General features: G+C 38.7%; 1 protein-coding gene across 2 annotated transcripts; it reads right to left on the reverse strand.

The window, feature by feature from the left end:
* Nucleotides 1-24,423: 24,423 nt before the first annotated feature.
* On the reverse strand, nt 24,424-25,511 carry LOC127084316 (psbQ-like protein 3, chloroplastic). 2 transcript variants are annotated; one of them, XM_051024739.1, is made up of 3 exons: nt 25,368-25,511; nt 24,742-25,197; nt 24,424-24,660 (listed from the first exon to the last, which is right to left on the reverse strand). In XM_051024739.1, exons 2-3 carry the CDS (start codon nt 25,177-25,179, stop codon nt 24,565-24,567), a joined length of 534 nt encoding a protein of 177 aa, XP_050880696.1. In that variant the 5' UTR covers nt 25,180-25,197; nt 25,368-25,511; the 3' UTR covers nt 24,424-24,564. The 2 variants fall into 2 exon arrangements, with proteins under 2 accessions (XP_050880696.1, XP_050880697.1); XM_051024740.1 differs by lacking the exon at nt 25,368-25,511 and having other exon boundaries at nt 24,742-25,338.
* Between the last annotated feature and the right edge of the window lie 46,578 nt (nt 25,512-72,089).

The following is a 72,089-nucleotide window of genomic DNA, read 5'->3' on the forward strand; positions in this document are numbered from 1 at the left end:
AGTAGACTAGAATCAACCAAAGGCTTTGGATCCTGGAGTTTTGAATCTCAAAATAGTGAGATTTAAACTCAATTTTCAAAGAAAATTCTCAGGATTATCCTTTCAAATGGCAGGGTTTGGGGTCTTGGAGCAAAGCTAGCGCGAGGGGATCCTTAATTTTGAGGATAAGGACCTCTATTTATAGCTGAATCACATGTTATTTGCACCTTCAAATTAAACTTCCAAATTTGGCAATGGATGATGCATGCTTGCATGGGCGTGTACAGGCCCATGAAGTCACTCCTTTAGGTCCATAATCAAGTGTGAATGAGTCTGAAAGCAACTTGGAATGCAAGGCAATTGTACACAGTTGTTTGAAGTTTTGATTTTGCCAAATGATGATGCCATGTTCAAGCCATGCGCAACCCATTTAAATATTGTCTAAAATGGATAAAATTGGTCTTTTTGGAAAGGTTAGATCAAGAGGAGCAACTCTTATGTTGAACATTTTTCCATTTGAGGCTTGTATCATGATGAATTTTGAGGTGGAAGTTTGGAAATTTTAACATATCAAAATTTTTTCTAAGTGTCAAGCCATATGTTCACTTATTCCACCTTGGCTAACTTTTTATGTGAGCTTTAAATGAGAAACATTCCTTCATCAAAGTTGTATCTCTTTCAAATTCCTTAAAAATGGTTACAAATTTGACCTCATTTGGATTTAAGATGAAGGAGTTATGCATTTTTGAAGTTGAGGAAAATCACTTGTTCAATGGTATTGGTCCAAAATGATCTATAATGTATCCTCATATCACATGCTCATAAAAGTTGAATTAGCTGTTCCTCTAAACATCAAAGTTTAAGTATACACTTTGAATTCAATTGTTCAACTTATAAATCTTTCATCTCATAAAACTTAAGCAAGTTATGGCCTTGGGAAGTTGACCTCCAAATTAGGGTTTAGACAAAATGACCTATAATCTTTCATCATATAAATGACTTTCCAAGCAAAACTAGCTCTAAACCTCAAAATGAAAGTTTCTTGTAATGTCATTTAGAGTAATGTTTCTCTTGGAATCATTTTCATATGATATAAAGTGTAGGAGATAGGGTCTAGGGATCCCTAGTTTTGATGAGATGAATTCCTCTAGTCAACCACCATCAACCAACTTGCTAGCTTGCAATTATCTTAACTTTTGGGACTCATGGGAGATCATATATTCATAAGATGATGAAATTTGAGGTGTCCCTTGAAATATTTTATCAATTGTTGAAGAAGCTTGGTGAAGAAGTTACACAAGATACCTAGATGAACTAGGGTTTCCAAGGCAAACCAAATCCAAACTCTTGATGCTTTCTTGATCAAAATAACATGTAAAGATCATAGGGATTTATATATGAATCCTAGATCCATTGTGGATCATTTCTTGGTTGAGCTCTTTACAATGAGGGTCTTAAACCCTAGATATGAGCTTGATGGATCAAAGGTGATCATGTGCCCTACCTACAAAAGAGTTAGACAAAATGTAAAGACATATTTTTGGTATTTTGGTTAGTAAATAAAGAAATACAAAATATGATACAATCACATGGTGCTTGGTGATCTCTCCGAATACAAATCCAATGAGTAAGGGGTAAGGAGGATGCCAAAGTATGATCCCAATGCTAATGCATATGATGAGATAACATGATGGATCTTAGGGTCAAAATTGGGGTATTACAGCTGCCCCTATTTAAGGACATTCTAATTGAGGAGGTGAAGTTTAAAATCTTCGTATCGACTCAGTAGAATGGGCTTAAATAACAACATATTGAAACAAATTTTGGCCCCTAAGAGACCTCATGATGCATATGATATAAATGTTAAAATAAATCTTTGTGGGGAAATGTTGCCACAAAGGAAAAGAATTCAAAGAGACCGAAGATCCGCAAGACCGTAATGCATTCCGTAAGGAACACTCACTGGGAGACAGAGACTCTGAGGGGATAAAAAGGTTGTGCGTAGGCCAGGCTACGACTTAAAACTGCTGGGGGACACGAGGGATTTCCATGAAGATAAATCAATGGAAAGACTCAGCCGGGGGGAAAGAAGCATCTGCGGGGAAAACAGGTAGATCAGAACAAAGCTGAAATACTCGAATCATACAAGAACAACGATTTCACTGAGGAAATACGCACTCAAACTCAATTGGGGAGGAAACAAACTTCAACACAGGAGGAGAAGAAATATATTATCCACTACCGGTTACTGGGTACGGGGATAACAAAATCTGATAGGGAGGACATCCGTTATGATTACTGGGTAAGAATAGACTTGTTGGGGAAAATCCGAAAATAGGATTTACAACTATCGGTTACTGGGAAGTAGACCAAAAGGAGAGAATATCCACCACTAGTTAAAGTGAACATATCAAGGACAGACTCAAAGGAAAGAAAATCCATCATCGGTTAAGATGAACATATCAAGGATAGACTTGCCTGGGGATGTTAAGGAGGGTATCTGTCACCGGTTAAGATGAACATATCAAGGATAAACCACCTGAACAAAAACTAGTAATTACATCTATCGAATGCTAGATAGAATACCATAAAGAGAATATCCGTCACCGGTTAGGATGAACATATCAAGGATAGACTCCGAGGGGAGAAATAGGAATTATATCTATCAGTTATTGGATAGAAAACCGCAAAGAGAATATCCGTCATCGGTTAGGATGAACATATCAAGGATAGACTCTACAAAGGGGAGAAAAAGTAGGATTTATAACTACCAGTTACTAGGTAGAAGACCGCAAAGAGAAGGCAACTCGTCATTGGTTAGGATGAACATATCAAGGATTAACTCTTTGGGAAACAAAATAGGAATTGCAACTACCTTTTTACTGGGTAGAATACCACAGATGAGAATATCTGTCATCGGTTATGATGAACATATCAAGGATAAACTCAAAGCAGGGGAAGAAAATATTTGTCATCGATTAGGATGAACATATCAAGGATACATTTCCTGGGAAACATGAAAACAAACCCACTGGGGAGAAAAGGGGTTACTTTTGTCGGGTATTGGGCAAGAAGTAACAAACTGCAAACTAAGAATAACATTACCAGTTACTGGGTAATAGCCTCTTAGGGGGCCAAAAACATCTATCTAGGTAAGATCTAGAAAGAAATGGTCAATCAAGACTGAACCCAATGAGGATATAACTCAAGGGGAGTGGTTCCATCCAAGCAATCAATTGGGGAGGAAGCTGAAATAATAATCATCCACGAGAAAATAACTCAGTGGGTGAAGGAGAAAGGTTAAAGTCTTTCTGCTTAAGGGGCTGACACTCTACAATTGAAGGAGGACAGACACACCAAACCTGGATGGGGATAAGGTACCTCCATAACAGAGAATAAGAATCTCAAGAATGAATCTCAAAGTGTAATGATGCAATGATGAAGTTATATGAGTATGTATATATATATATATATATATATATATATATATATATATATATATATATATATATATATATATATATATATATATATATATATATATATATATATATATATATATATATATATATATATATATATATATATATATATATATAAACGATCACAAAGGATACAAAATGTCGCTGGTTTGAATCATCGATACAATTCTCGGCCAACCCACAAAAGAGGGAAACAACTACTGGAGAAAAGATCAAACATCTCAAAGGCTCAATCTTAGCTGAGGAGATCCGCTGAGGAAACTGCTACCAACTCTGTGGGGAATTTTAGGTCAACACCATATCAAATGGGAGACAACCCTGCAGGGGGCAAACATAAATAGCTGCTCAGAAACTAGGAGGAAACTCTGACTGGGAGAGAATCTGATGGCAACCGGTGGGGGAACCAAATTCTGCCGAAACCGTGCAAACTGCTGCAATGAAATGCCTACACTCAGTTGGAGGATAAACACAAACTTAGCTGGGGAAATAGCGAACTAATCGGTCGGGGAAAACAACAAACACCAGGTGCTAAACACTGCCAGGGATGAAATAAGAATCACACCTACTTCTTGGGAAGAACCAATAATGCTCCACATTTAGTGCTTACTGCTTTCGAACCACTAATGACATTCCTTTTAAATGAAATCGATTGCTTAAATTAATGGTTTTATATGTTTAAGAAAATATGATTTTGATTAAACTTTTAATTTCAAAAATTATCATAATAAAATTTAAATCTAATTGGCTGAATTAAATAAGTGTAGAAACAATTGGATAAAATCTCAACTTTATTTAATAGAATGGTAGTTTGTAAATGGCAAGACTCCATAGATCCTTACAAAAGTTGAAAATGGTAATTTACATGGAAAATGACTACATTGAATACAATGATCACTAGTCCTTCTACCAACTCTTGATATCCACTGTGTTCTTGGCCGCTATCGGGGATTAGAATCTGACAATGTGCTCAAGAAAGTCTTCAGAACTGAAGATCAGGAGGATGCAGTTGCCTGCCATAATCCCTAATTTTTGCATAAATTATCCCAAGGTGAGGTATTCAATTTATCGGGATAATTCTTTCTGTTTTATGTCTCTAATTTTTGCCTGGATCGCCCTTTCATATTTTCAATCCACCAAGACGCTCATTTTTGTCTAATCCGCCCTTTCGGGTTTTCAACTTAGCGAGTCGTTCTTTTCTTTTTTAGGCGAAGTATTTCTGGACTGCATCTGCGTTCATAGGATGAGTGAACTCTTCACCATCCATAGTTGTAAGAATCAAAGAACCGCCTGAAAATGCTCTCTTGACAACATATGGTTTGAAAGATAGAATCTTCTTGAGCACAAGGTCACATTCTCTGAGCACACGAGGCCTGACCTTCTTATCAAAAGTTTTCTTCATCCTCTGCTGATATAACTGACCATGACACATGGCAGTCAACCTCTTCTCTTCATTTAAATTCAACTGATCATACCTGGTTTGACACCATTCAGCCTCAGTCAACTCGGCTTCCATCAAGATATGCAATGATGGGATCTCAACCTCTACGAGGAGCACAACTTCCATACCATATACAAGAGAGAAAGGGGTTGTCCCTGTTGAAGTGCAGATGGATGTACGATACCCGTGCAATGCAAATGGGATCATCTCATGCCAATCCTTATATGTTACAACCATCTTCTGGATTATCTTCTTGATGTTCTTATTTGCAGCTTCAACAACCCCATTCATCTTAGGTCTGTAGGGAGAAGAATTATGGTGCGCATTCTTGAAGTCTTTGCAAAGAGCTTCCACCATATTATTATTCAAGTTTGATCCATTATCAGTAATGATCTTATTTGGCACACCATACCGACATATAATTTAATTCTTTATAAACCTCACAATAACTTGCTTGGTTACATTTGCATGCGATGCCGCTTCAACCCATTTTATGAAGTAATCAATAGCCACTAGAATGAAACGATGTTCGTTCAAAGCTTTGGGCTCAATTAAGCCAATCATATCAATTCCCCACATGGAGAAGGGCCATGGGGGAAGAAATGCTGTTCAACAGTGTCGGAGGAACATGAATATTATCCGCATATATTTGACACTTGTGGCATTTCTTCACAAACTTGCAACAGTCAGATTCCATTGTCAGCCAATAGTAACCTGCTCGCAACATCTTCTTTGCCATTGCATGTCCATTGGAATGAGTACCAAAGGAACCTTCATGGACTTCAGTCATCAACAGGTCTGCTTCGTGTCTATCCACGCATCTGAGCAGAACCATATCAAATTTTCTCTTGTAAAATACATCACCATTCAGGTAAAAGTTGTCGACTAATCTTCTCAAAGTCTTCTTATCTTTCAAAGATGCCCCAGATGGGTAAATATGACTTTGGAGGAAACACTTGATATCAAAATACCATGGCTTTTCGTCTTTGATCTCTTCAACAGCAAACACATGAGCTGACCTATTAAGACACATCACAATCAAATTAGGAACCTCATTCCAATGCTTCATTATAATCGTTGAAGCCAATGTTGCAAGAGCATCTGCCATCCGGTTTTCATCTCGAGGGATATGATGAAACTCAACCTTTGTAAAGAAAGTTGAAATCCTCCTCGCATAATCTCTATATGGTATCAAACCGGGTTGATTCGTCTCCCATTCACCTTTGATTTGATTCACTACCAAATTTGAATCTCCATAGACGTCCAAATATTTGATTATGAAATCAATGGCCTCTTCAAGCCCCATAATGCAAGCTTCATACTCAACCATGTTTTTTGTACACTTGAAAGTCAACGTAGCTGTGAACGGAAAATGCGTGCCTTGAGGAGTAATAATCACTGCCCCAATGCCATTACCATATTGATTAACAGCTCCATCAACTACCATGCCCCAACGAGAACCATGTTCTGACCCTTCTTCAAGCAATGGTTCATCACAATCTTTCATTTTTAAGTACAAGATCTCTTTGTCAGGAAATTCATATTGCACTGACTGATAGTCTTCAATTGGTTGGTGAGCCAAATGGTCATCCAAGACACTACCTTTGATCGCTTTCTGAGATCGGTATTCAATATCATACTCAGATAAAACATCTGCCAACGGGCAATCCTCCCAATTAAAACAGGCTTCTCAAAAATGTACTTGATTGGATCCATTTTGGATATCAACCAAGTAGTATGATTCAACATATATTGGCGCAGACGCTTAGCAACCCAAGTCAATGCGCAACAAGTCTTTTCAAACATAGAATACCGAGTCTCACAATCAGTGAATTTCTTACCGAGGTAGTAAATAACATATTCTTTCTTTCCAGTCTCATCTTGCTGCCCTAGAACACAACCCATACTTTCATTAAGCACAGTCAAATACATGATCAACGGTCTTCCTTCCACAGGCAGAGACAGAATCGAAGGTTCAAGCAAATATTCTTTGATAGTTTCAAATGCTTTCTGGCAGTCCTCAGTCCAATCACAAGACTGATATTTCCGAAGAAGCTTGAATATAGGAGCACATGTGGAATTCATATGTGAAATGAATCTTGAGATATAATTGAAGCGGTCGAGAAAACCTCTGACTTGCTTCTCAGTTTTGGGCGCATGCATCTCTTGTATCGCTTTGACCTTGGCAGGATCAACCTCGATACCTTCTCGCTGACAATAAAGCCTAACAACTTACCATAACTAACACCAAATGTACACTTATTGGGATTCAAGCAGAGTTTATACTTCCTCAAATTCTGGAATAGCTTTAACAAATGCTCAACATGTTCCTCTTCATTAATAAATCTAGCAATCATGTCATCAACATATACTTCAATCTCTTTATGCATCATATCATGAAAAAGAGTGGTCATTGCTCTTTGGTAAGTTGCACCAGCATTCTTTAAACCGAAAGACATCACTCTATAACAAAATGTTCCCCATGGTGTAATGAATATGGTCTTTTACATATCTTCGGGTGCCATATTGATCTTATTGTATCCAGAAAATCCATCCATAAACGAGAAGACTTTGAATTTAGTTGTATTGTCTACCAACATATCAATGTGTGGTAGAGGGAAATCATCTTTCGGACTGACTTTATTCAAATCTCTATAATCAACGCACATATGGACTTTTCTATCCTTCTTAGGAACTGGCACAATATTGGCCACCCACTGCGGATTCTCAGCGGTCACAAGGAAATCGATGTCAATCTAATTTTGCACTTCTTCTTTGATCTTAACTGCCATATCAAGATGAGTCCTCCTCAACTTTTGCTTGACTGGCGGGCATTCTGGATTCAACGACGATCTATGCTCCACAATCTCAGAATCCAAACCAGGCATGTCTTGATAGGACCAAGCAAACACATCTGAATATTCTCGGAGAAGATCAATCAACTGTTGGTGTAAGCCCTAGAGGCCAATACTTTTGGTACTTGTATCGAATTATTTATTAATAATAAAAGGCTTTTTCTTTATTACGTTTGTTTAATAAAGTCCCTAGAATAGCTAGTCTGTTTAATGTATCAAGTATGACTTAATCATGAGATCACATTAAACATAAGGACACTATTCTTAAAGTATCCGTAGTCGAGCTTTAGTGTGAAGTGGGATAACATTAAAGCATTAAGACTATTATATTTGTAGACTGATGATCACATCTCATGGATCATGGATAAAGAGTTATCAAGTCTTAAACATAGGTATGAATATTAGGAGTAATATTTATACCGGATTGACCCGCTATGAGAATACTATATAGAAAGTTATGCAAAGTGTCATAAGTTATTCTCATGGTGATAATGGTGTATACCACTCTTCGACCTAAAACCACTATGGACCCTAGATGTAGAGTCGAGTGCTTTATTGCTGATCAAACATTGTCCGTAACTGGATAACCATAAAGACAGTTGATGGGTACTCCACGAAGCATGTTGAGGGACATGAGTGACCTAGATAGAATTTGCCCATTCTGCATAAAAGGATAAATGTCTATGGGCCCAATATTGAACTGGACAAGGATGACACGGTCTATGCCTTGTGTTCAATATAGACATAAGGGCAAAAGGGTAATTATATACATAAGTATTATCACATAAGGAATTGTCAGATCATATGACATTTTTGTGTCTTGGGTAGCAGTGATGTGTTGCTAGATACCGCTCACTGTTTATTATGTTAAATACATGATTTAATATAATTGCCAATGCCGCGAAAACCTACAGGGTCACACACAAAGGACGGATTGATGAGAGATAAAGTAACTAAGGAATACCGTAAGGTACGGTGCCCTTAAGTGAATTATAGAACATCGTAAGGTACGGTGTACTTGAGTAGAATACGAAATATGGTAAGGTACCATGGGCTTAAGTGATTTTGGGCATATTATAAGATATGGGCCAAAATACACTTAAGTGGGCCTTTTAGCTTGAAGCCCACACAAGTGGTTCTAAAAATAGAACCCTTGTGCAGAAGCATTAATTGCGGTTGCATTATTTTCATTTTTTCTCTCTCTCTCTCTCTCTCTCTCTCTCTCTCTCACTCAAAGCCTTCATTCGTACCAGCTAGCACTGAGATTGAAGGAATCCGTTCGTGTGGACTGAGTAGAGACGTTGTCATCGTTCAACGTTCGTGGTCGCTCCGCGGATCTGCATCAAAGGTTTTGATCGTCACAAGAGATCTGCACCAAAGGTTTCAATCGTCACAAGAGGTAAATATTCTATCACTGATCGTGACCATTCATAAGGATCTCTAAAGGAGAAATTTTTTTATTTCCGCTGCGTTTTGGACCGCAATTTTCCTTCATCAACCCCTTCTTCACTTCAGGACACAGTCGAGACCCAATATTGACTTCCTTCACATCATCCTCGGAACCCAAGTTGGCTAACTCAATCTGCTCTTCGAATGGTTGAATGGCTCTTCCTTCATGCTCAAGAAGACGAGACAATTCATCACTTTCCTCCTCAGCCTCAAGCACAGGGAATTCAAAATTTGGAGAAGGAGTAGGATCATTGTATACAATGGGGTTAGAAACCAACCTGCATAATGATTTGATATTTTGATTTTAGAGAAGTGAATTGTGACCAAATATTATGCAGATGGACAATTATATTATTTATTTATGTTTTTTTGTGATTACCATTTTCAGAATAAAGCAAAAAGTAAAAATAAAACATCATAGATGTGGATGAATAGAATTATGTTTTATTAATGATCAAATTTGAAAATGCCCTAACAATGTTCACTTCTCCCTTAGGCATAGGAGAAGGATTTTCAAAAACAAATGAAAGCAATTACTTAGATCGATGCACGATAATAGGAACATCAACGACTGTCCAATTGTTGCAAGCTCTTCCACGCGTCACAAAGTTGGTGCAATCTTCATCTTCATCACCCTCGATTACAGCAGCTAAGTGTTGTTCATTACCATGAATGAACCCTCCGCTACGGAAATTGGGTTGAGCATCTTCAACTCTAACCACTGACGAACCTCGTAGGAAACCCAAACCGGCTAGGCTCTTGTTGTCGGAGACCTCTACCATATGTCCCCACTGATCAGACTGACCATTCTCAACAATTTTCTGTGCATCTTTAAATGAGGACATGGGTGCCCCAACTCTCTTTTCCTCAGCAATAGACAAGGTTTGGAACGAAGTTCCAATCTCATCCTCAACTTCTACATAAGAGAAAGATGACAGGTGGCTTACCAACAACGTCTTCTCCCCGCCAATGATAACAAGCTTCCCATTCTTAACAAACTTCAGCTTCTGGTGCAACGTCGAAGTGACGGCTCCTGCCTCATGAATCCATGGCCTTCCCAATCCACATCTATAGGCCGGTTGGATATCCATTACTTGGAAAGTAATCTGGAAATCACTCGGACCTATCTTTACTGGAAGGTCCACTTCACCGATCACAGCTTTACGAGAACCGTCAAAAGCTTTGACGATCACGCCACTATATCTCATAGGAGCTCCTTGGTATGACAACCTCGACAGAGGTTACTTCGGAAGTATGTTCAATGAAGAACCAGTGTCAACTAACACATTTGACAGAGCGTCCTCTTTACAATTCATCAAGATATGCAGAGCCAAGTTATGATTTCTACCCTCCTCGGGGAGTTCTTCATCACAGAAACTGAGATTGTTGCAGGAAGTGATGTTAGCTACAATATGATCAAACTAATCCATAGTAACATCATGTTCCATATACGTTTGCTCTAGAACTTTTTGCAGTGCTTCTCTATGCGTTTCTGAATTCATTAGCTGAGACAACACTGAAATCTTGGAGGGGGTTGGGAGCAGCTGCTCCACCATATTAAACTCGCTCCTCTTTATCAATCTGAGCACCTCATCATCGTCTTTATGCTTCAAACCACTGGATTCACCAGACTGAAACTTTGGAGCATTAATAAAATCTACCACTGACACATCAACTTTATTGCTAACAGATGAATCTTCCATATTTTTCGGGAACACCGGTCCAAAGACACGACCATTGCGGGTCACCTTAGTAACATCATCTATGCTCACAACAGAACTAGTCGTAGGTAACAGAACCTCTTGTCCATTCTCTAGCATGGTAGCATTGTACTGATACAGGACAGCCTTATCGGATCCATACGGGACTGGACCCGCTAACCATATAACCAACGACGATACCGATCTGTTGCTGACGCTGTTACTGTTGCTGCTGTCGTATTGAATCACTATTCTTTCAGGAGTTTTGAATACTGGAACAATAACATTGACATCGTCACCTAAGTGAAGGGATTGGAAGATTTGAATCATGCCTTCAACCATCAACCTCTGGATGTCTCTCTTCACAATAACACAACCTCTATGATTGACACTGCAAATTGCATAACCATCATGGTCATGCTCATAATCGCTAACCAAGCAGATATCCTTGTGCATCCTCACCAAGGACCTTTTTATGAAGCGTACATCGTATATTTTGAATTCTCTGGGACAACCGTCCACCATATTAACAGATGAAGTTCCATGGGCAGGCAGTGGGTTACTTTTGACATTTGGCGCACGGTCCTCAAAGGACATCATTCCATTTTTAACCAGCTTTTGGAATTCATGCTTTAGGGGGTAGCAATTCTCAATATCATGACCGGGTGCTCCTTGGTGAAAGGAACAACGGAGTTCCGATTTGTACCACCATGGAAGTGGTTCAGGGATTTGAGGTGGGTTTCTTGGTTGCAACAGGTTCTTGAGAACCAAAGACAGATACAATTATGCTTATGTCATCGGAATAAGGTCAAAGGAGACCTTCTTCATCTTAAAGTTTGATTGTTGGTATTGTTGTTGTTGTAGGTGTTTGTTCGTTGATGTGGTTGTTGTTGTTGAATTGGTGTTGATTGATTGTTCGAAAATACTGGAATCACATATGATACTTGATGATGATGTTGACGGGGTGGTTGACTTCTTCTTACATGAGGCCTCCTCTACCTCCCAACAGATACTGCATTAGCTTCGTTATCTTTCTTCTTACCAAAACTATTACCATACCTCTTGCTGGACGACGCTTCCTCCTTAGATAACCGTCCCTCTCGGACACCTTCTTCTAGCCTCATCCTCATGTTTACCATTTCGGTAAAATCACTGGGGGCACTGGCAATCATCCGCTCATAGTAAAATGAGCTCAGGGTCTTGAGAAAAATATTGGTCATCTCCTTCTCTTCCAAAGGAGGGGAATCTGAGCGGCAAGCTCTCTCCATCTTTGAGCATACTCCTTGAACGTCTCCTTTTCTTTCTGAGACAACGACCTCAACTGGTCTTTATCTGGAGCCATGTCCACATTATACTTGTACTGCTTCACAAATGCTTCGCCCAAATCATTGAACGTGCAGATGCTTGCACTATCCAAGCCTATGTACCACCTTAGAGCGGCACCAGTCAAGTTGTCTTGAAAGTAGTGGATCAATAACTGATCATTATCAGTTTGCGTAGACATCTTTCTGGCGTACATCACAAGATGACTGAGTGGACAAGTATTCCCTTTGTACTTTTCAAAGTCAGGCACTTTGAACTTCACCGGGATTTTGACATTCGGAACCAAGCAAAGTTCCGTAACACTCTTACCAAACAGATTTTTACCCCTTAAAGTTTTCAATTCCTTACGCAGCTCAAGGAATTGGTCATTCATTTCATCCATCTTTTCATACACATCAGGGCCCTCAGACGGCTCAGAATGATAGATGGTGTCTTTCACACGGGGTAGAGTATGCATAATTGGTGGCGGCACAGACATGACCGGGCTAGATGCCGATATGGAAGCAAAAATAGGCGTAAAACCTTCAGGCACAAAGTTAGGTGACATTCCCCACGGGAATCCGGCAGGCATGTTAGGCGCAAAATGAGCAGTAGTGGCAGGGATGGTAGAGGTAGACACCTCTGAAATGACAGTTCTCTGAGGAGGAGGAGTTACAGGCATTGGAGAAGACTGGCTCTGAGCAACTAGGACTGACTCCATCATGGCAGTCAGACGGGCGATCTCGTCCTTCAGGTCTTTGTTCTCTTGCTGTAGATGTTCCATAATCTTTGAGTGATTGGCGCAGGTATTGTATCGATGAGTCAGCTTGGCCGAAGCACATAAGAAATACCAATAAGACATCTGGTGAAAGAGAAACCTGCTATGCAAATGATGCATGAAATGCAATGCTTGATTATTTTTATTTTCAAGGAACTTACTATTTTATTTGCAAATACATATATATTTATGACAACAATTGCAACAATTTGATATGACCATAAAAAATCTCTTTTATTTATATAATTGGAGGGATTACACTGAGTACAATTTCAAAAACCAAAATACAAAATACAAGAGGAAAGAAGACTAGTCATCCTAAGGATCCCTAATAACAACATCAGAAGATCTGGCTACAAGCGCGTACTTCCTTCGGATACGTCGGATCTCGGTCTCAAAAGAAGTCTTCATCTGAGTCTTCTCAAGGACAAACTGATCAACAATCTTCTTCCAAGCAACGGAAGGATGAGGCATACTAGAGGAAGATGAAACCTCTGGTTCTCTCTGTCTCTTTGTTACTAGGTCTTCAAGTAGCTCAATAAGTGCATCTTTGTCCTTAGACTCAAGTTGCAACTCCTCATGCTTTTTGCTCAAAGCATGGAAACACTCTTCCCATATATCCTTTTCTTGCTTCATCTTGGAGAGCGCGTCTTCCAACTCCTCTACATCTTAGTTAGGGAGAGTTAATGGCTCAACCACAACCATAGAGTGTGAGCTTCCAAAGCTACACAATTGTGCGGACCAAGCTCGAATCTTCCTTTCCTATGCACATTATGCCAAGCATGCACAATCTTCTGCTTCAAATGTTAGGGATTTTTACCCTCTTGATAGAAAAGACCTTCTAATAAAGTGTTATTAGGTTTGTCTCTCAAGGGGAACCCAAGTTGACGACGAGCCAAAGCAGGGTTGTAGTTGATTCCTCCTTGTGTACCAATGAGAGGAACATTAGAGAATTCACCACAACAATCAATAATCTCCAAACTGCTCAATGAAGGATCATACCAAACTATATCATCATTAGTGAGAGACATAAGTCTCTAAGACCACCGTAGACATTGTTTGTTCTCCACAAAAGTAGATGTTTGAGGCAAGTGAGAAATAAACCACTTATACAGAAGAGGAACACAGCACACAATCGTTCCACCACCTTTAGAATTTCTCAAATGCAAATAGAAGTACATATCACCTAACAGAGTAGGTACAGGATTCCCAATCAAGAAAATTGTAATGCCGTTAACATCAACAAAACCGTCAATGTTAGGGAACAAAGCCAAACCATAGATGAGCAGCACAAAGATAACTTCAAACACATCCACACTACCGGCTTGAGCAAAGGCAGTAGCTTCCTTGATGAGGAATTCAGAAGTCAAGCCAAACAATCCTCCTTTCTTCACCCAATGAGCCTCAATCTCAGACTTCTTCAAGTGAAGAGCTTCAACAATGATATGAGATCTGGGAATCTCTTCCAATCCACTAAAAAGCACTTTGTTAAACACGGGTATTCCCAAGAGATGGGCATACTCCTCCAACATAGGCACAAGCTGATAATCGGGAAAAGTGAAGCAACGGTAGAGAGGGTCATAAAACTGAACCAACACACTCAAGAGTCCTTCAACCACATCGGCAGACAAGATAGACAAAAGCTTCCCATGACGTTGCTTGAAGCCCAATAGATCTAATACAAAGAATGCTAGCTTCCTCAACTCTTTCAAATCGGGACATCTGAAACTGTACTTCTTAGTGTTCCTTCGTCCACAATCCATGGTCTAAAAATATTTGTAAATAAGACCTCAGTTCCTTGAAATTTTTGTGTGATGAATGTTATGATGCGCATGAATGCATGAATGCAACAATCACAAATAAGGGATCACACACAAGGCAAGCAAATAAAGGTCAAGGGATGAATCAAGTCATTATCAAGATCAATCATCCATTTTGGTGGATTATGGTTTTCACCTTATCAACACCCAAGTTCCATTGATATTGATAAGACTTGATTGGATCAACCAAGAATCAAGGGTTTGTTGTGAGTCACGAGCATGGAGTCTGGGTAAGAACCATCCCAAAGGAGTGAACTAAGGATAAAAACCTATAGATCATGTTCTAAAAAGTTCCCAGAGTCTCGATTCCATCTATCGGATATTACAGGTTAGGATGACTGACTCATCAACCTATAATATTCTCAAGAGAAACTCGTTTGAGTGTAGTATCACGTAACAACTGTTATCAAGTCTACACTTGAACAGTCTCCACACTACGTCCTAAACAGGCCAAGATGGGTTAAATGTTCTACGGTCATCAGCTTCTCGGACCCCAAATCAGAGAAAGTAATGCCTAACCATAAATAACTTGTGTGACATTAATAACTCCAAAAGGGTCTCCACTGAGTAGATGGGTCTCAAGCCAACTTGTTAAGGACTACTCCACATACGTCGAACATGACTATACCATCCTCCTATCTTAATTGCACTCAAGTTCGGGTTAGAACTAATATCACCACTCAGAGATCACCAAGCACAACAAGCAGATTATATCATACAAACAAATATACAAACATCAAATATACAATTATATACACACAAAAAAAGTAGGCTAAACCCACTAGAGACTACTCCCCAGCAAAGTCTCCACTTAATTTCTGTAGCGGTAAATTCATGACCATCAAGCTATGGATAAGCTAGACATCAATAAACCAAGAGTCGCCACCGCGCTTTTATTGTTTCCAAGGGAAAAGGGAAAAGTAAGAACAAAACCCAAAAGAAAAGAAGTGTTCAAATCAAAACTAATAAAATGCCAGAGATTACGATTAAGGGGATTGGTTACACAAAGGGAAGGTGTTAGCACCCAAAGTGTCCTAGGTACTCCTAGAGAGCCCTTTCTTGTGTGCATATGCATTTTTGTATAAAATGATATTTGAAATAAATAGAGTGGAGGGATGAGAGAAGAATTCATTAATTATATTTTTGTATTTGACAAGACCTTCAGACTTGTACTTACGTACCAACATAAAAATGAGGGATCAAAACCTCGTAGTTTGTGGTATCAATTTCAAAGTGAGTGAAATGCTTTTAAAAAAAAAATTAACAAAGGCACAAAATTCGTAAAATGGTTTGAATGAGTGTTAGTTCTTTTTGTCTTTTGAAATTTTAGGGCAAGTATAGTTAAGTTCATTTACAAGTTTGATTAAGAAAAGAGTTTGAAAATGCAATGGCATAAGGCCAAAGATTCTAATTTGCGATAAGGTCTAAGTTTGTAAGAAAAAAAAACAACACAAGCAAAGAAGATTTTTAAAATGGGGGAGAGACTTTGAAATTAAAGAAGTGGGTAAGAGATGAAGAGACTAATCCTAAGCACAAATTTAAAAGTTGAGAGTTGAAAAATTCTGACCAACGGGCTGCAATCCAATAGACAAGAATGTCGTATAGAAACCCAAATTTCCCTTGGACTTTAGAATCAAGCAATAATCCATACACAAATAGGAAGATGAAGAGCAATGCATCAAATAAAGATAGCCACATCCAAGCTTAACAACTCCATGATCTTCTTCAAAATTTCCCATATATCAGATGACTTCAAAGATGGCATTAGACACGGGTTCAAATAACAGCTTCAATATGATCATGTTGTAGATGAAATCAAATGGATCTTCAATATTGTATCAAATGAATGTTCACTTCACAGGCACTTGGTTTCATGAAAGTTGGCATTGACCAAGTCCTTTGCATAGAAAGTGTTGCCTAATTCTAAGTCCAATAGTCTCAGATCAAACCAACAGTCTACACAAGATGTTTTTTTAGGGTTTTTGTTCTTATTATGTACATTAAGGTCAAAAGACCACACAAGCAAACAAATATATACAAACACAATATATCACAAAATATGGTCCAAGTGAACAAAGTGAAAATGGCATTAAAGTAAACAAATTGAATGGTATGAATAAAAGCTTAAAAATTAAAGTGCATAAGAGTAAATGGCTTGAAATTAAATGTTAGTTGTTAGTTGATTAAAAGTTAGTATTGCTTTTGCTTTATTTTGTTTAAGTCGTTCTTTGGAGAACACTCAGCCCACTTATCACAAGCATGGATCCTTTAACCAAGACATCTTCCAAAGAAAGGAAAAAAGGCCAAGTTTCCACACAATACCATGAAAGAGGGGAGACTTACAATCTCACTAACTAGAATGTTATGCCTTTTGTGTCACAAATTTAGCGCCATGTTAAGCAATCGTAATTGGACTTATGTAGAAGTCACAACTATTTGAGGTCGGGCAATAGAATTTTGGTGTTAATGCATGTTAGAAACATAGTATAATGGACTATGCTCATGAAACATACCACACACAAAAAGAATATGCAAAGTGGTGGACCTAATCTCATCCATACTTATGTTGATTTTGAAATCAACTAGCCTTAGGATATAGAGATATCATAGGTTCATGACATGAATGGATAAATAAGGGGAATGAGATGAAGAGGGAGGGGGAATGGATTCCACACAAATTGATCAAAGGAGGACTTTTACCAAATTAAGATCATTCATTCATTTTGGGAGATGAAATGTACATTTCATCAATCCCCTAAATCCAATGATCTTAACCTAACAAAGTCAAATCAACATTGACCAAGGCCCAACAACACAAGTTAAACTCAACCAGTCAGTTAAAATGGCTCAACACAATTTATTTGGCATTTAAACAATTAAAAATAATCAAAATATGCATTAAATTAAATAATGGTCGGTCAATTTCCTAAAACCTCGTCAAAACACCAAAGGACCTTGGAGAAAAAAATTCATAGGTCAAACAAGGTCAAAGGACCTTGGAGAAAAAATTCATAATTTTTGGAAACTTAAAAGTATTTTTAAACAATTAAAAATATTCACAAAATCAATTAAATCATGAAAAATATTAATAATGATTCAAAAAATAATTTTAATTCAGAAAATGAAATAGGACTTTTTTTAAATTTTTTTGGTGAAACTCTCATATTTTTGGATCAATGTTAAAATTAATATGAGTTAATGAAAATAACACAATTAAAATGAAAATCAAATAATCAGAAAAAACGTGGACCACTTGATCTCCCTCATTAATTGAGGTGGCAGATCAAGTGGATCCAAACACACGTTCCACGATGGACTAGAGTTAGCGCGTCACAAACAAGGTATTCAAAACCAACGCTCATGATTAGATTAATTCAAACAGGTCATGTGGCTCTTGACCATGCCAACTCATCACCAGAGAAAAACTCCGGTCACCTTCTCAGGCGAGCCTCGCCGGACTTATCCACTCATCACCATCACAAAAATAAAAAGAAGGACATGATTTTAAAGTAAAAATGGCACTAATCACGAATATGGCCTCAATTCATCCTAACTCCAAGTATATTGAGAGATACATGAAGTTGAAATTTGAGGTACATGATCTGAGTTGCTTCGATTTGACCTCAAAGCAACTCAATCGTCTTGCCTACATTAGTAGGATTTCAAACAACCAAGGAACCAAGAGAATTATGAAGAATTGAGTGAGAATCTAAGAGATGAAAAATTCTGGAAAATACCTTCAATGCAGTTTAGAATTCGATTGCTCTTGCTTTGATTCTTGCTTGATCTCACTCAGGAAGCTTGCAGAAGTAGACTAGAATCAACCAAAGGCTTTGGATCCCTGGAGTTTTGAATCTCAAAACAGTGAGATTCAAACTCAATTTTTAAAGAAAATTCTCAGGATTATCCTTTCAAATGGAAGGGTTTAGGGTCTTGGAGTAAAGCTGGCGTGAGGGGATCCTTAATTCTGAGCATAGGGACCTCTATTTATAATTGAATCACATGTTATTTGCACCTTCAAATTAAACTTCCAAATTTGGCAATGGATGAAGCATGCTTGCATGACCGTGTACAGGCCCATGAAGTCACTCCTCTAGGTCCATAATCAAGTGTGAATGAGTTTGAAAGCAACTTGGAATGCAAGGCAATTGTACACAGTTGTTGGAAGTTTTGATTTTGCCAAATGATGATGCCATGTTCAAGCCATGCGAAGCCTATTCAAATCTTGTCCAAAATGGATGAAATTGGACTTTTTGGAAAGACTAGACCAAGAGGAGAAACTCTTATGTTGAACCCTTTTCCATTTGAGGCTTGTATCATGATGAATTTTGAGGTGGAAGCTTGGAAATTTTAACATTTAATTTTTTTCTTCTAAGTGTCAAGCCATATGTTCACTTATTCCACCTTCGCTAAATTTTATGTGAGCTTCAAATTAGAAACATCCCTTCATCAAAGTTGTATCTCTTTCAAAGTCCTTCAAAATGGTCACAAATTTGACCTCATTTGGATTTAAGATGAAGGCGTTATGCATTTTTGAAGTTGAGGAAAACCACTTGTTCAATGGTATTGATCCAAAATGACCTATAATGTATCCTCATATCACATGCTCATAAAAATTGAATTAGATCTTCCTCCAAACATCAAAGTTGAATTAGACACCTTGTATTCAATTGTGCAACTTGGAAATCTTTCATCATAAAAAATTATTTTCCAAGCAAAACTAGCTCTATACTTCAACATGAAAGTTGTTTGTAATATCATTTAGAGTAAAGTTTCTCTTGGAATCATTTTCATATTATATAAATTGTAGGAGATAGGGTCTAGGCATCCCCAATTTTGATCAGATGAATTCCTCTGGTCAACCACCATCAACCAACTTGGTGAAGAAGTTACAGAAGATACCTAGATGAACTAGGGTTTCCAAGGCAAACAAAATCCAAACTCTTGATGCTTTATTAATCAAAATAACATGTAAAGATCATAGGGATTCATATATGATGCCTAGAGCCATTGTGGATCATTTCTTGGTTGAGCTCTTTACAATGAGGGTCTTAAACCCTAGATATGAGCTTGATGGATCAAAGGTGATCATGTGCCCTACATACAAAAGAGTTAGAAAAAATGTAAAGACATATTTTTGGTATTTTGGTTAGTAAAGATGATAAAATACAAAATATGATACAATCACATGGTGCTTGGTGATCTCTCCCAATACAAACTCAATAAGTGAATGGTAAGGAGGGTGCCAAGGTATGATCCCAATGATGCATATGATGAGATATCATGAGGGATCTTAGGGTCAAAATTGGGGTCTTAGAGTTGCTACTAACCATGTTTGCTATTCTCAAAATTTCTTTACATGTTTGAAGAGAATTTACCTTATCACAGTTAAACTACCCAATGGTTTTTTAGTTACCACTAAATTTGCAGGAACCATTCTTTTTTATTCATATTTTATGCTGACCCATGTTCTATACATCCCAAAGTTTTCATTTTATCTCATTTCAGTTCCAAAATTGACTCATAGCCTTCAATGTCAACTCATTTTTCATCATTTTACTTGTGTCATACATAAATCTCACAACAATAAGATGATTGGTACAACTGATTTAAGAGGTTTCCTATACATTCTTAATCAACCCCAAGCTGCAATTCCTCTAACACTACATCTTTCCAATAATGTTCTAGTTAATTCAATCATTTGTCAGTATAACACTTGTAATAATTATGTTTATAGGTATGATAATAGACATGGTACTACTTGTAATATTTGGAATTTGAGTCTTGACCACCCTTCACATGAAAAACTATTAGAAATACATAAAGTTTTTCCTTTTGTCCAAACTGTGCAAAATACTTCTCCTTGTGATGAGTGTTTCTATGCCAAGCAAAAGAGATTTCCATTTCCCTATAGCAATCATAAGTCACCTGATATTTTTGACTTAGTCCATATGGACATGTGGGGTCCCTTGTCTATTCCCTCACTTCATGGCCATAAATATTTCCTTACAGTTGTAGATGATACGAGTATATATACATGGATCTTTCTCATGAAATACAAATCTGAAATTGTTCCTCTTGTTAAAGCTTTTGTGTATCTAGTCAAAACTCAATTCAACAAAAACATAAAATGTATCAGGTCTGATAATGGTAATGATTTCCATCTCAAGGATTTCTATAGAGCATCAGGCATCATACATCACACATCATGTGTTGGAACCCCACAAACAAAATGACATTGTTGAGAGGAAACACCAACATATACTGAACATTACTGGAGGATTGTTATTTCAAGATAAATTACCCAAAATTTTATGGTCTTATGCTTTAAATCATGTTATTCATATAATCAATAGATTCCCTACACCTTTCTTGCACAACAAGTCACCCTTCCATGCATTATATAAACACCTACCTGACATTAAGCTCCTTAGAGTTTTTGGCTCACCTTGTTATGTAACTACATTACAAGCCAATAGAATGAAGTTATATTCTAGATCTAAGAAGTGCATCTACCTTGGCTTACAAATAGATGTTAAGGGTCATATCTTGTTTGACTTTAAATCCAAGGAAATTTTCATTTCTAGAGATGCCATTTTTTAATTTATATTTCCTTATCTACATTATACGCATACATCATTTACTTCTTCATCTTTGAATCCTTCACATTCACATGATTTATTTGATTTTGCTTCCATTCATGATTTTCCCTACCATGTTTCAACAGATACTCATGATCATACTCCTCATTCTAATGCTTCATCTGATCATGATATACCTATCACTCATACACTTAACATATCATGACCATAAAAAAATCTACTTCTCCTCATTCAAATCTTACATCTACTAATAATCCAATTGTCACAGTTCCTGATGTATCCGTTCAACCTAGGAGATCTTCTCGAGCCACTCACTCTCCTACTTTTCTACATGACTATCATTGCAATTTGATTGAGAATGCAAGTCATTCTCCTAATTTAGATGATCTTCCAAATTCTTCTACAAGTTAGTATCTCATGTCTTCTTTCTTATCATATCATAATGTATCCCATCAGTATGCTCAATACATTCTCAATTTAGCTTCCATATCTGAACCAAAATCCTATGAGGAAGCTATTATTGATGCAAATTGGAGTAAATCCATTCAAATAGAATTACATTCCTTTATGAAAACAAACACATGGAAATTAGTTCCATTGCCTAAGCACAAAAAGGCCATTGGATGATGATGGATTTTCAAACTCAAACTTTATGCTAATGGTTCTATGGAGAGACATAAGGCATGTTTAGTAGCTAAGTGGTTTCACCCAAACTGAATGCCTCGACTACCTTGACACCTTCATCCTAGTTGCCAAAGTGACAACAATCAAGATCGTCATGGCAATTGCAGTTGCCCTTAATTTGCCCTTATTTCAATTAGATGTAAACATAACCTTTTTACTTGGTGACCTCAATGAAGAGGTATATATGCATGTACCACCTGGCCTTGTTATCACTCAACCTTACATGGTATGTAAACTTCAGAGTTCCTTATACGACCTCAAATAAGCTAGCAGATAGTGGAATACTAAGTTCACTGAAACTTTGACACATTCAGGATTTATCCAAATCTGACTACTCATTTTATACTAAATCAAATGGTGCAGATTTCATAGTGACCCTTGTATATGTAGATGATTTGGTCTTATGGGGGACTAATATGGATGAGATTAATCACATTAAACCATCTTGAATGATAAATTTAGCATCAACGATCTAGGAGAACTCAAATATTTTCTTGGTTTTAAAGTGAGCAGATCAAAAGAAGGAATTGCTTTCTGCCAAAGAATGTATATTCTTAATCTTTTGCAAGACATAAGCTTGAGTGAAGCAAAACCATGTAACACTCTTATGCAACCTCACTTGCAGTTGAACAAAGAATCTGGGGCAACTCTATCTGATCCAACTACATATAAGAGATTAATTGGCAGACTCCTATATTTGACTCACTCAAGACCAGGAACTTTTTATGATGTAAGTAAATTGAGTCAATTTCTCAGCTCACCAACATATGAACACATGCTAGCAGGACTTTATGTTCTAAGGTAGCCTAGACAATGGTCTTCTATTTACTTCATCAGCTGATCTCAAACTCAAGGGTTTTTCTGACTCATATTGGGAAGCATGCCCTGACATGAGGAGATTAATTACATGCATATGTCTCTTTCTTGGAAAGTCATTGATTAGCTGAAAAGGAAAGAAACAATCAGTGGTTGTTTAGATCATCATCAGATGCAGAATATTGAGCTTTGGCCCAAGCAACATGTGAAGGATAATGGATTCTTTATCTGCTGAAGGATTTTCACATAGAGCATAATTCTCCAATAGTGATCTACTGTGATAACAAATCAGCACTCCACATAGTGGCAAATCATGTCTTCCATGAGAGAACCAAACACATAGAGATGGACTGATACGTGGTCAGAGATAAGGTTCAAGCTGGAACAATTCATTTGCTGCTAATCGCATCAAAGAAACAAATAGCTGACATAATGACAAAATCTCTACATATAGGACCATTCATCAACTTACAAAACAAACTTGGAATGATGGACATCTATTCCAGTTTGAGGGAGGATGTTGAACATAAAGAGATAGTGAAAAATAGTGAGATGACTTGTCCGACAAATTAACGACATTATAGTTGAAACTATCTAAGGGAACTAATTATAACTAGTATAACTATTTTCAGTTAGATTGTTAGGAGTTAGTTATTAATCTCTAACTCATTATAATTGATATAAATAGTAGCTTGTTCTCCTCTATTGGTAGATTCATGTAATAATTTCTCATGATCAATGCAATAAAACATGTTCTATCTTTTTTAATAGAGTCTTAATTTCTCCTTTCAAATAGTCACAAGGTGCATCACCAAATATTAAGCACAAGGAATATATATATAGAGAGAGAGATATGTAATGATTGAATTGAGTCACTATTTCTCTCTTTCTCTCTAAACTTTTTGTTCCGTTACTTTCAAATCTGTCCCTTTCTATCCTTTGTACTATTCCTCTTTAATTAGAGTTGACGCTTTCAGCTAAATAATCAGTACCTATTCCCTTCCATTACTATGTGTGAACATAACATCGGGCCACTCATTTTATGTTTTGAAGTGTGTAGTGTTAAGCATGAGGGAAGTGTATAGAGTTGTGCTTGAGTGAGATATGATTTGAAATGTGTTTATAAATAGCTTTGTAGTCTTAAGTAAGAGTAATTTTCAAAATAATGAGTTAGATCCAATATAAAAAAATTCAAAGAAAACAATAAATAAACTCACTTTGATATGATATGCTGCACATACATTCATCACCAGGCCACCAAATCCATTTCCCATTCATTCTAGCTTCTTCTTTTTGCTGAGGCTGCAAAGTAATTCCATCCATACTTTTGTGCTATATGTAATGTTTTTTTCTTATACATCGTAGATTAAAAATCAAATATGAACAAAGTATTTTTTTGCGTGTGTTATTCTGATATTTTAATCTCCCTATTTACTAAAAAGATAAGACTTGTGTGTTTTTTTAATTCTGATATTAATTTCAACAAATGAAATGTACCCAAAAAAATTACATGGAGAATCAATAAAAAGTAAATTTCTCTCATTGATTAGAACCCATCTCAAAATATATTTCCTTAGTGACAAAAGAACATTTCAAAAGTTGTCACATAAACTTATCAAGAATTGCTTAATCTCCCATTGATGAAAACACTAGGGACAATTATATTCTGGACAGAATGTCATTCACAGCCACAACAATGTTCTCGTACCGCTGCCACACTTCTGGTCCATCTTTATCCCTTGCTGCATAATCTAGCTGCATAATTTTACACCATACAACAATAAACATCTATTGAAAACACCTTACACAATGTGTACATTTGGTAATAGCACTTACTCTTGTAACATTGCTGAAGAGAGTAAAATAGAGCTCCCTCAACTCTGGTCTCTCTTTTCCAGGCTTACTTTGAATTATGGTGTACATATCCTTCTTCAAAAGTGCTGAGCTTTTTCTCAATTGCTTTTGCGCTTCTTTCCATGACTCCGACTTTAACAAATCTCCAACTTGTAACAAATCTTGTACATGAACTCTCACTACATTTTGTGCCTCTTCAGCTGTTTGATCAGGGGCCACAAGTCCAAAATCAAACGCATTTGCGTTCTCTGTCCTGAATATACACACTCCACTCATAATCAAACCCAAGTTTCTTCTACTGATTTTCAGTGAAAAATCCTTCTGAGTTGAATGTTGGAAATTACAAAGTTTGACACAACATGTGGGTTTTGGAAACATGTGTGTCAGGTTTGGTTGTAAGGTAAATGTTCTCAACTCCATTGTTGTCTGAATTCAAACCTTAAACAACATCAAATGTAATTAATTAAGTTACCTCGTAAGGAAAATGAAACGACACAAGAGAAATTGAATGCAAAGTTTGTTAATTTTGGGTGGCAATTTACACATGAAATAAAACTAGAGTTGCAGAAGATAAAATGAAAGATAAAGAACCTCTTCTTCATTCTTACCTTATCTTGTTCTAAGATGGTGTCAATTGAATGGATGGCACAAATTTGTGAGCCTTGATATATTAATCGTGAAATTCGCCAAGAGAGTATAAGTAAATAAATATTTGTTTTTTTTCTTCAAATTATTGATTTATAATAGCAATAATTTTTCAAATTACGATATTACAAAAGAATTGATTGAATCCAATAATAACATATATTTTATTATTAAAATATTTTTGTTAATAATTAATAAAGTAGTTAGAGGAGTTAAAATACAATAATGAGAATAAGAGTATATTAATAAAAATATTGGATAAACTATACATATCTATTATAAATGAATAAATAACTTTAGCACAAATATTTTTAAAAAATACATTCCGTAAGATGGACGAATTAAAAAGCCAGAGATATTTATCCATTTTTTAATTCATTGTGTATGATTTTTTTTGTATATAGACATACAGGAATATAGTATGTTAGAAAAAATTAGGGGTGGCAAAACGGGCTCGGTCCGGTGTGCATACCCGTTTTGCCCGCATTTTTGTGCGGGACGGGTCAAGGATTTAGGCCCCCACCCTCAAATGTGTCCGCCCCGTCCCGCCCCGTGTTTTTCGCGGGCTTTTGCAGACACGTGTATTTACATAAATTTTTATATTTTTAGGCTTAAAAATTGCAGTGCCCGCAGGTTTTTCCGGTCCCGCCCTCACTTTTTTGCGGGACGAGTCTAAGTTTTAGGCCCGCATCCTCAACTATAACTGTCCCGCCCCGTTTTTTTTCGGGACGGCCTAAACGGGGCGGGCATGCCCGTTTGCCACCCATAAAAAAAAACCCATGATAGAATTGTACTTATGCATGCAGAGAAAACGAGTGTTTCAAAGACACATTTTTTTTAAGATTTGAAAAAGTAAATTTTTTGGGAAATGTGTATTTTTTTTAAGTATACAAGTAGGGCAAAGGCTGAGCAATTAGGTACATGTCTAAGACCTATTCAAAATAAAGCCATTCCTTAAATTAACCGGACAAGAATTTAACCAAACACAATGACCATCACTATTAGTTAAGAAGTCGATACACTGATTAGTCTTTCCAAAAATATGCTTAAATTAAACTTATTCGAACAAGTGAAGGCGCAGAGGAATATGTCTTGTCAAAGAAGCCCTTTGGTGCTGAAGCGTCGACTTGCTAAGGAGATCAGAGACAACAGAAGAGTTATCAATTTGAATCAAAAGCTTCTTGAAGCCTCTCTTCCACGCAAGATCTAAATCGGTAAGCACACCCTAAAAATCAGTAAGAGTACTATTGCAAATTCCAATGTTCCGTGACTGTCACGGAAGATCCCACCACACTTGGCAACGGAACCACTAAGAATAATGCCATCGGTGTTAAGGCAAACCCAACGCAGTGGAGGAGGACACAAGGAGGTGATCTTCTGAGCCATAGAAACAGGTTGCATTCTGCTATAGTAACCTTTCATGGAACAGTAAACCGAAACATCCTTGCGCACTTCATACACCATATTTGTAGGTAAAACATACTGAGGATTATGAAGAATTTTATTCCTCCAATACCATAAGCAATGACAACCAAATGCCCACAGGGCAGGCTAATTATCCACCTCCTAGGACAAGTTATGAGATAAATTACCATCAATCCAGTCAAGCAGCGAGCTAGTGAAAAAGTGGTCCTTAACAGCATGACTGACCACTGTAGACCAAAAAGCTTTAGAAAAAGTGCAGTCTCGAAGGGAGTGCAGAATAGAATCATGAAGCGTACCACAAATGTCGCAAATGTTATTATGCAGTTGCAGATGATTAAGAAAATCATTAGTAATAAGCCATTTATGACTCATTTTCCAGATGAAGGTACGAATCCTTTCCGGAACTTGTAAGTGCCAAATTTTTTGCCATCTGAAATAAGCTTCATCATTAGAATTATGAAACAGAGTTCCATACATATTGGAGACGGAGAACCTCCATGTCTGGGATCCACTCTAAAGGCACATGTCTCGAATTGTTGCAGCCACAGACGGAGGAGGAATCGTGTTAATTCTATCTAAGACAGGCTGAGAGAAAAGAGTGCGCAGTAACGGCCAATTCCAGTTACATTCACTGTTCCGAAAGTCAGAAGCAAGTTGCAGATGCAGGTGATGATTTATCGGCTTCCGAACATGATCCTTAAGATATAACCTCGGTGCAACCCAAGCCTCTCTCCAGAAATTAATGTTAGCTCCATTACCAACTTCCCAATAGGCCAGCGCATCAAAATTAGGACGAAGATCCACAATCGACTTCCAAATACAGGAATTTGAAGGTTTAGCAATTAAACCACTTGATTCGAGGTGTCTCGCAACATATTTACTATTCATCAAACGACTCCAAAGAAGATGAGCACGAGACTTTAGCTTCCAGCCCAACTTGGCCATGCAAGCTCTATTCATATAATTCAAATTCCTAAGACCAAGGCCACTAAATTTCTTGTCTATGTTAATAATGCTCCAACGGATCGTGCGCAACTGCTTCTTACCATTAGAGTCATCCAAAATAAACAACCGTTGACATTGGTGGATTTTGTTAACACACGCTTTAGGAATCGGAACAAACATCATCGTATAAGTGGGAAGGGTCTCAATAACTACCTTAGCCAAAGTAATACGGCCAACAAAGGAAAGTTGATTACGCTTCTAATGTGCAAGCTTGGCTTGAAATTTCTCAATAAGGTATCTAAAGTCTTTGAAATTAGGACTATTTCCAGATATAGGAACTCCTAAATAGGTGCCAAGGGATGTGGTCTCCCTAAAACCCGACTTGGCTACGATAGATTTTCTAGTGGCAATCAAAGTATTCCTAGAAAACATGATATTGGACTTGTCCATGTTTATATTTTGGCCCGAAGCACTGCAGAAAAGAGAAAGGATTTTCCATGATCACATTTATTTGATTGTCCGAAGTGATACCAAAAAGAATGAGTTCGTCGGAAAACATAAGGTGGGACACCTTAGAACCATCTCTACCAATCTTCAAGCACTGCCATTGATTGTTTTCCATTGTCATGTATCATGTGGGACAATTTTTCATACAAAGGACAATAAGGGGATAATGGATCACCTTGACGTAATCCTTTCATAGCTTCAAATAAATCTATGTTATTGCCTTTCCAAGGAACCCGAAGTTGCATAGAGGTGACAACACGCATAATCAGATCAGGAAGTTTATCAAGAATCCTAACATCATTAAGAACACACTCAATGACTCTCCAACTCATATTATCGTACGCCTTGGCTAGATCAATTTTGACAGCGAAGGATCCAATTTTCTTCTTCGATTTGTGCATGTTGTGAAGGATCTCATGTGTAATGACAATGTTATCATGGGAGCTTCTGGAAGGAATGAAACCCGCTTGATTATGGGAGATGATGGTGTCCATATGATGCTTGAGCCGGTTTACTCTAATCTTGGTAAAAACTTTATAAATAGTATTATAGAGAGCAATCGGGCGGAACTAAGTTACCATCTGAGGATTGTCGAGTTTCCGAATCAAACATATGTCCATGTAATTGAGGTGTCTTTCAGGGCAAGAGGTTGACTCTACAATTGTTGAATATAAAGGCAAGTATTTTCTCATGTATGCTGCCATGTGTGTTGATAGAATCCAGCAGAAAATGTGTCTACCAAAGTGTCAATATGCGGCAAAGGGAAATCATCCTTCAGACTAGCTTTGTTTAGATCCCTGTAATCAACACACATCCTAACCTTTCCATCCTTTTTGGGTATTGGTGCAATATTAGCTACCCATTAAGGATACTTCGTAACTGCTAGAAAACCGACATCGAACTGACATTTGACCCCATCTCAAATCTTCAGAGCCATGTCTGGTCTTTCTCTTCAGAGCTTTTGCTTCACTGGTGGACAATCTGGCTGAAGTGGCAGCTTGTGGACAACAATATCAGTATCTAGACCTGACATATCCCGATACGAACATGCAAATACATCTACATATTCTTGTAGCAACTTGATCAATCTTTCTTTGATGCTCGCCCCAAGTGTAGTCCCAACTTTGACCTCTTTCTTCTCTTCCTCGATGCCAAGGTTGATTGTTTCCACCGGTTCTTGATGTGGCTGAAGGGTCTTGGACTCGTGCTCGAGCAGCCTTGCCATTTTTTCGGGGATGTCATAATCTTCCTCACCCTCCTCTTCTGCTTGGTAGATGGAGAATTGAAAGTTATAGGAAGTAGTAGGATCATCAGATTCAACTGGTTTATTGATTATTCTACATGTTTTTTGAATGGTGGTTTCTTAGAATAGTGGATATAAAATGCAAAAGAAAGAAAAATATTTTTTATAGTTTTTGAAAGGATTGTCATTTTCAGGAAAGAAAAACAAATAAATGAACGATAAGAATTTGAACAAAATGCTCTTTATTTGTCATAATGATTTTTTTGAAACTTAAAGTGACCCTACAAATAATCCGTTAGCCTTGGGCAGAGCTAAGGATTTTGAAAAAACAAAGAAAAATACAATTACTTCTTTTATAAGTATGAATCAAAATCAGTACTTTCACTCGCAAATATTTTACATCAAACACTGCACTAAGTTTGAATGAAAATTATATTTTATTATTTTCTCACTTTTTTACATTAGTTCATTCATAAATCAAATAAAATATTTTCATAGATATATATCAAATGATTTTTAGTTTAAAATTATTTTTAAAGTTGGAAAAATATAACTATTCCCAAACAAATTTAACTTTATTTATAAAGCTTTTATTTTCAACTTTAACTTAAAAGTAACTTTTACAATCGAAAAAAACTCAGCCAAATGATACCTTAGTATCACTGAACATGCTCGACACATGGTAGTTATAATTACTTTTTTAAAGTTATAATTTGATTTACTATATATTTTTAATTAAAGTTAATTTTATTAATTAGGGTACGAATTTGGGGAGACCCCACAAATGAATGAGCTGGTTGCAAAGACTCGTACTAAAAATATGGGGGATTTTGTTGACGAACATGAAACTAGCAGAAATATACCCGAACGTATCACACGCCCGAACATACAACAGAGTCGTCATTGAACTTTATTTATTCCAGAAGAAAAGGGAAAACACCAATAAAACCTGGGGGAAAGAGATATGTTGGATAAGGAATTCGGTTATGTAAGGGGAAGGTATTAGCACCCCAAACATCCATGGTACTCCATGGGAACCGTTTTGATTGTTCTTGCTCGAATAGATGTTATATCTAAAGATTACCCGCAAAAGAATGAAAGGCAAAGGAGGAATTCAGAGGTCTGTAGTTCAAAGAACTAGTGGTGGGAGATGAAAAGAAGTATGATCAAAGTATGGTATGAACCAAAGGATAGTGTTTTGAATTCCAACGAGGGTGAAAAGATGAACACAAGAGTAAGGTGGCTATTATGAATACGTGGGCTAGCATGGCTGCCGCTATAAGGTAATGCCGAAAAGACGACGAAATAGGTGTTTGAGGGTATGGCCCAAACATCTCTTGGTTCACAGGGTGGCGCATGAAGGAGCGCAAAGAGGTAGTGTGTTTGGCTCAAAGATAGTTGGTGTATCACATGGAGTGAAGGAGGGTAGAATAAGAATGCATCATGTAGATGAATGAAATGAAGTGACCAAAGTCACAGAATTGAATGTCTGGTGACAAGTGACTAGAGAAGTATTGTTTGAAACCGAAAGGTGAAAGTATATTCGAATCCATATGAGAAATGAGATTTGCACCATAGATGGAAACAACTTTAACCGATATGTGGACTAGAATGACTGCCACTATAGGGTGATTAGCCAAAAACAAAGACTGAATTAAGTGTTTGGGCGTAGTCCCAAACAACTCTAGGTAGAAATGCGGAATTTTCGTTAGGCGTCCTAAAAGGATGTATATGGATATCCAAAGGAAGTGTAGTTCGATGTCAAAGGAATAATATGTCACTGGGTGGACGATTTATGATCGAAGGTAGATAATGGATTGTGAAAGATATGAGTGATTCCCTAAGGCGGAAGGAGGAATAATTAGAAGTATGCTCGCCAAGGATTCGTATCCTCGTGCCTACGTATTCTCATTGTGTAATGAGAAAGTCAGAGCAATCGTAGTTCGTGGAACCATGAGAATAGAGAGATATACAGTGATGAAAAGTATAACTTGTACCAACAGAATGGTAACAAAAGGTATTTGTCCAAGCAACGGGGACTCACAAGAGAAACACCACTTCAAAGAATGACTGTAATATTGTATAGTACAAGAAATAGTGTATCGCTGGATGGGGAACAAACAGTTCGAGATCAAATAAGAACAATATCTTGGATCCAAGAAGGAGATAGACTCTGAATCGAAGCGCAAGGTAGGAATTTACCAGTACGTGGGCTAGCATGGCTGCCGCTATAGGGTAAAGCCAAAAACAAAGACTAAATTAAGTGTTTGGGCATAGTCTCAAACAACTCTCAATTGATGAGGTGGACTACAACTAAATCATCCTAAAAGGATGTACAAGGAGTCTGAGGAGAAGTATATTTGATCTCAAAAAGATGGTATTGATTGAATGAATGGAGAATGATTTATTGATAAATAGGGTAGCTCGTGAAAAAACTGGATTCTCCTGCCTACGTATCCTTAGAATGCAATAAGGAAATCATAGCTTTCGTAGTTTATCCCACCAGGCCTGAAAGCAAGGTAATTAAGGAGGAAAGAAGAGATGATAGAATGATTGAATTAAAATGATTAGAATGGAGGATTGATTGATAAGAGACTTGACAGTCGATTGATAGGAATCACACTAAAGTCTATGAATAAGGGCGAACGCTTTGAATATTTGGGGCCTACGCCCCATACGTAAAGTCGCTCTAGACAAGGATAGGAGAAACTCTGTCTCATCATTCCTTACTACTTAAGGCTCGTAGCACATGATACTTTTCTTAATTGATAAGTTGTTGGTGAAGAATATTCATTGTTGATCCCTGTGTTGATGTTGATTTTGTATGAAGAGGACTTGGTAGTTTAATCGATTCGTATTGCACTAAAGTCTATGAATAAGGGAGAACGCTTTGAATATTTAGGGCCTACGCCTCATACGCAAATTCTTTCTAGACAAGGATAAGAGAAACTCCGTCTCATCATTCCCTATTACTTAAGGCTCATTTCGTACAATTTGAGTCGTATTTACCAAGTGTTGACCTTTGATTTATCTTGTATAATCCGCTGCTTCGTGTGACTGAGGATGCCTTAATTGAAGATCTTGACTTGAGGCTCCGAGCTCCACAGCTTAGAGAAAAAAGTCTTATTAAGTGACCAAGGGCCTTTTGGTCACTCAAATTAGACTGTGGGATTATACAAGTTCAAAGAATTTAATTAATCAAAATTGCTTTTGATCAATTTAAATCATGGGTTTGATTTGATTTAAGAAGCTAGGTTAATCCTAATCTAAAGGTGAGAATCAAACTAACCTAAGGGTAAATGTTATGATTAAAAAATCTACGCTAAAATCCTAGGGGAGCATGTTATAGTTAGTCAAACTTTTGGATGAAAATTATATGTTAAAAGTATTAAGGAAACATACAAATGTATGGTGAAAATAACAAGATAACCCCTAAGGGGTAAAATGGTCAATTTACAAAGATATCCAATTATTAGCACAAATTAAGTTCTAGTTAAAATCTAACTATAGCCTAAAATTGGTTAAGTCTAAAGCTTGGTTTTAACCTAATTGTTTAGAAATTAAGTAAGTTCTAAAACCAACTAAAATCTAATTGATCCTAATTAATTCTAATTTTCTACATCAAGCTAAAACTATATTAATAACCAATTAACTATACAAAATTCCATTAATCCCTAAACTATATTAAAAACCATACAAAATTCAACTAATCCCTAAACTATATTAAAAACCAATTAAAAACCATACAAAATTCAATTAATCCCTAAACTATATTTAAATCTAATTACCTAATTTTAATATCTAAAAAAATAAAAAGCAAAACAATTATGTTAAAAGAAATGCAAAAGAAAATCAAAAATTGGGCCGAGGGGGTATTAAACCCAAACTGGTGGTGTAATAGGGGATCAGGCGCATGGGCCTGGTTCTAGAAGCCCACTAGAAATGCTTTGATTATGGGGGTGCAGATTGAATCAGCAAGGGTGGCTGAGGAATTCGTGTATGGGCTTTAAGATGGGAAGCCCAATTCCCTCATGTCTTGGTCATGAGAGTGAGATGTAAAAGGGGGTGTCTCTAACAATTCCTGTTAGGCTCAAGCAAGGTAAGCCCAAGTCCAAGTCAATGCTAAAGGAAGCCAAATCAAAACACTTGAATTATCCAACCTGCGCGTGCTACACTAGCTGTCTCTGATTCACCTAAAACGGACTTCCTCCGTGGGCCACCGCGCCGGCCGCCACTCCTGGCGGCGGTGGCCACTACAATAAAAAAGGAGCTACCAAAAGACTCCTTTGTTCACACCCTATCCGAATCTAAGGCCGGTTTCGAGCAATTTGACCTCTAAGTCCCTAATCAAGGCCAAACGATCCAAGAACCCTAACACAAAGAAACTCAAATTACACTCTAACCTCACTGATTCAAAGCCCCGGGGGTGAAGGCTTTGAACCCTCTCATCATGCCCTACATGTTGGTGACAAAGAAATGAGAGAACGCGAAGGTTTCAGAAGTACCTTGTCGGAGAAGACGATTTGTCGACGATGAGCTTCCAGGTAAATGGTTCTGAATCTTTCTCTCTTGCCTTGGCTTTCGAATTCTCCTCTTTCTTCTTCTTCTTCTACATCAGAGGGTGGTGAACTGAGAGAGCTTTGGTGCTGGTGAAAAGGCTTAACACAGGCTATATTGAAGCTCTGATGATGAGCTTCAATGGCTTCTGAACAGTACGTGTAGTGAGGGTGATATAGAAAGTTTGAGATGATTGCAATGAATTGAGAGTGATGATGCCCAGGAGGCTGAAATGTTGATGGAGGAGTAAATTTATAGATGGTAGGTTTGGAGAATATGTGGTTTGGAATTAGTTATTATTAGGTTAGGAGCTAGCTTAGGAGTTAGTTAGAATGAACTCAGTGAGTTCAGTGGGTTAACTCATTGAGTTAGAGGTTAGTTTAATTCAACTAGGTTAATTGTTTGGTTGTCAACGTTAGTGCCTTTAGTTCTCATTTCAAGTTGACTGGCTACTGCAGATGATTTAAGTGGAATTGGGCTTGAACATGAGCCATGACCTGCTGAACAGGTTTCCTCTTTTAACATAAGCTTGGTTAGTGAAATTGAATTTTTTGTGAATGAGTTTGGGAAGTGTCATATGCATATTGCTTGGTAATGTTCTGAATGTGTTGCAGGATGTTGTTGACTCCAAGACAAGGCGTAACAATATGGTCATGTGCATTCATTTTGAATTTTTATGGGAAAACTTTCTTGTGACACTCTTGCCACCATGGTATTGGTTTTCTTCCCTCTTCTACCCAGTTGAAGAACTCATTTCAAACTCAAAATCCAACTATTAGCAGATGGTGGTTTCCATAGAGTCTCTTGGAATGGCCTTTGGCAGTGCTACTGAAACAAGTCTTGTGCTGCAATTAATCTGGACTTTTATCATGTTAATTCTATGTTAAGATGTTGTACCAAGTATATTAATAGGTTGTGATTGGTCAATTAGCATTGGTTAGTGAATATTAGTTGATTAGCTAATGCAAATGTTAATTGGGAAATTAGAATTGCTAGATTTATTATTAACTGTTAGTTGAATTGGACTATTATCATGTTGATTGATATCCCTAGTTGTGATTTTACTGAAAAAGCCATGTTGTAGTTTCACAAGCAGGTCTTCTAGGATGTATGTGTATGAGATGCTTGGATATTACTTGATGATGCAATGTTGTGATTTGTTTAGGGAAATGGCAATGTTAGTTGTAGTGGTTTGTAATGCCTTCTGTAGGTCTGTTTATGGTGCAAAATTTCTAAGGTGATGCATGATGGATTGCATTGATGCTTATTGTTTTGAACCAATTGTGCCTTGCTTGGCTGTTGCACTGGATTGATGGACTAAAATGTTACAGGTCTTCTCTTGAGCCACACTGTGATGGTAGTCCTTTGTGGTTTATGAACATTGTTATACCATGGAACATGTAATATATTCTGGTTTGATGTTGAATGCAGGTTAACTTCTGCTTGAATAATGTATTCACTGCTCCAAATTCTGCAGAATTGTAGCCATGTTGATAATTAGCTGCATTGCCCCTGGTTTGGCCTACTTGATATGAGCTATTGAGCCTCAAAGATCATGATGGCACTGTCTCCTGGAGTTGATTTATGGATTCCCTTAACAGGGCTAGCTTATGCTTGGCATATGACCACAATGATGGCATGAAACCAACATGAATATCAAGATGGTGATTTAAGGATGCATAGTTCAAATGTAAGAAAATTTAACCAGTTCTATCACTTGCAGATTTGGTGGAACTTAGTCTCAAGAGGTTTTGGACAGAAGCACAAGTGAATGTACTGCATTAATAGTGGTCTCTTTCTCTGTCTGGAACAGATACAGAGGCTTATTGTAAGGGAGGAAGTGACTTGATGAAATAAGACTAAGACTTGAACATGAATCACTAGGCATAACTTCCAATTGGCTTATGATACAATATGCTTTTGGTTGTTTGGATAGGCAAGGTCAAGAAGACATTGAGACCAAGATGGACTGAATTCAAGACCAACGACCAAATGAAACCAAACCAAGATTGGACCATGTGCATTGATGACAATGGGTGAAAAGTGGATGAAATTAGGGTTTTGGATGCCAGTGGATGGAAAGTCAAGCCACCAAGTCCCTCAGGTTCATCACCTTCTTGATTAGGGTTTTGGTGAGGCTTACTTCCCCAATTAATGCTCTTGAATCAAACCAGATGCTTCAACAATACATTTCCCAATGTATGAGCCTTTACTAGGGTTTTGATGGCCAAGACAAAGCCTAGAGAAGCTCCAAAGGATTCATCACCCTATTATCAAGAATTAGGGTTTTGAAGGATCTCGAAGATTGTTTAGATAGCCTCTTGTTGAATCCATACTTCCACTATCAAGCAATTAGGGTTTTGACATCCCCTATGCTTTGATGGATAGTCAACCCATGCTTTTGAAGCTTGATCTAACCCAAACCCTAGCTTTACAAGCCAAGAGTTCTAAATCCATAGTGATCCATTGATGTGTGAATGATGCATATGAATGCTATTAATGTATGCAACTGATCCCCCGGTCAAGTGGTTGGATGAGAAGATGAAAAAGTGGAGGACAAATTTGGGGGTACAACAGAACGTACCATAAGAGTTTTGGTAAGTTATTTATATTTCATTATTTTATTTAAATTAATTCTTGTATATGATGACTAAATTATTTAAATTATATTTAATTTAATATCAAATTTGTTGCGTGATTTTCACGTGGCAACTAATTTAATGTTGTTTGTGGCGTGAAAATCATGTGGCTATATTTCATAACTTAATTTAATTTAATTCTTGTATATAATAAATTGTTTAGACTATATTTAATTTAATTTTTTTCTTGTATGTGTATGAGGAGTATCAGATATTGCTCACAAAAATTCTAGTTCAAATTCCTTCGTATACTCTGATAGGTTCAGGCATGATTGATTCACGTGTGGATCTTTATATTTGGAGTTTAGTAAATAGCGGGAAAGGACCTAATAGGTGTTTTTTGGTGTTGGATCTTTGTCTGGCAACTACAAAGTATGGGATAGAACATTATTTGAAAGAGTTACGGATGGGGAGGAAACGTCACGTCCACCATAATTGACATCCGAAATGATTGAAATAGTTAGACAATTGGCGATAATTGAGGCGAGACACAAGATGACAGAATGTGAGGCGACGATAAATGCCGAAATGGAGGCAATGAAGAAGAAACAATTTGAGATGGAGGATCAAATACAACAATTGCTCTCACAAAGAAACCAAATAAATAATTTAATGGGTGGCCAAAGATCAGAAAATAATGAGGATGAGGATGTGGATGAAGATTTTATTGATGGTGGTGATTGAATTTTTTTATTGTTATATTACTTTTAAATATTAATTTTGAAAAAATATTTCTAATTATTTTTAATTTAATCATTTTTAATTGAAATTCATATTTCTAACCATTATTTGAAAATATTCATATTTTAAATTATTATTTGAAATTCATATTTTTAATTATAAAAAAATTATATTTCTAATTATTATTTGAAAATATTTGTATTATTTATTAAATTTTTGTATTTTTATTAATCATAAATATTTTTTTAATAAAACATAATCAGTGAAATGGAAATCATGTGGCAAATACATGACACAAATTTGACAAATATTCATTTTTGGATCGTGAAATTCACGTGGCAAATTTGCCAACTTGCCCTGCGCTCGTGCCTTATAATTTAGTAGGTATGTTATACCAGGAGAACTTTGTGGCGTGAAATTCACGTGGTATGATTTGTAAAGGCAAATTGTCATATAACACACAATCATAGGTTTCGATGATGACAAATGACCACCATGGATGAATCGGCATTGTCGATTCCACTTCTACAAAACAAATGCAACATATCCTTTTCTATGCTCATCTAAAACTGCTATATTTCATACAACATATGTGGATAAAACGTGATCATGACAAAATGCATGAAAATCACAAAAATATGAATTTTTGCAGATTTTCAGGGTTTGAGTTGACCACAAGGGTCAGCGCATGAACCACGGGTCAGCGCATAGCATAATGCAGTTGGTCACTGGTCAGCGCATGGAGGCTTTGAGTCGACCACAGGTCGGCGCATGGCATAGTGCAGTTGGTCACGGGTCAGCGCATGGAAGACTTGAGTCGACCACAGGGTCGGCGCATGAAACTTTCATTTTCCCACGGGTCAGCACACGCCGACCTATGGTCGACGCATACTGAAGCATTCTTCAGCCTGTCCAAAATTGCAGGCCATGCATCGACGCATAGACCTGCTATGGTCGACCGCTCGTGTGCAAATTCAGTTTCTGAATATTTTCCACTCAGTTTGAAAAGCTGTTATTTTTGGTTGGTAAGTTGGTTACTATATATAGAAGTTTAGTTACTTGTATCAACTAACATTTGTCAAATTGATTCAAGTGTTCAAAGAAACAAGAAAAAGTGAAATAGGTGTCCAAGATTCATCATCTTCATCTTCAACATCTCACAACACATCAACTACACACAACCATTTTTGAAGTGCTTTGTGATTGGTTAAAGGTGATAAGGTTCGAAGCCGAGATTGGGGAATCCGGTTCGGGTTGAAGCTTGTGACAGGTTTTTTCTTGAATAAAACCGTTAGGGTTTTGTCCTCCAAGACTGGTTTGTGTTTGGGGGTTTTTTTGGACGATTTTCTTCATCAATTTTCAGCTGAGCGAAGGTGATTGAGAAGAGGAAGTCTTCGTCAATCTAGTAGCGGATTCAGTGATATTGAAGGGAAGAATTCGGGTTCGATTTGTTGTAGTTGAGATCAGCCGGGCCGAGGGTTTGAAGAACTGAGGGTTATTCAACAAAGGGGCTGGAATCGGAGGTCTATCAACAACAATCGAAGGGCTTGATTCATCTTGAATCAAGGAACAAGGAGTGGAAGCAACATTCAACATCTTGAGAGCTCTGTTGTATATTTGCTTTGCAATCCTTGTATAAACGGTTAAATTCAACAGGTGATATCTATTAAATCATGTCAATTCTAGTTTTAGAATTGAGGGCAGACGTACCCCGAAGCGAGGACGGCGGGGGAACTGCCTCATCAAATCTTTGTCTTCTCTAATTTTCTGCATAATTGTTTTAGCTTAAAAATTAAGTGATTTTGGTATAAGCACTTTTGTCAAACCTTGGTATTAATTGAGTAAGAGGTTAAAACTCTGTTTTTGAATCCAAAGTACAATAGAATATTGTACTAGGTTAATTGAAAGCACTTACTCAACATAAATATCACTTGGAGTGTTTTTGCACACCAAGTGTTTGATAATTTGCCTAAACCAAAATTATCTTAGTTGTGTATATAGTTTGGTTTACTCTTTGAATCATTGGAACTAGGAATCCTAGCTAGTGAAACAAATCCTTAATAGTGTAACGAGTGGAGTGATTCGTATTCTACATTATCACTAATCCATAGGCTTGACGCATATCCGGTTTTCCAATAACAGTTTGTTTTAGACTATATTTTCCTCGGCCGCTTCCGCACTTAAAACAAATTTTCAAAACCATTTTTAATTGGTAGCGCCGACTCAATTTTTAATTGGGATCTATTCAACCCCCCCCCCCCTTCTAGATCCGTGCCATAGTCTAACAAGTGGTATCAGGAGCTCCGGTTCACTCCGTGCTTCAAAATATAGCTTTGATAGAAAATGGCTAACGAACCTAAAGGGGCTTATAATAGAGCTCCCGTTTTCAATGGTGAAAATTATAGTTATTGGAAAGACTGTATGCGGGTGCACATAAATTTCATAGATAGAAAAATATGGAACGTTATTCTCAATGGTCCAATTGAAATAACCATGACCAATGAGAATAATGAATTAGTGCCTAAGCCCGAAGCACAATGGATCAATGATGATGAAAAGAAATACAACTATGATTGGAAAGCCAAAAATATCCTAATCTCCTCATTAGGTGTAGATGAATACTATCGTGTATCTCATTGTCCTACTACTAACGCCATGTGGGATTCACTACAAATTTCCCATGAGGGGACGAACGATGTTAAGTTGGCAAGAATCAACACACTAACATAAGAGTTTGATCTCTTTTTCATGGAGCAAGGGGAAACCATTGCTGACATGCAAAAGAGATCTTATCAATCGATTACATTCACTAGGTAGGCCTATTTCCAACGATGTTGCTACTAATAAGATCTTGAGGTGTCTTAACAGGGAATGGCAGCCTAAAGTGACCGCCATCAAAGAAGCAAATGATCTTACCATATTAGACTTGACAACATTATTTGGCAAACTACAAGAGCACGAACAAGTACTCTTGAGCCTAGAACAACACGAAAAGAAAGAAAAGAAGGACAAAGCTAAGGTGAGTGAAAATAAATCAATGGCTCTAAAGACTTCCTCCTCAAAGTCTCAAGCAAAAGAGCAAAGTGATTATTCCTCGAGTGACGAAGAAGAAGAGGACAAGAGCGAAGATATGGGGTTGTTCGTTAAACGTTACAATCGTTACGTGAGAAAGAACGACATCCAACATTCCGAGAAGAACTTGGTAAACTTCTGGAAACAATCTAGGTACTCTAAAAATGATGACTCAAAAGGTAAAATGACTAGAGGGTCGTGCTATACTTGTGGAAAGCCCGATCATTACAAACCGGATTGTTCGATGAACAAGAAGACAAAGGAAAAGGATTCGTACAAATCACACAAGAAATCATCAAAGCCAAGGAGAGCATACATAGCTTGGGAAAGCGATAGCGACTCCTCCGATGATGAAAGTTCTAGTGATGAAGATGAAGCTGCAAACCTATGCCTCTCTGCTCATCAAAAGAACAAAAAGAAACAGGTACGACATGCTAAATATGAAAAATCCTCTCGTATGTCTCATCACGAATTACAAGCTGCTTTTGATACTTTACACTGTGAAGCGAAAGAGGCCTTTAAAAGGCTTGCCTCAAATAACAAAAAAAATTCTCATTTGGAACAAAAAATTTGAGAATCCGAAAGGAAACTTGAGGCACTTAAAGCTTCTATAGTAGAAAGCACAAAAGCAGGTTGTGAGGACCTTAGAAGTAGGATGATTAACTTTGGGTGTGATACTTGTTATATTTGGCAAGGTGAAGTAAGAAACCTAAAGGCCAAACTTGACAAGGCTCTTGAGCCCAAGATTACCTTTGCAATCGATAAATCAAACTTTCGAAAAAGTATGGTTAATCCATATCAAAAATATAAATATGTTATAAAAGATGAAGATAGCAAAGGCAATCAAAATGTTAATTTCTCTTGTCTTTATTGTTGCAAGAAAGGCCACTCCATTGCTAAATGCAGATTTAGGAGATTCTTAGTTCCTAAAGGCATTTATCAATGGTTGCCCAAATGCAACCATTTCGTTACTCACCATTCAGGACCCAATAAGCCATTGGGTACCTTCTCGTGTTAACTGCATTTCCATAGGTACAATGCCTCGAGACTACCGAGAGAAGATGGGTTCTCGACAGTGGATGCTCAAGGCACATGTCAGGAGACATATCACTCTTCATTGACTTCGTGGCTAAGAAGAAAGGATATGTAACCTATGGTGACAACAACCGTGGAGCAATACTTGGTAAAGGTAGTGTAGGTAATCCTTCTTCCACTACTATTTCTGATGTATTGCTTGTCGAAGGTCTTAAACACAATCTACTTAGCATCAGTCAATTATGTGACAAAGGATACAATGTATCGTTTTCAAAAGATTGTTGCAAAATTGTACATAATGATGATAAGAAGAGTATGTTTAATGGCCTGCGTGTGAATAATGTCTATATGTTAGACTTGAACGAAGTATCGTTAACAAGTGACAAATGCCTTGTAACAATGAGTGAAGATTCATGGTTATGGCATAGGCGTTTAGCACATGTTAACTTTGACTTACTAAACAAAATAGTCTCAAAAGATCTAGTCCTAGGTCTTCCCAAAATAAAGTTCACCAAGGATCACCTTTGTGATGCCTGTCAAAAAGGGAAGCAAACGAGGATCTCATTTAAATCCAAAAATATCGTTTCAACAACGAGACCTCTCGAACTTCTTCATATGGACTTATTTGGGCCGTCTAGGATTAAAAGCCTAGGAGGAAATTATTACGGTTTCGTAATAGTGGACGATTTTTCTAGATTTTGTTGGACTATCTTTTTAGTAAGCAAGAGCGATACGTTCGCCGCCTTTGAAAGATTTGCTAAGCTTTCCCAAAATAAATTAAATACAAACATTGTTGCAATTAGAAGCGACCATGGGGGTGAGTTCGAAAACCATTTATTTGAAGAATATTGCGGTAACCATGGTATCGATCATAACTTCTCCGCTCCACGTACTCCTCAACAAAATGGGGTTGTGGAGCGTAAAAATCGAATTTTGGAAGAATTGGGAAGAACAATGATTAACGAAAGTGGTTTACCGAAATATTTTTGGGCAGACGCCATTAGTACGGCGTGTTATGTTTTGAATAGGGTGCTCATTCGTGTAACACCCCGATAAAATAAGATAATTATTTAAGTTAAGTTAATAATATATTTATTAATTTAATTAAATAATTGGAATATTATTATTGGAATTATTATTATTGGGTTATTATTTTATTGGAATAAAAGTTGGAATTTAGAAAAGGTCCCATTTAGTAAAAAGGTTTATTTTTCATGTGAAAAGGAAAAAGGGACAGAAAAGTGGAAAAGGGCAAAGAGAGCCAGAGAACAAGGGTTGGAGAGAGGAAGAGCTTGAAGCTGCAGGATTTGCCGGATTAACTCAGGTAAGGGGGGTTTATCATCGTTTAATGGGTATTATGGGTTAACATGTAATGGGTAGTGATAAACCATTGATTTGACTCTGATTAGAATGATGTATGCTGAAAATTGTGAACTTTTGGATGAACGAAATTGGGATTATAAATGAAGGAAATTCGTAGGAATTAGATGTAATAATGGTAGGAATTGTGAAATCGAATAGGGTATGATTCGTGTTAGATGATATGAACGATTTCTGTGCAAAAATTGGATTGTAGGAGGTTGAATCTGAGGAATCTCGTGGTAGAGAAAACCATAGCAGATCTGGAAATCTGGTTTCTGGTCATACGCGTATGGCACTAGGCAATACGCGTATGAGATGGTCTGTACGCGTATGGCACTAGGCAATACGCGTATGGGTGAGGAAGATGATGTTTTGAACGTGATTTTGGCCTCTGTTGGTACGCGTATGGGGAAGTGGTACGCGTAGCATACGCGTATGAGACAGGTGATACGCGTATGGGATTGGCTGAGAAATGGGCCATACGCGTATGGGACCAGGCAATACGCGTATGGGCAGTGTAACACCTCAAAATTTGCCCTCCCCTCTTGGGACTAGCATTAACATATTACATATCATTTTAGGTCATTAGACATTGCATATTGCATATCATGTGGTTACATTGTGCAAGTCATACTCCCAAGTTTTGATCAGAAGATGAGAAAGTCAAAGTGCAAGCTAGGGTTTCATTGGACTGGTCATTAATCATCTGAGGATGTGGAGGTCCTAATTAGGGTTTCATGATTCTCAAAAGAGATTGGTCTTCATCTTGATTTAAATGATTCATCATCATCATCATGGTTTGATTTCATCAAGTGTTGAAGCTGATTCCTTGAGATTAGGGTTTTGACCACTGGTCAACCCTAATTAGTTGCATTGGGCCAATCAGGGCATGATCAGGAGATGGGGTCTATGAGGTATATGAGGATTATTCCATGATTATATGGAGATTATTGAGGCTAGGGTTTCACCCTTGAGCCATTTCATCAGAGAATTGGGGCTCAGTTGGATCAGTGCATTGCTAAATTCATCTATCAGTTGAAAAAGTCAACTGTGGTCAACTGTGCTTGATTTTATGGATTTGGAGGTGGAATTGAGTTGGATACACTTCATTCATGTTAAAACAAGTGTTATTTGACATGTCAAAGCTCAAGAATGAAGAAAATCAAGTCAGAACAGAAATTGCCAAAAATAGAAAGTGACTTGTAATAGAAGTTTCCAAAAATGGAAAGTTTTGACCTCAAGACCACGTGTCCAAAAAAGCTTCAAATGAAAATTTGTTCAACATGAAAGTTGTAGATCTTGGTCTCCCCTTTCTAAAAAGTCCTAGAACTTGAAATTCCCATGTATGGTTGACAAGTTATGGTCCATTCAATTTCAAAAATGACCCATAATCAGAGGGGCATAACTTCCACATGGAGTGTCCAAATTGGATGATCTTTTTATGTGCAAACTCCATTTGACATGTACTTTCATGGTGCATAATTGGATTTTATCAAAAATGGTCAATGCAAAAAGTCAAATTTCAACTGTACAGTTAAAAGAACCAGGGGCAAAATTGTCCAACTTGAGAAATAATGAGAATTTTGGAATGGGGATTTTTGCAACACTTCACAAATGACATTTGAAAATTGTTGGAATGCTCATAACATGCCAAGGCTTCATGGTTTGAGAATTGACTTTTGAAATGGACTTGAAAATGTATGACATAGCCATCACATGTGGAAAATGAGAAATACACATCCAATGAAGATGAGACAAGTTGCAATAGCTCATGACAGATATTTAGAGTGTGTATGAGCTGGCAATGAGCTGTCACAAGGACCTTATGAAAGTACCATTTTGCCCTTGCCTTTGAAAGTGACATTTTGCTAAACACATTCTATTTTGCTAATTAAAGTGATTAGAGCTTGATTAAGCTGAGGTATAAATTCCTAATCCTAACTAACTTCTAACAGAAATCACAATTCCCCAAAATCAATCTCAAATTCTTCAAATTCTCCCAAATTCTCAAGAACCATGAAGAACTTCAATTGATCAAAACTTCCTCAATTCTTGATCAATTCTCGAATTTCTTTTTGTGTTGATCTTCAATCATCCTCTACTCCATCTGTTTTTGGAAATTGGATTGAAAAGAGCTTCAAATCGTGACTGTTGCAAATGAGGTCATCCATGGCAAATTCCGATTTCTCTTGATTGGAGCAAATTCGAGCTAGGCAAACACTTCTACTCATCTTCCTTATCATTGTTCTTCAACTGTTTGGAGGAAAATCGTGCGAAGAACATCAATATCACCACTGCCAACTCAAGGTACTTCGAAATCGAAACTCATGATTTGATGAATTGTTGTATGCGTTTTGAAGAGCATTGAATGTAGGTTATCATGATGTGATTAGTTTTAGAAATGGATTAGTGTAGAGAAAGTTATCTGAATTCGAAGCTTTGAATGTGAAACTTTATTCGATCGATCCGTGAGCTGTGTTAGGAGTTAGGTGGAATTAGTTACATAATTGAGATCCTGAGAGTGAGACCTTTCCAACGGATATGAGTTTGTAAATTTTCATTGAGATTTGAGCGAAATCGAAATTTGGAAGTGAGGATGAAGAACGCGATGATGATGAAGAAGTTTTCTGGTTTTTCTTCGTGTTTGATCTGCAGATTTGCCATTCCATTTTGAATTGATGTTTAGCGCCCTTTTTGAGCCAATCATGTGCCTCCAACGAATAATTGAAACGCTGCGCTTTTGGTTCTGAAGGAATATTTACCATACTGCCATTAAAACCTTTAATTAATTAAATTAATTCAAATAATTATTAAAAAATCATAAAAATCTTAGAAAAATCATAACAAATAATTGGAAAGTCAGAAAAATATGGGAGTTTTTTTGTTGACTTCCTAATTCCCTGTAGAATTTTGTTGACCTATTGTTGGAAGTTGTGCTTGGTGGAAATTTAGTTTGACCTAGGGTTATTTGACATGTATGCAATTTTGATACATTTTGCCATTTCCATTGTGAAATCCTCATGCTTACAAAGAAATTCTTGAAAATTTTTGTGGTGATTGTAGACATGTTGATGGTTATTTACATGTAAATTTTGTGAATTTTGGATACCTGGTGATGGAGTTATGAATTTTTGAATCTAGGTGTGACAATTTGTGTCACACCTAGCTAGGTTAACTTGCTGGATTTATTTTCATGACCTAGGCTTGTTAGAATGGAATGAAATTTTGCATGGATGTTCATGAATATGTTGAGAAGCTATGTGAATTTTGCTGGATTTTTTTGTGGCCTTTTCAAATTGATTGGTATTTTTCATCTCTGTTGGTCAAATGTGCAAGCTTGTGTGACATGTGTTTGGAATATCTTTGTGAAATGCTCATATGGTATTGAATGAACATGAAATTTGGTATGCTGGTTATAGACACATTATATGACATGATGCTTTTGGTCCCATTCATTTCTTTATTGTTTTCATTGACTTATGAATTTTTGAAGTGAACGCATGTGTTGATGTTGTGATTTGGCTCATATAATTGTGTCTGTTTTTGTTGATTTTCATTGACATGGTTCCCTTTGTCCAATTGAGCTAAAATTTGACATGCCATACCTTGAATATGTCCTGTTTAGGTGTAAATTATTTGAGGATTTTTGGAATTGTTTTGACATGGAATTGAATGCAATAGTTCTGTTTGGATGTTTGATGTTCCATTTGAACCAGTTTGACTTGTTTTGTGCATAAAGTGAATATGATGAACGATATAAACATGGGATCAATGGCATTTGCTCTTGTTTGACATTAATTTGAGTTTGGTTGAATATCCCTTGCTGTTTAGACATTTTTGCCACTTTTGGACCCTAGGCTTGGCCTAGTGGTCTAGTTTCTTACATTTGCTTGATTTTTCAGGATAAAAAGCACAATGCTCAAGGAGATTGAATCAAGTTAATTCAATTGAGTTTGTTGGATGTTTGTACACTAACATAACTTTGTTTTGTAGGTTGTGAAGCTTAGGCTTGAGCTTATAGCTTGCCTTGTTATGCATTGACTTGTATAGTCTGACTGAGTAACATTTGCTGTTTATGTTTGTCTGTCTGAGTACTGATGATACTTGATTGATTTCAGGTACATTTAGTTGCTTACAGTTCTTTAAGAACTTGCTTGCTGCTGCTTGGTTTTTGAACCACTTGAGGTAGGACTTCTATTCTTCATGTAGTCTGGAGACCCGGTCTGTTATTTGGCCGGGCAAATAAATGTCTGAAGTCCTCCTTAAGAGGCGATGTTTGTGATTGTTTAATATTGTGCCTAAGCAGGTAAAGTCCTTAATCAAGGCAATTGGTGGAAGCCAAGGGATATGCAATCTATCCCCCACTATTCTGTGAGTCGTCCCTCTGCTCGCACTGCTGTATGTTGATGCATTGGGACACAAACCCAAGATCTCGTGCTGTTGCACAATCGAGTCAGAGTCTTTGAGCGTAGAAGGGTCCCTCCATTCTGGACCCACGCTCCTTTGTCTGAAGCTCTCCCTGGTCAAGGATGGGAGCTGTGAGGTCTCATCCTCACTTCACCTTTTCATCTGCTTCACCTTAGCCTCGTAATGGCAAGGTTAAGAGCAAACACAGCCTGTACAGATGACTTGCTTCGGCAGTCAAACCTATTGATTGAGCCCACTTGATTGGTTATAGTGTGTGCTATGTGGATATTTGTTTGAGATGCTTGTTCTCATTTGATGTATGCTTGTATGCTTGTATGCTTGCTTCTTTCCTGGATAGGATTAGCTTGCTTGTGCAAGTGGGTAGAAACCTGAACTTAGGGCAACGATGCATGACAACACTAGGCTCGAGTCCAGCTCCCTGGTAGTGTGTCTTCCCTTGGTTTCTGGCTAGATTTTCTTTCCCTTGAGGGGGAACTACATCGCCCTGATCCTTGTTCCAGACGAGGTATGTAGGCAGGTGGTCGTGCGAGACCACTCCGGGCAACCTTTTTCTTTTTTGCGTGTGTTTACTTGTTATCTGATTGTGTGTTTTAGTTCGGATGCCGACGTAAGTCCAGTGATTGGCAGTCGGGCTCCACGTTTGCCCTTTTGCGTGTGTTTTGGTTCGGATGCTGACGTAATTCCATCGAGTGGTTGTCAGGCTCCATGTTTGCCATCTGTTTGTGTGTTTTGTGTTGTTTGGCGTGCGTAAGCCGAACTACAGTGGCTCTGATTCTCGTTCCAGACGAGATATGTAGGCATAGGATGCGATGTCCTATCGAGCTCCCTTCTCTTAACCCCACCTGCGTTTCCCTGTGTGTGTGTGTGATGTTTTAGCAACCTATTCTTATTTTAGAACGTGGATCCCGTCGAGTACGACGGACGTGAGGGGTGCTAATACCTTCCCCTTGCGTAACCGACTCCCTTACCCTTTCTCTTTGGTCGCGAGACCATTTCCTTTCCAGGTTTCTCTGAGCGTTTCCTTTCCCTATATCGGGATAAATAACGCGCAGTGGCGGCTCTGTGTTGTGTTTTTATTTGAGTCCCGCCGGTTGTTTTTTCGCAGGATGCGACAGCTGGCGACTCTGCTGGGGATCACAAGATGTCGACCTATGCTGGTCCATCTTCCCTAAGCGAGTCCTTCCTAGCGTTCTAGGATAGTTTAGGTTGCTTGTGATGTTATTTATTGCATTTATTATTCTAACCTGTGTATATATTTGCATAAATATCTGCATGCATCATACTATCATGTTGTTGCCGTCCTCTGTGCAGGCGGTTCCTCTGTTTGGGGTGGGTGTTCTGAGTGGGGCTAAAACCCAGGCCCGAGTATACACCTAGGATTAGTGTGGTCTCACGTTCCTCATTTGCTAAATCAGCATAATGTTGCAACGTGACATACCACAAGCTGGACGAGGTTCATTTGATAGTGCCTGCCTCTGTGGATATTCCGCTTTGGTTGAGTTACGTCATTTGAGCTATTGACTCTGGTGACCGATCATTTCCCGGATCTTTGGTTTAGATGATCTCAGGAGAGCTACAATGGCACACCCGAAAGGGCAAACCCATTGAGTATCTCTGCCCGATTGTCGAGACTATTATCCGCCTTAGGATGACCTGATTAGAATTTACCTGTGAGGAGAGGGTGATTCAGCCGCATGCGGAGCGGATTGAGGTTGTTATTCCAAGCACCGCCGAGGTTAGAAAAAAAATTGGGGCCGCTTCAGAGGCGGGTCGAAAGCAGAATGGTAGCCCCGTTGAAAGAGCATGTGGATATCGTGACCTGGTCGTGTCAGGATATGCCAGGGTCGGATACCGATGTCGTTGTGCATGAGCTACCATGGAGAAAAGACTGTCCTCTAAAGAAGCAGAACGCCAATGCCTATATCAGAGAGTCATGGTGACTTTGTTTCATGATATGATTTATCATGAAATTGAATGCTATGCTATGACATGATAGCAAAGTCCTAAACAGGAGTGGGGCATCTGGTGGAGATAATTCAGACTGAGGTTGAATCCAAGTAAGTGCGCTATCAAAGTGCGATCCGGTAAGCTGTGGGGTTCGTTGTCAGAGAGGAGTCGAGGTTCATCCTGCTAAAAAAAAAAAAAAAAAAAAAAAAGAGAAAAGAACAATAAGAATGCCTGAACCGAGGAAAAACAGAAAAAGAGGTTCGTGGTTTCTTAGAAAGATTGAACTACCTGTCATGGTTCACATCTCATCTAAACCGCCACGTGTGAACCTATATTCCAGATGTGAAAAAAAAAAGACCAAACGGTCAGGTGAAATAATGATTGCCAAGGGGCATTGAAGAATAAAAGGATAAGTTGCAGGAATCTCTGATTCTGATGTCTCCTGTGGAGAGAGACTGTTAATCTGGTACTTGACAGCCCTCGAGGGGTCTACAAGGTGAATTGGGGCAGCATGACTAGTCTTGTCGAAAAGAGCATGCAATTTACCTAAGCAAAAAGTTTACCGACTGTGAAACAATACATTCACTGCTCGGAGAACTTGATGTACTTTGGCATAGGCTGCTCGCCGACTGAGACAGTATATGCTGATTCATACCACTTTGTGGATTTCGAGATGGATCTGATCAGGTAGATTTCTGAAAGAGCCAGCAATGACCGGACGGGTTGCGAAAGGGCCAATGATTTTGATTGAATACGAGATTCGATATATCTCTCAGAAGGCAATCAAGGGGTGTAGTGTCTGATTACATCGCTCCGCAACCCGTAGAAGATTATCAACCAATGAAGTTTGAATTCCCTGATGAGGATATCTCGAGGTGCTCTAATCGAAAGATTGAGAGTAACCGATCCCGGAGGAGGGGCCTGACCCTGAATCCGAACGGATTCTGATGTCTGATGGGGGAAGTTAAGGTGAATAAGCTTTTGCTGCCCGGATGACGTTTGAATGCACCGACGGTGTGATTGAGTATGAAGCTTGTATCCTGGGTATTGAACATCGGTGCGTACATCTACTGGGGCAACTCCTCTCTCATTGGTATATGGGATGGAGGCGGTGTTACCTGTTGAGGTTCAGATTCCCTCTTTGAGAGTCCTGATGGACGTGAAGTTGCAAGAGGCTGAATGGGTAAGGACCCGGTATGAAGAGTTGAGCCTGATTGAAGAAAAGAGGCTGGCAACCATCTGTCATGGGCAGTTGTACCAGCAAAGGATGAAGCGTGCTTTTGTCAAGAAAGTGCGACCTCGGGTATATCACGTGGGTGATATGGTGCTGAAAAGGATCCTTCCTCCTCAAAACGATCGAAGGGGCAAATGGACACCGAATTATGAAGGTCCGTTCGTGGTCAAGAAGGTTTTCTCTGGTGGAGCCTTGTTATTAACGACCATGGATGGCGAAGATTTTCCATCCCCTGTGAATGCGGACGCAGTTAAAAAATACTTCGTATAAAAGGACCCGCTGGACGAAAAGAACAAAATAGTCCAGGCAAAAAAGGGCATCCCGGCGAACCAAAAACAGAAAAGGTTCGGGCAAAAATTAGGGATAAAAGAAAAACTGTACACTCGGCAAGTCGAAAACCTGAAAAGGCGACTTGGGCAAAAAAGGGTATCTCGGTGGACTGAAAACCCGAAAGGGCGGTCCGGGCAAAAGAGGGATTGAAACGAACAACTGCGCCCCGCATGATCGTTTGTGCTTTGGTTAAAGCATCATGGATAATACCCGGTAGAGATCAATCAGAAACGTCTTGTTCAGAAGGCAGAAAGCGTGGAGAGTCTGAGGACATATGGGGTGTAACCGAGTTGGAACTCGATGAGATCACGGGTTTCACATTGCCATTAGGATAGATTTTTCCTTTTGTGCGCGATTACCTCTTTTCAGGAATTGCTTCCTTTGTATTGCTCAATTTGAGCCACACACTTTTCAAATCAATAAAATGCATATTCAGTCAAATAATTTTGTTTTTGTTTTTCATTACCGCTTTGATTGCAAAAACATCTGATTATTTTGATAAAGAATCTTGCATTTTAAGGCATACAGGTCCCTTCCAATGCATGTTTATAAGATTGAAAGCTTGAAATCTCATTCGGAAGGTTGAGTGACCCAAGTGTTGAAATCTTGACACGCCTGGGGCACGGTTTTATCTAACGATCTGTTTTGCAGGTACTGTTAGATATTTTCACTCACTTGCAGGTTGTGGTGTGAAAGCTGTTGACAAAGCAAATCCCCAGGGAGTCCAATCAGGGACAAGAGAATATGAAAGGATGACGAAGACGTTGAGACGTACGATGATCCTTGATGTTAATCAAGAAGACTCTTCAAAGTCGGAAGATTTGAAAGTCTGGTGAAATTCCCCGCAGGGTCCGATCAGTGACGGATGAATGGGTAAGAGAAGCGATGGGAAGACGTTGAGACGTCCGACAACCCTTGAAATTAATCAAGAAGACTCTTCAAAGTCGGAAAATTGAAATTTCTATATAATTCCCGGGAGTACATTCCGTCGAGCGCGGAGCGATTTGGAATACAAGATGATGGAGCAGAAAAGGTCCAGACGAGTCTGGGAATTCTCAAAAGTGGAAAGCTGATACGAGATTGGGAGGTGGATATCATGGTTCGACGAGTCGACGGGTGTTCTGTACCAACTTTTCTCATTTCCCCAGCTAGGTCCCCAAGCAGAATTAGAGGACCAACTCCCCAGCAGATCCAAGGTCTGTGGGTTCCCAGCCGAGTCAGGATGGTTATCCCCGGCAGGTTCAGAACGGTGTTTCCTCAGCAGCCAGGTCTGAAGGTTGCTATTCCCCGAGTGGAGCGGGTTTCAATGAAATATATCTCCAGCAGTGTTCATCCTACTAGTGGATTGGACGAGTTTCTGTAACAGACGGATTTTTGCATCCCCAGCTGAGTATCCTAGGTGTGGATTGGATGGATTCCCCAGCGGAGTAGCATTCGTTTTCCCTAGCAGGGTTTGGATGGTTATCCCCAGCAGGTGTCAGATCGATGCTTCCCCAGTCGCCAGGCCTGGAGGTTGCTGTTTCCCCAGAGGAGTATCTGTGTGCATTTCCCCAGTGAAGTCACCGGGTATCTGTGAGGGTTCCTCGAAGCAGAGTTGAGATTTATATCCTCAGCAAGTCAAAGACTGTATCCCCACAGAGTGTTGGTGGTTCTTATCCCCAGCAAATTCCCGAGCGGATTGGGTGCAAAGGAGGTTCCCCCAGCAAGGGTTGCCTATTTCCCAACAGCAGTGCTATTCCCCAGCAGGGTGGAGTTTGAGTATTGACGAGTTCCTCAACGGAGTGTCTCGTGCTCCCCAGAAGAGTCCCTTGAGGGGGATACTTTTTTATACATTCATCATGTAAATAAGCATAGCATATTGCATAGAAAAAATAATAAATCGCGTAGCATTTCCATAATTATGGAGCATTACGCAGAAAAAGATCATGCATCATTGTTGCAAGCATAGAGCTAGTCTCAAGCCGTGGTTACCGTTTGAGAGGTGGTTGTGCCAGAAAGCGAAGATGTTACTCTGTGGAGTTTAGCATCATGACGTCAGATCAGCAATGTTCCCCAGTAGTGCGATATTGGAGGAAATGTTTCCGTCGGACAGAGATGGAAATAAAATCAGAGGACGTTACGCGATCAGCGCGATTCAAGCTGTGGTTACCGCTTGAGGATTGGTTTTATCAGACAGTGAAGGTGTTACTCCGAGGAGTCTAGCATCATGGTTTTAATCAAGGATATTCCCCAGTAGTACGATATTGGAGGGTAAGTTTCTGTCGAGCAGAGATGGGAATGTTAATCAAGAAAGTTTCGGGGTCCAAAAAGAAAAACAAGAAAGAAGATAATCCCCAGCTAAACGCGAAGTGTTTGTCTGCCAGGGTTGAATAGAGAGCAGTCGGCTCAGGGCTTGTCATCCTCAGCATGGGTCGTTGTGGCACTCCGGCCAGTTTCCGATTTCCAGATCGAAGAATTTCTCAACAGTCAGGACGAAGAACTTGTGGCATTCCGGCCAGTTTCCGATTTCCAGATCGAAGAGGTTCTCAACAGTCAGGACGAAGAACTTGTGGCACTCCGGCCAGTTTCCGATTTCCAGATCGAAGAGGTTCTCAACAGTCAGGACGAAGAACTTGTGGCATTCCGGCCAGTTTCCGATTTCCAGATCGAAGAGGTTCTCAACAGTCAGGACGAAGAACTTGTGGCATTCCGGCCAGTTTCCGATTTCCAGATCGAAGAGGTTCTCAACAGTCAGGACGAAGAACTTGTGGCACTCCGGCCAGTTCCGATTTCCAGATCGAAGAAGCTCATGATGATTAGATCGATGCAGCTTGCGGCAATCCGGCCAGTTTCCCGGTATCCAGACCGAAGTGGTATCCAGACCGAGGAGGTGTTCAGACCAAAGTGGTGTTCAGGCCAAGAAAATGAAAAAAGAAGAGAAAATTCTGGGGTCCAAGAAAATCAAAAAGAAATAATAATCCCGAGCGGATGAGTGGTGTTCAGGCCATAGTTATCCCTGTGTTACCATTTATTTTGGTATCCAGGTCGACGTTTCTATTTTGGGGTTCGAGCCGAGTTTTCTCCGTACCAGACGAATTTCTTGTTCAGAGGTTGTTTCTTCGCCGATGCTGACAGGCGTTGTTAATTATCTTCCCATCAGAGCGCAAATTGTTCGTCTGTTCTTGGTATTCAATCACTCTTCATCCTGATCATCTGAAAGCCGAGGCTATTCATATCGACAGGTTCACAGTGGATTGAATAGGGGCAGCTGTAACACCTCAAAATTTGCCCTCCCCTCTTGGGACTAGCATTAACATATTACATATCATTTTAGGTCATTAGACATTGCATATTGCATATCATGTGGTTACATTGTGCAAGTCATACTCCCAAGTTTTGATCAGAAGATGAGAAAGTCAAAGTGCAAGCTAGGGTTTCATTGGACTGGTCATTAATCATCTGAGGATGTGGAGGTCCTAATTAGGGTTTCATGATTCTCAAAAGAGATTGGTCTTCATCTTGATTTAAATGATTCATCATCATCATCATGGTTTGATTTCATCAAGTGTTGAAGCTGATTCCTTGAGATTAGGGTTTTGACCACTGGTCAACCCTAATTAGTTGCATTGGGCCAATCAGGGCATGATCAGGAGATGGGGTCTATGAGGTATATGAGGATTATTCCATGATTATATGGAGATTATTGAGGCTAGGGTTTCACCCTTGAGCCATTTCATCAGAGAATTGGGGCTCAGTTGGATCAGTGCATTGCTAAATTCATCTATCAGTTGAAAAAGTCAACTGTGGTCAACTGTGCTTGATTTTATGGATTTGGAGGTGGAATTGAGTTGGATACACTTCATTCATGTTAAAACAAGTGTTATTTGACATGTCAAAGCTCAAGAATGAAGAAAATCAAGTCAGAACAGAAATTGCCAAAAATAGAAAGTGACTTGTAATAGAAGTTTCCAAAAATGGAAAGTTTTGACCTCAAGACCACGTGTCCAAAAAAGCTTCAAATGAAAATTTGTTCAACATGAAAGTTGTATATCTTGGTCTCCCCTTTCTAAAAAGTCCTAGAACTTGAAATTCCCATGTATGGTTGACAAGTTATGGTCCATTCAATTTCAAAAATGACCCATAATCAGAGGGGCATAACTTCCACATGGAGTGTCCAAATTGGATGATCTTTTTATGTGCAAACTCCATTTGACATGTACTTTCATGGTGCATAATTGGATTTTATCAAAAATGGTCAATGCAAAAAGTCAAATTTCAACTGTACAGTTAAAAGAACCAGGGGCAAAATTGTCCAACTTGAGAAATAATGAGAATTTTGGAATGGGGATTTTTGCAACACTTCACAAATGACATTTGAAAATTGTTGGAATGCTCATAACATGCCAAGGCTTCATGGTTTGAGAATTGACTTTTGAAATGGACTTGAAAATGTATGACATAGCCATCACATGTGGAAAATGAGAAATACACATCCAATGAAGATGAGACAAGTTGCAATAGCTCATGACAGATATTTAGAGTGTGTATGAGCTGGCAATGAGCTGTCACAAGGACCTTATGAAAGTACCATTTTGCCCTTGCCTTTGAAAGTGACATTTTGCTAAACACATTCTATTTTGCTAATTAAAGTGATTAGAGCTTGATTAAGCTGAGGTATAAATTCCTAATCCTAACTAACTTCTAACAGAAATCACAAGTCCCCAAAATCAATCTCAAATTCTTCAAATTCTCCCAAATTCTCAAGAACCATGAAGAACTTCAATTGATCAAAACTTCCTCAATTCTTGATCAATTCTCGAATTTCTTTTTGTGTTGATCTTCAATCATCCTCTACTCCATCTGTTTTTGGAAATTGGATTGAAAAGAGCTTCAAATCGTGACTGTTGCAAATGAGGTCATCCATGGCAAATTCCGATTTCTCTTGATTGGAGCAAATTCGAGCTAGGCAAACACTTCTACTCATCTTCCTTATCATTGTTCTTCAACTGTTTGGAGGAAAATCGCGCGAAGAACATCAATATCACCACTGCCAACTCAAGGTACTTCGAAATCGAAACTCATGATTTGATGAATTGTTGTATGCGTTTTGAAGAGCATTGAATGTAGGTTATCATGATGTGATTAGTTTTAGAAATGGATTAGTGTAGAGAAAGTTATCTGAATTCGAAGCTTTGAATGTGAAACTTTATTCGATCGATCCGTGAGCTGTGTTAGGAGTTAGGTGGAATTAGTTACATAATTGAGATCCTGAGAGTGAGACCTTTCCAACGGATATGAGTTTGTAAATTTTCATTGAGATTTGAGCGAAATCGAAATTTGGAAGTGAGGATGAAGAACGCGATGATGATGAAGAAGTTTTCTGGTTTTTCTTCGTGTTTGATCTGCAGATTTGCCATTCCATTTTGAATTGATGTTTAGCGCCCTTTTTGAGCCAATCATGTGCCTCCAACGAATAATTGAAACGCTGCGCTTTTGGTTCTGAAGGAATATTTACCATACTGCCATTAAAACCTTTAATTAATTAAATTAATTCAAATAATTATTAAAAAATCATAAAAATCTTAGAAAAATCATAACAAATAATTGGAAAGTCAGAAAAATATGGGAGTTTTTTTGTTGACTTCCTAATTCCCTGTAGAATTTTGTTGACCTATTGTTGGAAGTTGTGCTTGGTGGAAATTTAGTTTGACCTAGGGTTATTTGACATGTATGCAATTTTGATACATTTTGCCATTTCCATTGTGAAATCCTCATGCTTACAAAGAAATTCTTGAAAATTTTTGTGGTGATTGTAGACATGTTGATGGTTATTTACATGTAAATTTTGTGAATTTTGGATACCTGGTGATGGAGTTATGAATTTTTGAATCTAGGTGTGACAATTTGTGTCACACCTAGCTAGGTTAACTTGCTGGATTTATTTTCATGACCTAGGCTTGTTAGAATGGAATGAAATTTTGCATGGATGTTCATGAATATGTTGAGAAGCTATGTGAATTTTGCTGGATTTTTGTGTGGCCTTTTCAAATTGATTGGTATTTTTCATCTCTGTTGGTCAAATGTGCAAGCTTGTGTGACATGTGTTTGGAATATCTTTGTGAAATGCTCATATGGTATTGAATGAACATGAAATTTGGTATGCTGGTTATAGACACATTATATGACATGATGCTTTTGGTCCCATTCATTTCTTTATTGTTTTCATTGACTTATGAATTTTTGAAGTGAATGCATGTGTTGATGTTGTGATTTGGCTCATATAATTGTGTCTGTTTTTGTTGATTTTCATTGACATGGTTCCCTTTGTCCAATTGAGCTAAAATTTGACATGCCATACCTTGAATATGTCCTGTTTAGGTGTAAATTATTTGAGGATTTTTGGAATTGTTTTGACATGGAATTGAATGCAATAGTTCTGTTTGGATGTTTGATGTTCCATTTGAACCAGTTTGACTTGTTTTGTGCATAAAGTGAATATGATGAACGATATAAACATGGGATCAATGGCATTTGCTCTTGTTTGACATTAATTTGAGTTTGGTTGAATATCCCTTGCTGTTTAGACATTTTGCCACTTTTGGACCCTAGGCTTGGCCTAGTGGTCTAGTTTCTTACATTTGCTTGATTTTTCAGGATAAAAAGCACAATGCTCAAGGAGATTGAATCAAGTTAATTCAATTGAGTTTGTTGGATGTTTGTACACTAACATAACTTTGTTTTGTAGGTTGTGAAGCTTAGGCTTGAGCTTATAGCTTGCCTTGTTATGCATTGACTTGTATAGTCTGACTGAGTAACATTTGCTGTTTATGTTTGTCTGTCTGAGTACTGATGATACTTGATTGATTTCAGGTACATTTAGTTGCTTACAGTTCTTTAAGAACTTGCTTGCTGCTGCTTGGTTTTTGAACCACTTGAGGTAGGACTTCTATTCTTCATGTAGTCTGGAGACCCGGTCTGTTATTTGGCCGGGCAAATAAATGTCTGAAGTCCTCCTTAAGAGGCGATGTTTGTGATTGTTTAATATTGTGCCTAAGCAGGTAAAGTCCTTAATCAAGGCAATTGGTGGAAGCCAAGGGATATGCAATCTATCCCCCACTATTCTGTGAGTCGTCCCTCTGCTCGCACTACTGTGTGTTGATGCATTGGGACAGAAACCCAAGATCTCGTGCTGTTGCACAATCGAGTCAGAGTCTTTGAGCGTAGAAGGGTCCCTCCATTCTGGACCCACGCTCCTTTGTCTGAAGCTCTCCCTGGTCAGGGATGGGAGCTGTGAGGTCTCATCCTCACTTCACCTTTTCATCTGCTTCACCTTAGCCTCGTAATGGCAAGGTTAAGAGCAAACACAGCCTGTACAGATGACTTGCTTCGGCAGTCAAACCTATTGATTGAGCCCACTTGATTGGTTATAGTGTGTGCTATGTGGATATTTGTTTGAGATGCTTGTTCTCATTTGATGTATGCTTGTATGCTTGTATGCTTGCTTCTTTCCTGGATAGGATTAGCTTGCTTGTGCAAGTGGGTAGAAACCTGAACTTAGGGCAACGATGCATGACAACACTAGGCTCGAGTCCAGCTCCCTGGTAGTGTGTCTTCCCTTGGTTTCTGGCTAGATTTTCTTTCCCTTGAGGGGGAACTACATCGCCCTGATCCTTGTTCCAGACGAGGTATGTAGGCAGGTGGTCGTGCGAGACCACTCCGGGCAACCTTTTTCTTTTTTGCGTGTGTTTACTTGTTATCTGATTGTGTGTTTTGGTTCGGATGCCGACGTAAGTCCAGTGATTGGCAGTCGGGCTCCACGTTTACCCTTTTGCGTGTGTTTTGGTTCGGATGCTGACGTAATTCCATCGAGTGGTTGTCAGGCTCCATGTTTGCCATCTGTTTGTGTGTTTTGTGTTGTTTGGCGTGCGTAAGCCGAACTACAGTGGCTCTGATTCTCGTTCCAGACGAGATATGTAGGCATAGGATGCGATGTCCTATCGAGCTCCCTTCTCTTAACCCCACCTGCGTTCCCCTGTGTGTGTGTGTGATGTTTTAGCAACCTATTCTTATTTTAGAACGTGGATCCCGTCGAGTACGACGGACGTGAGGGGTGCTAATACCTTCCCCTTGCGTAACCGACTCCCTTACCCTTTCTCTTTGGTCGCGAGACCATTTCCTTTCCAGGTTTCTCTGAGCGTTTCCTTTCCCTATATCGGGATAAATAACGCGCAGTGGCGGCTCTGTGTTGTGTTTTTATTTGAGTCCCGCCGGTTGTTTTTTCGCAGGATGCGACAGGCAGGATTGTGATTTTCTGTGCTGTTGTTGTGCAGTTTTTGGATTGTTCAGCTGAGTAATGTAATTTCGCTGATGTATGATAGAGTAGGGATCATTTCCCGTTGTTTTGAGTAGTATAGGTATTAGTAGAGTGTGCTAATGCTGTGATTGATGATGTGGTATGACATGATATGATTATGTGGTGAATATGTTAATGATGTATGATGATATGCATAATGTTGTGAATGTATCTATCATGTATGGAATTATGAATGGACTGTTTATGGCTTAGAGTGTGAGCATATGTCCATTGTGGATGATTGTTGATGTTTGCATGACTAAGTGATTTAGCTTGCATATAGTGGCCTTTATGGTGGTAGCTAATTCCCATGGTGAGGAATTAGTGAGTTAGTATTGTGGATTGTTGTTGATGTTTGCATGCTAGGTGATTAGCGTGCATATCATAGCCCTTGGGGTGGTAGCTAATTCCCATGGTGAGGAATTAGTGAGTGAGTCACTAGGTCTCAAATGAGTGGGACTAGTGAGCTTGGTAGCCGTATCTGGATTTGATCGGTGAGGTTGAACTATATGTTCACGAATAGTCGGTACCGCATGCATGGAGTCTCATTGCATAATGTATGTATGTATGGCGTATAATATGAATGGATGTATTCCAATATTATACGTGTGTTTTATGGTTGTGTTGAGTTTGAGTATGATGATGATGATTATGAGTTGATATTGCCGTTGCTGAATATGTGTGATCTGATTAGGGTGATGATATGTGTTAAATTACTTAGCATTACATGATATTTTATAATGCTTATTATATCGATTGAGGAACTCACCCTTACAACTATGTTTTCAGGTAACGAGCAGTGATTGAGTAGAAGCTAGTCCTTGGAGTCTAGTGTAGTTCCTTAGTGGGTCATGCTCTGGTAGATGTAACATCGGGACGGGATGTTTTACTATGTTTTCATATGATTGTTGAACAAGTTTACATGTAATGTGTTACATGTTTTGCATGTTGTTGTTAGTTGTATCCGCTGCGTATTATGCAAATGTTTTATTTTGATTAAATAAATGAGCATGACAGGATATTTTGGAAAATAGGTGTGAAATGATTGTGTGACACCCTTAATTGCATAATTACTCTGATTGATATTTTGCTATTTTAATTAAATATTTTGGGGTATTTTAGAAGGGTGTTGCATTAGTGGTATCAGAGCATGGTCGGTCGAGTCGAGTCGTAATTATTCTATTTCCCTGTACGGGATAGGTGTTGTGTAACCCTATCAGTATTTATTGTTTTAGCTTGTTGGGTTTTCAGAATAGAGATGGCTGGAAGGGGTAGAGATGATGCTGCGATTGCTGAGGCTCTGGGTATGCTAGCTGGAGTACTTGGAGGAAATCCGAATGTTGTGGGAATGGGAGCTGCTCGTCAACTGAGTGAGTTCCAGAAGAACAATCCTCCAATGTTCAAGGGAGCATACGATCCAGATGGTGCTCAGAAGTGGTTGAAGGAGATCGAGAGGATCTTCCGAGTGACTGAGTGTGCCGATAACCAGAAGGTCAGGTTCGGTACGCATATGCTGTCAGAAGAAGCAGATGATTGGTGGGTTGCTACCCGCACTGAGTTGGAAGCTGCTGGGAATGCTGAGATCACTTGGGCGGTGTTCAGAGAGCGATTCCTGAGGAAGTACTTTCCAGAGGATGTCAGAGGAAAGAAAGAGATAGAGTTCTTGGAATTGAAGCAGGGCAACCGGTCTGTTACTGAGTATGCTGCTAAGTTCACAGAGCTGTCGAAGTATTACACTCCCTATAATGAGGCTACTGGGGAATTTTCAAAATGTGTGAAGTTTGAGAACGGGTTACGTCCCGAGATCAAGCAGGCTATTGGGTATCAGCGGATTAGAGTGTTTTCTGATTTGGTTGACTGTTGCAGGATTTTTGAACAGGATACCAAGGCCAGAGCGGAGAGCTATCAGCAAAGGGTTGATAGGAAGGGCAAGAATCAGAATGATCGTGGGAAACCGTATGCAGCTGGCAAAGGTTCCCAGAGACAAAGTGGCATGAAGAGGCCTAGTGGGGGAGACTCCAGTGCCCCTGCTAAGTGTTTCAGATGTGGTCAGGCTGGACATCGTATCCATGAGTGTACCAGTAATGAGAAGAAGTGTTTCAAGTGTGGAAAAGGTGGTCATTTGGCTGCAGAGTGCCGGTTGAAGACTGTGACTTGTTTCAACTGTGGAGAAGTGGGTCACATCAGCCCACAGTGTCCTAAGCCGAAGAGAGAGAACCAGTCGGGAGGCAAGGTCTTTGCTTTATCGGGTTCTAAGACTTCTGCAGATGATCGTTTGATCCGAGGTACGTGTTATATTAATGGCTTTCCTCTTGTAGCTATTATTGACACAGGTGCGACTCATTCCTTTATATCTTTGGATTGTGCTGTGAAACTTAAGTTAGAGATATCTGAGATGCTTAGAAGTATGGTGATTGATACTCCTGCGAAGGGTTCAGTGACTACTACTTCAGTTTGTTTAAATTGTCCTTTGAGTATTTTTGGTAGAGACTTTGGAATGGACCTTGTGTGTCTTCCACTAGTGCAGATTGATGTTATCCTGGGTATGAACTGGTTGGTGTTTAACCGAGTCTATATCAATTGTTTTGATAAGACTGTGATTTTTCCTGAGATTGAGGAAGGAAAGAGTTTGTTTCTATCAGCGAGGCAGGTGAATGAGGCAGTAGTAGATGGGGCAGAGTTATTTATGCTGTTAGCGACTTTGGAGGCTAAAGATAAACTGGTGATTTGCGATCTAGCTGTGGTGTGTGATTTTCCTGATGTGTTTCCTGAAGAAGTGAATGAATTACCGCCAGAGCGTGAAGTTGAGTTCTCAATTGAATTGGTACCTGGTACTAGGCCGATGTCGATGGTTCCGTACCGTATGTCTGCTGTTGAGTTAGCTGAATTGAAGAGTCAGCTGGAAGATCTGTTGGATAAGAAATTTATTCGTCCGAGTGTGTCACCGTGGGGTGCACCAGTGTTATTGGTTAAGAAGAAAGAAGGTACTATGAGGTTGTGTGTGGACTACAGGCAACTGAATAAAGTGACGATCAAGAATCGGTATCCTTTGCCGAGGATTGATGATTTGATGGATCAGTTGGTTGGTGCGAGTGTGTTCAGCAAAATAGATTTGAGGTCGGGATATCATCAGATACGTGTGAAAACTGAGGATATTCAGAAGACTGCTTTCAGAACAAGGTATGGACATTATGAGTATTCTGTAATGCCTTTTGGTGTGACTAATGCGCCTGGAGTGTTTATGGAGTATATGAATAGGATTTTCCATCCGTACCTAGATCAGTTTGTTGTGGTGTTTATTGACGATATTTTGGTGTATTCGAAATCTGAAGAAGAGCATGCTGAGCATTTGAGAGTGGTTTTAGGAGTTCTACGAGAAAAGAAGTTATTTGCTAAACTGTCTAAGTGTGAATTTTGGTTAGAAGAGGTTAGTTTTCTTGGTCATGTGATTTCAAGAGGTGGTGTTGCTGTTGATCCTTCTAAGATAGAAGCGGTATCTAAGTGGGAAGCTCCGAAGTCAGTTTCTGAGATAAGGAGTTTTCTTGGACTTGCAGGTTATTATAGGAAGTTCATTGAGGGATTTTCTAAGTTGGCGTTACCGTTGACGATGTTGACTAGAAAGGGGCAAGTGTTTGTTTGGGACTCAAGATGTGAAGAAGGTTTCCAAGAGTTAAAGAGAAGGTTGACTACTGCTCCTATCCTGATATTACCGAGTCCGTCAGAACTATTTGAGGTTTACTGTGATGCTTCATTGTTGGGTTTGGGTGGTGTTTTGATGCAGAATAAGCAGGTTGTAGCTTATGCTTCGAGACAACTGAAGGTTCATGAGAGGAACTATCCGACACACGATTTAGAGTTGGCAACTGTGGTATTTGTTCTGAAGTTATGGAGGCATTACTTGTACGGGTCAAGATTTGAGGTTTTCAGTGACCATAAAAGTTTAAAGTATTTGTTTGATCAGAAAGAGCTGAATATGAGACAGAGGAGATGGTTAGAGTTTCTGAAGGATTATGACTTTGGTTTGAATTACCATCCGGGTAAAGCAAACGTGGTGGCTGATGCATTGAGTCGGAAATCATTGCATATGTCTATGTTAATGGTTAAGGAATTGGATTTAATTGAGCAGTTTAGAGACTTCAGTTTGGTGTGTGAGAGTACTCACAATAGTGTTAAATTGGGAATGTTGAAGTTAACGAGTGGTATTCTGGATGAGATTAGAGAGGGTCAGAAATCCGATATGCTTTTGGTTGATAAGTTGACTCTAGTGAATCAAGGTCAAGGTGGTGAATTCAGAGTTGATGAGAATGGTGTTTTGAAATTTGGTAATCGGGTGTGTATTCCGGATGTTACCGAACTTAAGAAGAGTATTCTGGAGGAAGGACATCGTAGTGGCCTGAGTATTCATCCTGGAGCTACGAAGATGTATCATGATTTGAAAAAGTTATTTTGGTGGCCGGGAATGAAAAGAGAAATTGCGAGTTTTGTTTATTCTTGTTTGACTTGTCAGAAGTCAAAGATTGAGCATCAGAAGCCGTCTGGGATAATGCAATCGTTGGCTATTCCAGAGTGGAAGTGGGATAGTATCAGTATGGATTTTGTTTCTGGTTTACCGAGGACAATTAAGAATTTTGAAGCTATTTGAGTGATTGTTGACAGATTGACAAAATCGGCTCATTTCATTCCGATCAGAATGGATTATCCGTTAGAGAGATTAGCTGAGTTGTATATTGAGAAGATTGTAAGTTTGCATGGTATTCCGTCGAGTATTGTTTCGGACAGAGATCCTAGATTTACATCGAAGTTTTGGGAAGGTTTGCAGAAGGCTTTGGGAACTAAGCTGAGATTGAGTTCTGCATATCATCCGCAAACTGATGGTCAGACTGAGAGGACGATTCAGTCACTAGAGGATCTTTTGAGGGCTTGTGTTTTGGAAAAGGGAGGTGCTTGGGATTGTTATTTACCTTTGATTGAGTTTACCTACAACAATAGTTTTCATTCGAGCATTGGTATGGCACCGTTTGAAGCTTTGTATGGTAGGAGATGTCGGACGCCTTTATGTTGGTATGAGTCCGGTGAGAGTGCTGTGATTGGACCGGAGATTGTTCAACAAACTACGGAAAAGATTAAGATGATTCAGGAGAATATGAGAATTGCTCAGAGTCGTCAGAAGAGTTATCACGACAAGAGGAGGAAGTCACTTGAGTTTCAAGAGGGAGATCATGTGTTTCTTCGTGTTACTCCGATAACTGGGGTTGGTCGAGCTTTGAAGTCGAAGAAGTTGACACCTCGATTTATTGGTCCTTATCAGATTTTAGAGAGGATAGGGGAGGTAGCCTATCGTATCGCTTTACCGCCGTCACTTGCGAATTTGCATGAGGTTTTTCATGTGTCTCAGTTGAGGAGGTACATTCATGATCCGTCGCATGTGGTCCAAGTAGATGATGTCCAGGTGAGAGATAACCTGATTGTTGAAACATCACCTATGAGGATCGAGGATCGAGAGTTGAAGCAGTTGCGGGGTAAAGAGATTGCTTTGGTAAAGGTAGCTTGGGGAGGACCAGCAGGTGGCAATGTGACTTGGGAACTTGAGAGTCAGATGAAGGAGTCTTATCCAGATTTATTCGCTTGAGGTATGTTTTCGAGGACGAAAACTCTTTTAGTGGGGGAGAGTTGTAACACCCCGATAAAATAAGATAATTATTTAATTTAAGTTAATAATATATTTATTAATTTAATTAAATAATTGGAATATTATTATTGGAATTATTATTATTGGGTTATTATTTTATTGGAATAAAAGTTGGAATTTAGAAAAGGTCCCATTTAGTAAAAAGGTTTATTTTTCATGTGAAAAGGAAAAAGGGACAGAAAAGTGGAAAAGGGCAAAGAGAGCCAGAGAACAAGGGTTGGAGAGAGGAAGAGCTTGAAGCTGCAGGATTTGCCGGATTAACTCAGGTAAGGGGGGTTTATCATCGTTTAATGGGTATTATGGGTTAACATGTAATGGGTAGTGATAAACCATTGATTTGACTCTGATTAGAATGATGTATGCTGAAAATTGTGAACTTTTGGATGAACGAAATTGGGATTATAAATGAAGGAAATTCGTAGGAATTAGATGTAATAATGGTAGGAATTGTGAAATCGAATAGGGTATGATTCGTGTTAGATGATATGAACGATTTCTGTGCAAAAATTGGATTGTAGGAGGTTGAATCTGAGGAATCTCGTGGTAGAGAAAACCATAGCAGATCTGGAAATCTGGTTTCTGGTCATACGCGTATGGCACTAGGCAATACGCGTATGAGATGGTCTGGTACGTGTAACACCCCAATTAAAATAAGATAATTATTTAATTTAAATTAATATTTTTTTTATTAATTTAATTGAATAATTGGAATTTGGGATTATTATTACTATTATTTTGGAATAATAATTATTGGGATAATTATTTATTGGAAAATATATATAAGTTGGAATTAAGGAAAAAGTCCCATTTTGGAGTAAAAAGGTTTTTACGTGAAAAACAGAGAAGCGATCGTGAAAGAGGAAAAGGGCAAAGGCAGAGCAAGAGGAAGAAGGTTGGAGAAGAGAAGAGCTTGAAGCTTGAGATTTGCCGGATTAACTCAGGTAAGGGGGGTTTATCATCGGTTAAAGGGTATTATATGATAATATGTACTGGGTAGTGATAACCATTGTTTTATCTCTGATTGGATTGTTGTATGATGAATTTGTGAGCCAGTGGATGAATGAAATTAGATGATAATTGAAAGGGAATTCGTAGAAATTTAACATCTATGCACATAACAGCCAGTGGATGAATGAAATTAGATGATAATTGAAAGGGAATTCGTAGAAATTTAACATCTATGCACATAACAGCCAAATGACGTTCGCCATTATGCCTTCGGCGTTCGCCGTTTGGGTTTTTTTTCAGAATAAGAGCGTTTAACGCTAATGGCGTTCGCCATTAGCCTAATGGCGTTCGCCATATCAGTTCGACAGACAGATTTCACGTTTTAAACTCCCAGATGTGATATCGTTGTAATGTTGTTGTTGTTTTGTTGGGTCTTGAGTAGTATAGGTATTAGTAGAGTGTGCTAATACTGTGTTTGATTATGTGGCATGATATGATATGCTGTTGTGATAAAATGTGTTAATGATGTGTGATGCTATGCATGATGCTGGGAATGTATCAGTTATGTATGCATTGTGAATAGACTGCTTTGTGGCTTAGAGTGTGAGCATGTGTATATTCTTGAATTGTTGTTGATGTTGCATTGCTAGATGATTAGCATGCATGGCATAGCCTTCGGGGCTGTAGCTAATTCCCATAGTGAGGAATTAGTGAGTGAACCAATTTGGGTTGTTGTTGATGTTTGCATACTAGATGATTAGTGTGCATAGTCTAGCCTTCGGGGCTGTAGCTAATTCCCATAGTGAGGAATTAGTGAGTGAGTCACTAGGTCTCAAATGAGTGGGACTAGTGAGCTTAGTAGCCGTATCTGGAGGGATCGGTGAGCTTGAACTGTATGTTCAAGAATAGTCGGTACCGCATGTGTGGAGTCTCATTGCATAATGAATGTATGGCATATAATATGAATGGATGTATTCCAGTATTATATGTGTGTTGTGTGTTGTGTCGTTGATGTTGAGTATGGTTGAGGTTATACATACGTTATATGTTACTGTTGAATATGATGTTTGAATGGATACTGCCGTTGCTGAGCGTGTAGTCTGGTTAGGGTGAATTAATGTGTTAATTACTTAACATTACATGCTGTTGTATAATACTTATTATATTGATTGAGGAACTCACCCTTACAACTATTTTTCAGGTAACGAGCAGTGAGTTGAATAGAAGCTAGTGCTATGGAGTCTAGTGTAGTCTCCTTAGTGGGTCATGCTCTGGTAGATGTAACATCGGGATGGGATGTTTGACTATGTTTTATTTTAGTTGTTGATCCACTTTACATGTAATGTGGTACATGTTTTGAATGTCGATATTGTGTATCCGCTGCGAATTATGCAAATAAATCTTATTTTGATTAAATAAATGAGCATGACAGGATAGAATTGATGAATGCAGTGAAATGATTGTGTGACACCCTTCGGGGCATAATTACTCTGATTAATATGTTGTTATTTTAATTGAATTATTTTGGGGTATTTAGAAGGGTGTTACATTAGTGGTATCAGAGCATAGTCGGTCGTGTCGAGTCGTAATTATTCTGTTTCCCCTGTACGGTATAGGTGTTGAGTAACCTATCAGTACTTATTGTTTTAGTTTGTTTGGGTTTTCGGAGTAGAGATGGCTGGAAGAGGTAGAGACGATGCTGCGATTGCTGAGGCTCTGGGTATGCTAGCTGGAGTACTTGGAGGAAATCCGAATGTTGCGGGAATGGGAGCTGCTCGTCAACTGAGTGAGTTCCAGAAGAACGATCCTCCAATGTTCAAGGGAGCATACGATCCAGATGGCGCTCAGAAGTGGTTGAAGGAGATCGAGAGGATCTTCAGAGTAACTGAGTGTGCTGATAACCAGAAGGTCAGGTTCGGTACACATATGCTGTCAGAGGAAGCTGATGATTGGTGGGTTGCTACCCGCACTGAGTTGGAATCTGCTGGGAATACTGAGATCACTTGGGCTGTGTTCAGGGAAAGGTTCCTGAGAAAGTATTTTCCAGAAGATGTCAGAGGAAAGAAAGAGATAGAGTTTTTGGAATTGAAGCAGGGTAACAGGTCGGTTACTGAGTATGCTGCGAAGTTCACCGAGCTGTCAAAGTACTATACTCCCTATAATGAGGCTGCTGGAGAATTTTCGAAATGTGTGAAGTTTGAGAACGGGTTGCGTCCTGAGATCAAACAAGCTATTGGATATCAGAGGATCAGGGTGTTTTCTGACTTGGTTGACTGTTGCAGAATTTTTGAACAGGATTCCAAGGCTAGAGCAGAGAGCTATCAGCAGAGGGTTGATAGGAAGGGTAAGAATCAGATGGATCGTGGAAACCGTATGCAGCTGACAAAGGTTTCCAGAGGCAGAGTGGGATGAAGAGGCCTAGTGGGGGAGACTCTAGTGCTCCTGTTAAGTGTTACAGATGTGGTCAGGCTGGACATCGTATCCATGAGTGTACCAGTAATGAGAAGAAGTGTTTCAAATGTGGAAAAGGTGGTCATTTAGCTGCAGAGTGTCGGTTGAAGACTGTGATATTTCCTGAGGTTGAGGAAGGAAAGGATTTGTTTCTATCAGCTAGGCAGGTGAACGAGGAAGTAGCAGATGGGGCAGAGTTGTTTATGCTGTTAGCGACTTTGGAGGCTAAAGATAAACTGATGATTTGCGATCTAGCTGTGGTGTGTGATTTTCCTGATGTGTTCCCGGAAGAGGTGAATGAATTGCCGCCAGAGCGTGAAGTTGAGTTCTCGATTGATTTGGTACCTGGTACTAGACCGATATCGATGGCCCCATATCGTATGTCTGCTGTTGAGTTAGCTGAATTGAAGAGTCAGTTGGAAGATCTGTTGGATAAGAAATTTATTCGTCCGAGTGTGTCACCGTGGGGTGCACCAGTGTTATTGGTTAAGAAGAAAGAAGGTACTATGAGGTTGTGTGTGGACTACAGACAACTGAATAAAGTGACGATCAAGAATCGGTATCCTTTGCCGAGAATTGATGATTTGATGGATCAGTTGGTTGGTGCAAGTGTGTTCAGCAAGATAGATTTGAGATCTGGGTATCATCAGATACGTGTGAAGACTGAGGATATTCAGAAGACTGCTTTCAGAACAAGGTATGGACATTATGAGTATTCTGTAATGCCTTTTGGTGTGACTAATGCGCCTGGAGTATTTATGGAGTACATGAATAGGATTTTCCATCCGTACTTGGATCAGTTTGTTGTGGTGTTTATTGATGACATTTTGGTGTATTTGAAATCTGAAGAAGAGCATGCTGAGCATTTGAGAGTGGTTTTAGGAGTGCTGCGAGAAAAGCAGTTATTTGCTAAACTGTCTAAGTGTGAATTTTGGTTAGAAGAAGTTAGTTTTCTTGGTCATGTGATTTCAAGAGGTGGTGTTGCTGTTGATCCTTCTAAGATAGAAGCGGTATCTAAGTGGGAAGCTCCGAAGTCTGTTGCTGAGATTCGAAGTTTCCTTGGTTTTGCTGGTTATTATAGGAAGTTCATTGAGGGATTTTCTAAGTTGGCGTTACCGTTGACGATGTTGACTAGAAAGGGGCAAGCGTTTGTTTGGGACTCAAAATGTGAAGAAGGTTTCCAAGAGTTAAAGAGAAGGTTGACTACTGCTCCTATTCTGATATTACCGAGTTCGTCGGAACTATTTGAGGTTTACTGTGATGCTTCATTGTTGGGTTTGGGTGGTGTGTTGATGCAGAATAAGCAGGTTATAGCTTATGCTTCGAGACAGCTGAGGGTTCATGAAAGGAACTATCCGACACATGATTTAGAGCTGGCAGCTGTGGTATTTGTTCTGAAGTTATGGAGGCATTATTTGTATGGATCAAGATTTGAGGTTTTCAGTGACCATAAAAGTTTAAAGTATCTGTTTGATCAGAAAGAGCTGAATATGAGACAGAGGAGATGGTTAGAATTTCTGAAGGATTATGATTTTGGTTTGAATTACCATCCGGGTAAAGCAAACGTAGTGGCTGATGCACTGAGTCGGAAATCATTGCACATGTCTATGTTAATGGTTAAGGAATTGGATTTAATTGAGCAGTTCAGAGACTTGAGTTTGGTGTGTGAGAGTACCCACAATAGTGTTAAATTGGGAATGTTGAAGTTGACAAGTGGTATTCTGGATGAGATTAGAGAGGGTCAGAAATCCGATATGCTTTTGGTGGATAAGTTGACTCTAGTGAATCAAGGTCAAGGTGGTGAATTCAGGGTTGACGAGAATGGTGTTTTGAGATTTGGTAATCGGGTGTGCGTTCCGGATGTCACAGAACTTAAGAAGAGTATTCTTGAGGAAGGACATCGTAGTGGTTTGAGTATTCATCCTGGAGCTACGAAGATGTATCATGATTTGAAAAAGTTATTTTGGTGGCCGGGAATGAAAAGAGAAATTGCGAGTTTTGTTTATTCTTGTTTGACTTGTCAGAAGTCAAAGATTGAGCATCAGAAGCCGTCTGGGCTAATGCAACCGTTGGCTATTCCAGAGTGGAAGTGGGATAGTATCAGTATGGATTTTGTTTCTGGTTTGCCGAGGACAAATAAGAATTTTGAAGCTATTTGGGTGATTGTTGATAGATTGACGAAATCGGCTCATTTCATTCCGATCAGAATGGATTATCCGTTAGAGAGATTAGCCGAGTTGTATATTGAGAAGATTGTAAGTTTGCATGGTATTCCGTCGAGTATTGTTTCGGACAGAGATCCTAGATTTACATCGAAATTCTGGGAAGGTTTGCAGAGGGCTTTGGGAACTAAGCTGAGATTGAGTTCTGCATATCATCCGCAGACTGATGGTCAGACTGAGAGGACGATTCAGTCGCTAGAGGATCTTTTGAGAGCTTGTGTTTTGGAAAAGGGAGGTGCTTGGGATTGTTATTTACCGTTGATTGAGTTTACCTACAACAATAGTTTTCATTCGAGTATTGGTATGGCACCGTTTGAAGCTTTGTATGGTAGGAGATGTCGGACACCTTTATGTTGGTATGAGTCCGGTGAGAGTGCTGTGGTTGGACCGGAGATTGTTCAACAAACTACAGACAAGATTAAGATGATTCAGGAGAAGATGAGAATTGCTCAGAGTCGACAGAAGAGTTATCATGATAAGAGGAGGAAGGCACTTGAGTTCCAAGAGGGAGATCATGTGTTTCTCCGTGTTACTCCGATAACTGGTGTTGGTCGAGCTTTGAAGTCAAAGAAGTTGACACCTCGATTTATTGGTCCCTATCAGATTTTAGAAAGGATAGGAGAGGTAGCCTATCGTATCGCTTTACCGCCGTCGCTTGCGAATTTGCATGATGTTTTTCATGTGTCTCAGTTGAGGAGATACATTCATGATCCGTCGCATGTAGTCCAAATAGATGATGTACAGGTGAGAGATAACCTGACTGTTGAAACATCACCTATGAGGATCGAGGATCGAGAGTTGAAGCAGTTGCGGGGTAAAGAGATTGCCTTGGTGAAGGTAGCTTGGGGAGGACCAGCAGGTGGCAATGTGACCTGGGAACTTGAGAGTCAGATGAAGGAGTCTTATCCGGAGTTATTTGCTTGAGGTATGTTTTCGAGGACGAAAACTCTTTTAGTGGGGGAGAGTTGTAACACCCCAATTAAAATAAGATAATTATTTAATTTAAATTAATATTTTTTTTATTAATTTAATTGAATAATTGGAATTTGGGATTATTATTACTATTATTTTGGAATAATAATTATTGGGATAATTATTTATTGGAAAATATATATAAGTTGGAATTAAGGAAAAAGTCCCATTTTGGAGTAAAAAGGTTTTTACGTGAAAAACAGAGAAGCGATCGTGAAAGAGGAAAAGGGCAAAGGCAGAGCAAGAGGAAGAAGGTTGGAGAAGAGAAGAGCTTGAAGCTTGAGATTTGCCGGATTAACTCAGGTAAGGGGGGTTTATCATCGGTTAAAGGGTATTATATGATAATATGTACTGGGTAGTGATAACCATTGTTTTATCTCTGATTGGATTGTTGTATGATGAATTTGTGAGCCAGTGGATGAATGAAATTAGATGATAATTGAAAGGGAATTCGTAGAAATTTAACATCTATGCACATAACAGCCAGTGGATGAATGAAATTAGATGATAATTGAAAGGGAATTCGTAGAAATTTAACATCTATGCACATAACAGCCAAATGACGTTCGCCATTATGCCTTCGGCGTTCGCCGTTTGGGTTTTTTTTCAGAATAAGAGCGTTTAACGCTAATGGCGTTCGCCATTAGCCTAATGGCGTTCGCCATA

The sequence above is a fragment of the Lathyrus oleraceus genome, chromosome 5 (genome assembly GCF_024323335.1).
Source record: "Lathyrus oleraceus cultivar Zhongwan6 chromosome 5, CAAS_Psat_ZW6_1.0, whole genome shotgun sequence".
Lineage (NCBI taxonomy): Eukaryota > Viridiplantae > Streptophyta > Magnoliopsida > Fabales > Fabaceae > Lathyrus > Lathyrus oleraceus.

Coding starts and splice junctions, on each gene's coding strand:
- LOC127084316 (XM_051024739.1), bottom strand. CDS start 25,179: ATGGAGTTGAGAACATTTACCTTACAACCAAACCTGACACACATGTTT. Junction 24,661..24,741: donor TCTTCAGCAATGTTACAAGA/GTAAGTGCTATT, acceptor AAAATTATGCAG/CTAGATTATGCAGCAAGGGA.